This window comes from Centroberyx affinis, unplaced genomic scaffold, assembly GCF_046629955.1.
Source record: "Centroberyx affinis isolate AG114_WGS23_722 - 3 ecotype Tasmania unplaced genomic scaffold, CSIRO-AGI_Caff_v1 ptg005856c_1, whole genome shotgun sequence".
NCBI classification, from domain to species: domain Eukaryota; kingdom Metazoa; phylum Chordata; class Actinopteri; order Beryciformes; family Berycidae; genus Centroberyx; species Centroberyx affinis.
Window position 1 is genome coordinate 1 of NW_027282969.1, and position 66,970 is coordinate 66,970.

The following is a 66,970-nucleotide window of genomic DNA, read 5'->3' on the forward strand; positions in this document are numbered from 1 at the left end:
TTAGCTAACATAAGATAGTTAACTTAGCAACAATCCACTTTAACAACCAATGGCACATCAGCGTTGCTCAAACTTATAGATTTTTAAATATGAAGTGAAATTATTCAAGGTCAACTTATTATCTTACCTGGTGATTAAATGAAGTAGTGGTAAATCTCAAAGTATTTCACTTCAGGTCACTGTGTGGGATGATTTATCAGCTTTATTGAAAAAGGACATTGATGGAGGCCAATTCAGTTCATTTTTTCAGTGTAGTTTCTCCTCTCTGTTGGAGGCAGTGTGCTGAAATAATTCTCTGACAGACTGTCTGCTGGAAAACAGGAAAAACCTCGTCAGGCTGTCCGTATCTGAAAAGATTTCCTCCCGATCGCTGCTTTTGCCGGTTTGTTAGCGATATTGTTTTCCCCCACGGTGGGCGTGGCTTTCCGAGTGTGACACACTCTGCAGTGTGTCTATGGTGGTTTAGTGGTTACCATGGTTACCGTTGTTGCCTCCAAGCAACAAGGTTGTGGGTTTGAATCGCCGCTCCGGTCATTTCTGTGTGGAGTTTGCATGTTCTCCCTGTGTTCACGTGAGTTTCATCCCACCATCCAAAGACACACAGGTCAGATGGATTGGAGACTCTAAATTACCTTAAGCATGAGTGTATGTGCATTCTAGGACATAGTATGATATATGACATGTACAGTATATGATGGTATGTTAAGCCATTTGAAACATGCTTGTGATGAAAGGCTATATAAATAAACCTGACTTGACAAGTGCAACATGGTTTAAAGTTTCAACCCATAGAGAGCAGTGCAGAAGCAATTCTCTGCCCCGTGTGATTTAGTGGGTTATTGTGATTGGGGTTCAAATCCATGCTTGTCTTTTTCAAAATCATAAACTGTCGAGAACAAGAGGCATATTTTCCAATGGAAGGCTAAGTCATCATGAATAACTTGAACAATATGTGATGAACAGTGTGATGAACAAAAGACACAGGCTAACACAAAATTAGCTATAACTATTCATCTGCGTGTCCAAACTTCACAAAACTTGTCTGTTTTTTAGGCTGGCTGTCTACCCTCTCTACCTTCTGTAATGTTTTGTCTGTCTGTCTTTTCACAGTGTTTGGACCCCTCAATTGCCGCTTGCAGCTATATGTATCACTTAAATTCTATTTTATCTCTGCTCAAAAAACTAAAATATCTATCTATCTATTACCAGATACAGTGCTGGTTTGCCTCATAGTGTAGGCTTCACAGAGACCAGATCAATGGCGTAGCCACGGTGTGCCAGGGTGTGCCTGTGCCACCCAAAGAGGCAGCTGGCACACCCAAAAATCAGATGCAGAATTAATTTTTTGTTATAGCCTTACTAAAACGTTTTGTTCGAAACTTAGGCTAATGGCTAATGGTCTAATTATAATAATTGTTAATTTTAAAATAAATTCTAAATTATTTTCGTCAAAAAACAACATCCACCGTCATGCACAGCCTGCCTACCAATCAAATGTAGTAGCCGTTGACCTGTGACCTCAGCGAGCATCACGGGAGACTAGCAGTGTAAAGTAAACAATGCAACACCTGCAGCTGATGCTAGAATATATCCACTAGTTTATCAAAATGAAACAGAGCTCGCTGTTTAACTTCTTCAAAAAACCTCACATTGATGACCAGCCGGACACAAGGCCGGTGGATGGGGGTCACTCCTACCCGTCCCTAATCGAAGTCTTAGACTCATGTGATAAAGACGTATTCCCCAACATGAACAGTTTACTTTGTGTTTTGATCACATTGCCTGTTACAAGCTGTTCCGTTCCCAACAGTCAACAGGATAAAATCCAGCAGGGAACTTACAGAGACTTTGGAGTCTAATGAAATAATTGAATCATTTAAGACCAAGCCACACCGTCTTGCCCTTTAAGCTGTCAACTTGCCCAGGTAGGCTGTGTCCCAATAAAGTTTCATGTAAATGTCATTTGGGGGAATGCTTCTAGTCTTGCCTAGTTATCTATTCTATTGTAGGCCTATTTTGTTTTATTTGATAAGCCTATGTAAAGAATGATTGCACTGTGATGTTTAAACTAACAATCAAAGACTGTGCAATGACTAAAGCACTTTTTATACTGTGTTATGGCTATGTTGTAGGCAAGCCTATATGGAGAGTGATGGATGGTTATATTTTTGTGGAGGTGTGCACATCAGTCTAGACTACTCTGTGTTGTAGAGAAAATGACATGTGGCACACCCAGTTTTTTTGATGCACACCCGCAGGCTTTTTTCTGGCTATGCTACTGGATCAGAGCAACCTACTTTTTGATTTGTTTTCTAATCTGTGAGTCCTCAGTCCTCCTACTGGTCAGATACAGTGGCGTGTTTTAGGGGAGGGAACTAGGAGGAGGCTCTAATATAAAGATGGGTTGAAAATGAAACTATTCAACAGCAAGACATCGACAGTGACACGACATCACAGATCAACTGCCTTTACAAGACAAACATGGCCAGCAAACCTTCTCAGCCTCGTAAGTACATTTAATGTACAGTATTCTACTCAGGGCAGCATTTGGGTTTGCCAAAAAAAGAGAACTTTTGTTCCCTAATATAAACCAGCAGAGTAACAACTCATCCTCTTCTAAAGTCACAAAAAGAATTAGTTATGAATTAGCTTTCAATTAAATCTTACTTTAACCTGTTACCTGCAAAAAGCAACAGTAATCAATACTACACACTCTGTAAAGATAAGATAAACTAGGAAAATAAAGTAATCAATAATATTTTTCCAAAATGAAGTCATCAATATTAAAGAGAGAATTTGTTCCACACTCAGTTACAAGTATTACTATAATTTTATATAATTATAACAACAACAATACTACTACTACTACTACTACTAATAATAATAATAATAATAATTTTGCTGTTTCATGTTTCAAATTCTTTCTTTACACTTTCAGTGAATGCAAATTAATTTCACTAATCAAAACATATGTTGTTATCAAATTAGGGACAGGTCAGGTTGAGAAATGAACACAATCCATCAGCTAAGTGCTGGTACATTTTGGCTGTGGCTGTAGGATTGTGACTTTGGCAGGTAAACAACCTTCGTTTGGTGGTTCATGGTTGGCTGGTATGGAGAAACTGCTGATTGGTCTTTCTTGGAAATCTCCAGTTAAGAAACAAGCTGTGAGGAATCCTGCCTATCCAGTCATGTGTAGCTCTTAGTGTTATTCTGTGTATTGGCTGGTTGGGCTACATGATCAATAATGAGTGGAGTCAAAGACTTTACGTTTAAGGATAATAAAGTTGTGATGATAACAATTAAAGTTGATTTTTTTTTATCTGATTTGTTTTGAGTTGCTGTTATATCTGCAGTTGTACATGTGAGCAATTTTTCCCAATTAATCTATCAATCAATCAATCAATCAATCAATCAATCAACCAACCAACCAAACTACAAAACAACCAATCATTCAATCCACCAACTGATCAATTCACAAAACTTTAAAAACCAAGTCTATTATTTTTGGTATAAACTGGACTGCAACACTTCCTTGACTTTGGTAAACAGATTTTATCTCATGACCTCATGTCACATTCTGTCTGTCAGTCAGAGATTCTTATCAACCCACTGACCATGAAGATGAAGCATAACAGGTTCCTGGATGGATCACACTTAGTGCTTCAGGACGATCACACTGTGCCACACATCAAGTTTTACCAGTTAAGACAAATGTATCAGAAAGATCAGTGTGTTGTTGGGAGGAGCTGGAAGGACATGGGCTGACAGGAAGTCATGCACACAAAATACTGATTCACTTAACATTTACATAGATCTTATTCAGGTTTGATCTGGATAGAGCTTAACTACGTACAAATCTTGGTAAAAATGCCTCAAAGATGCACTGAAAGCGGATACTAATCTGATTACCCCAGACTCCTGTTTGTGGTCAGAGATAGATTTGGCCACTTTGAAGCAGAGTGTAGAGTAAGTGTAAATTTCCAATCCGGACACATGAGTTGTGTCTGTTGTTATGTACTCAGCTGTATTTTCTATTTTATTTATCTTTCTTATGTAACTAGAAGGGCACTCCAAGGTTTGTGCTATTATTGCTTGTTCGTGAGTCAGATCCGGATCCGTTCCAAAATTTAATGGGTTCTTCCTTGGCCCATGCTACACCCTTCCACGAAGTTTAATGAAAATCGGGCCAGTAGTTTTTCTGTAATCCTGCTAACAGACAAACAGACAAACAAACAAACAGACGGCACCTAAAACATAACCTCCTTGGCGGAGGTAATAAAGTAATTCAGACTTGCAGATGAACATCAGTATTGTGGACATACAGTTGCTGTCTTGCTTCCCAGTAGCAGCACTGAAATGTGGAGGACAAAATAGTTTTAAAGTAGATCTTTTAGCATTACAAGCTTCATCAGGCCTGTCAGATTGTGACAAAACACATTTGTGGTTTTGCATTAATTAAAAGACAACGTTGTCAGACTGGTGATGCATATTTGGATGTGGATCTCAAGACTCTTACAACAACAATAACGTCCTTGTAAAATTCTCCAACAGAGCAACCACAATCAAAGGAACCAGAACTGCGGATTGTGCTTGTTGGGAAGACTGGAGTTGGGAAGAGTGCAGCAGGAAACACCATCTTGAGGAGAAAAGCTTTCACCTCTCAGCTGTCCTCTTCCTCAGTGACAACACAGTGCCAGAAGGAAACAGGAGAGTTGAGGAGGCAATCTCTGGCTGTTGTTGATACTCCAGGTCTGTTTCCCACCACAGAACCAGAAAGAAACCCTGGTTTGTCTGGCATCAGAACACAAGATGCGGTGGTGGAAGAAATCAGAAGATGCATGTCATTTGCTTCTCCTGGTCCTCATGTGTTCCTGGTTGTGCTCCAGCTTGGCAGATTCACACCTGAAGAACAGGATACAGTCAAAATCATTAAGAGCATCTTTGGTGAAAAGGCAGAATGTTACACTCTGGCCTTGTTCACCTGTGGAGATGATCTGAGGGCTGAAGGAGGTTCCATAGAAAGATTAATTGGTGATAATCCAGGTCTTGACAAATTTGTCAAGGAATGTCATGGGAGATACCATGTTTTTGACAACAGAGACAAGGATCTCTCTCAAGTCAAAGAGCTAATGCAGAAGATCAACACCATGGTTGAGAGAAATGGAGGAAGCGGAAACGGAGGAAGCCACTACACCAATGAAATGTTGCAAGAGGTTGAGAGAGCTATAAGAGAAGAAACACAACGCCTTCAGAAAGAAAATCCACAAATGACACCCAAAGAAGCAAGAACAATAGCTGAGAAAGACAATTCATTCATTAAGAAATGGGCTCCTTGGATAATAGGTGGAGCTGCAACTGGAGCTGCAACTGGAGTTGCAACTGGAGCTCTAACTGGAGCGCGCCTAGGTTCTGCTCGTGGTCCAGTGGGAATTGTAGTGGGAGGTGTGGTAGGGGGAGCTGTTGGTGCAGCAGGCTGTAAAGTTCATGAGAAATGCATTACACAGCGAATTTTCAATATTTCCAGTCTGAATAATTAGTTTGAGATAATCAGACCAATACTTATATCACGCCTTGACTACTGCAACTCCTTACTGGCAGGGCTCCCGGCCTGTACGCTCAAACCCCTACAGATGATCCAGAACGCGGCGGCGCGTCTGGTCTTCAACCAGCCCAAAACAGCACGTCACTCCGCTATTCATATCCCTCCACTGGCTCCCAGTTGCTGCCCGATATCAAGTTCAAGTCCTTGATGCTCGCCTACAAAACAATAACCAAAACGGCTCTGCCAAGGAGCGGCGCCTGATGCTGCCACCACAGCAAGGCCCTAAGTCTCTAGCCAGACTCTTCTCTTCTGTGGTTCCTCGGTGGTGGAACGAGTTACCAAACTCCATTAGATCCGCAGAGTCCCTCTCAATCCTTAAGAAAAGGCTAAAGACCCAGCTCTTTAGCGAATACCTTCTCACCTAATGGCCCGGGTAACCAAACAAAAAAATATATATGCCTCATAGCACTGCCCTGTAGCACTGCCTCGAAGCACCTATGTCCTGTTGGACCAGAACTTAGCTCTATAGCACTTACTCTCGTTGTTTTCTCCTAATTAGAACCTTGCTTGTGTTGTATGAAAATCTCATGTGTAAGTCGCTTTGGATAAAAGCGTCTGCCAAATGTGAAATTGTAAATTGTAAATTGTACTTAAAAATTAAGATAGAGGAAAATCATGGTAGTAATTTATTTTGTTGCATTTTATTTTGTTTGATTTGATTTGTGCCATTTCACAGAAAATATGTTTACCAATAGGCTGTTCAAACAGCAAACGACTTGGTTGATGGGTCGGCTTCTGATCGATTGTGGGCAGGGCCAGAGGCTCTGATTATATCTATTTAGCAAGCAAATCATATATTTTTTGCTGCTCTGGTATCGTTTGTCAAAATATTACATTGTTTAATGAGCCAACATATCTAGCTGGCAAGTGCTAATTAGTAGGGATGTAACGATGTATCGTGGGACGATATTTCGCGATCCAAAAACGTGACGATAGGCAGGTGAAAAATGGTTCGCGATATCAAGTAGCCTACAGCTTATCAATTAGCTGCGCCACCAAAATGTAGACTACTCTTTGTTTTCATTTACATACTTTAAACGCCAGAGGGCGGAATCAGCAGTCCTAGATCCTACTAGTTTGGTTTGCAGGACTGGCGTTATAACGTCATTGACACCAACGTTCACCGACGTTCACTCGATGAGGCAGGTGTGTAGCGTGCAACAGGAAATCGAAATACAGCCGTTACGTTAGGTAACATTATCATCGTTATTTTGAAAGAGACGGAGGTAAGTGTTCTGAGACATTCTTACATTTTCTATCCAGTCTGTTTCCTCAACATTGCGGTTGTTCCCATAGATATTAAACGGTTGTTCCTACCAGTTCTGTGGTGTCGGCCCGGCCCAAATGTCGCGGTTGAAAGTATCAAGTCCATGCGGTGGAAAAAGAGAATATGACGCCGCTGTCTGTGGCGGTTTATTAAGATCTTATGGATAAATTGACGCCTCTGGTTAATGGTGTTAGTGGTGTCAAGTAAACTGAAAACACAGGCAGTGGTAGCCGCCATATTGGTTTGAAGTAAACGTTACTATGGTTACAGAGATTATCCGTACAGACACAGTGGTAATTTACTCCTCTCTGCTCCAGTGTGACCAGACAGATGCAAATTCATTCTCATTCATAAATCCGGCAACATTTGCACAAATTGTAAAGAGGACATCCTTGTTTAGACACTTTATTTTAATTTACAATTTGTTTCATTTAGACAAGCATCCGCTGTTAAAAGCTGATTTATTTTATTCAACAGATTCCATTATTTGCTTTTTGCACTGAAAAATATATAACAAAGAAAGAAACCATTATAAAATAAACACTAGGAATAGGTTAAACTTCAAGTTAAAAATGTTGTATTTTTTACATTTTATGTCTAAACAATAAGCAAAGAATCTTCTACAGTCATTTGTTTCCATTTAAAGTCCCACTGAAACGGAAGTTAGAGCGTCTTTAGCTCCTGTGCTGTGACGTGTTTCCCAGTGAAACGGAATATTTGAGCGGTGTACAGTTACAAGAGGGATTTAAATCAAATCCTTTGCATTTGATTGGACTGCTACACAGTGGGCGGGGCTTTGTTTCAATTCTCTTGATGTTCTGCCTATGCAGGCTTTCCGACATGGGCATGCGAGCATGTATATCACTCCCTTGGTATTACATGAAATTAGTCCCTTTATTGGTTCTTCATTTGTTCCTGTGTGTGGATGTTTGAACCAGCTTTGTTTTGTGGTGCTATTACATTGTTTATTAATATTTTCATAATAATCCTTTGGCAATATTTACCTCATCTTTCCTTCACTTGCACTTTTTCTTTTTGCTTACAAACTCACTCCCATATCTAACCTCTCTTGTTTTCAGGGTCTGTCCTCAGCACTGACCTGAGACTGGTGCTGGTAGGTCAGGAAAGAGTGGGGAAGAGTGCAGCAGGAAACACCATCCTGGGAAAGAAGGAGTTTGCCTCTAGCTTAAGTTTCAGACCGGTGACGCTGAGCAGTGAGAAGAGAGAGGGTGATGTGTTGGAGCGCAGAGTGACCGTGGTGGACACCCCTGGGCTCTGCAGCAGCCAGCTGTCTGAAGAGCAGGTGAGGGCGGAGCTGGAAGAAGCCCTGCAGCTGAGCGCTCCGGGTCCCCATGCCTTCCTCCTCACCCACCAGCTGGGACGCTTCACCCAGCAAGAGCAGAAAGGGATGGAGACACTGGAGAAGATGCTGTGTCCTGCAGTCAGACGTTACACCACGGTGCTCTTCACGTACGGAGACAGACTGGGAGACACCGACATAGAGCGGTTCATCAGGGAAGACGAGAACCTACAGAAGCTGCTTCAGAAATGTGGCGGGCGTTATCATGTGTTCAACAACAAAGAGACAGGAAACACTGATCAGGTCAGAGAGCTCCTTGACAAAATAGACTTAAGCAGAGAGAACAGTCATATTATGTAAGAAGCTCTTCCCAGTCAAAGGAGTCTTCACTGATTTCCAAGATGAATCAAGTTAAGAGGACAGTTCAGGGGTTCTTCAGTGGGTCAGGGAGATCACCTGTGACTCCAGCTATCAGGGCATCACCAGACGAGAGGGAGAGGGAGCTGAATGAGGATGTCTGAGGAGGGGTAAGAAGAGTAGGAAGGGTCTTTTTCGGCAGGAAAAGTCTGTTGTTGATGGAAGGAGGTGTGTTAACGTTGGGATCCATATACTATCTATCAAGATGGAGGGGATTGCATGAATAAATTATTACTAATCTAAATCACTGTTTGGTGAAGGTACAATGGATGAAATGATTTTCACAAGCTTTGAATAACAATTTCAGTTTTGGCTGGATGGGGTGTATCACTTTGTATTGAAAATGTTTAAAGTAAAATTGAGAATGTTTGAATAAAAGGCATTATAAATAAACTCAAACCCATTGTAAAATGTAACTGTGTTCCATTACCTTACGTAAAAAAAATTATGTATACTGACTACAGTATCTGAGAAATTAATTCATGCATTTATAACAAGTAGACTAGACTACTGTAATGGTCTTTTCACCTGCCTCCCAAAATCAGCTGTGCGGCGACTACAGTTAATTCAAAATGCAGCTGCACGCGTTCTCACCGGAACTAAAAAGTCTGAACACATTACGCCGGTTCTTAGATCCCTGCATTGGCTCCCTGTCAAAACTAGAATCGATTTTAAAATTCTACTACTTGTTTACAAAGCTCTAAATGGCCTTGCACCTCAGTATATAACAGACATGCTAATTAGATACAAACCAGCAAGAACTCTCAGGTCCACAGGCAGCGGTCTTTTAACCGTCCCTCGTACTAACTCCAAAGCAGGGGATGCTGCCTTTTGTATTTATGCCCCAAGTAGATGGAACGCCCTGCCTGAGGACCTGAGAGAGGCCCCCACACTGAACACCTTTAAAACCAGGTTAAAAACCTTTCTTTTCACAACAATCTATGGCTAAGTTCTTAATGTGTATGTGTGTGTGTGTGTGTGTGTGTGTGTGAGTCTGTGTGTGTGTGTTTTGTATATTTTGACATTGGCATATTCTGCACTGATTCTTGTGTAACTGCACTAACACTTGTTGATGCATATTGCATATGCATACTGTATTGTCTTTTTATGTAAAGCACATTGTGTTGCCCTGTGTATGAAATGTGCTGTATAAATAAATTTTGACTTGACTACAGTTACGTGAGAAACTCAGAAATCCATTTAAATAATGGCAGTTCTTCTACACCTTTATGGAATGTGGAAAGAAAAAAGAAAAATTGTAAGTTAAATTTCCTGAACATTGTAATTTTCCACTTCTTCTTCATTACCTTCAATACATTATTGATTCTGTGTTATCCCTTGGATTCAAGATTCAAGATCCTTTATTGTTACATCTCATTATACAAGTACAAGAGAGTAAAAATCTTAAGTTACGGCTCCTTGACATAGCAGTGAAATTATACGTATTAGTAAATAAGTAAACAAAGAAAGAAGTAAATAATGGAGCTCAAGTAAGTAAGCATAAGATGGAAATAGAATAAAATAATATAAATAAAATAAGTGGAGAAAAATAAGTACAAGTAAGTAAACACAGTAACAATTGCACTTCTTTGCTCTTCTATATAAAAGAGCCTTGCAGCACAATATCGCACAGTGCATACACCATGTGTGTATGTATATGTATGTGTGGGTATAAAGTGCCGGGTGCATGTGTATGTGTGGAGTAAGCGTAAAGTGTCAGGTGCTTGTGTGTGTAGGATGTGTATATGATTGATTGATTGATTGATTTTCTTTTATTTTCATGTCATGCACACAAAGTGCCCAACCCTCATGGGCTTACAAGACACCAAAGTTACCGTTGCAGCGGCTATACATTTCAAAACATTTCTTATAACAAGATTACCGCTTATTATACAGCTTATTATACAGCTTATTATACAACTCGGTCTTAAACAAAATATTCTGCCTTCTCTCCCAAGCTTGACAAATAAAATCTGCTACACAAAAGATTCCCTTCTTGAAACACAACTCAAGTTTTTCGTAATCATCCAACCCAAAGAAATCAACATAAATAGAGGGCATTTTACTAAAAAGTACATCCCTTATGTCCTCGTAGACAGGACAGTAAAACAAAAAATGAACCTCGTTCTCAATTTCACCTAACTCACATAGCAAACAAAATCTGTCCTCCTCTGCAGTGGCATTAAACCTGCCGGTCTCTAGGGCTAATGGTAATGTTCCTGAACGTAACTGTGCACATAAGGCTCTTTGTCTTCTGTTTAAATTATACTTCACATCAGGTTCTACACTGTAGTTACTCTTTATGAGACAGTAAGTTCGTAGTTTTTGTTTATACCATATATCAACAGACCATTTTTCTTTATACATGAGAAACATTTTACTCCTAATCTCCTGGATATCGCAAAGTAACCTGACAAATCGTTCAAATAAAATAAGGATTTCAACTCATTGGCCCAGGGATGACCATGCGAAATATCCCAGTTAAATATCTTTTTAGTGAGTCTCTGGTCAGACATCTTCACAAGTCTATTCCAAAGCCGAAGCATTTGACCTATATGTCTGATGTTTGGAGATTCCCATCCCATATCTCCACTAATGGCCAAAACTGAAGTAAATTTATGGACTCCCAAAAAAGATCGAATAGCTCTGTGATGCACAGTGTTGCAACTTGTATGTTCACGGAAACCCCAAACACCAGAAACCTAGTCAGACACAGGACACACACACGAATTATAGAGTTGTGTATAAGTATGAAATCCCAGATTACCACAATGTTTAACCTTGTTCAGAACAGATCCCAGTGCTCTACCCGCTGACTGAGCTAGAACACTGACAGCTTCTTTAAATGTCATGTGCTCGTCCAGCGTCAAGCCAAGATATTTATACTGATCAGTATATGACAGCACTATTGAACCAAAATTAAGAACAACTGAACTTCTCTCCCTTGATTTTTGTCTAAAATGTACTATTTGTGTCTTGTCTTGATTCACCATTAGTCTCCATTTCCAGCACCATTCCGCAACAATGTTCATCATAATCTGCAGATCTTTTTCATGTTCAGCAAGTAAGACTATGTCATCCGCATATAATAATATGCCCACAATCTGATCATCAACTTTAACTCCCAAGCTGGAAACTTTAATTTGAAGAGCTAAATCATTGACATACATAGAAAACAGTGTTGGAGACAAAACATCTCCCTGCCTCACACCAAACTGTTGGGAAAACCATCCAGTTGTGTATTCATTAACCTGAACACGGGCAACAGGTGCTTGAAAAAGAGACTTAATGGCATAATAAAACTTCCCATTGACTCCAGAATTTAACAACCTATATTGAAGAAGTTCCCTATTAATCCAGTCAAAAGCCTTCTTGAAATCAATAAAACAAACAAATGTAGACCTATTCTCCTTAATTCTTGCACGTATAATGGAAGTGACTGCATATATATGATCAATACATGCTCTGGCTTTTCTAAATCCATTTTGCTCATCCACAAGCAAACCTGTCCTCTCAAGGTGGTCTACAAGTCTGCAATTTAAAAGTGAGGAATACAATTTATATACACAGCTAATAAGACTTATACCCCTATAGCTGAGTGGTAGCTTGGGATCATTTTTTGAAGATTTAGGGATAGGTTTAATAATGCTCTCGTGCCACTGTGCAGGAATAATGCCACTGTCAAAACAAGACCGAAACAACTCAAATAACACATTAAATAACCTCGGCGACTTCAACACTTCATTGGAAATTTCGTCAATTCCAGTAGCTTTTTTCAGTTTGCATTTATCTATTACCTTTTTTACCTCTTCAATAGAAAAATTTGCATTCAAAAACATATTACAGTTATTTACATCTGCCTTCATTTCAGTTTCCATTACCTCTTTTAAACTAGTTATTTCCTTCAAAAAAACTTCGTCAAATGAATTGTTGCAGCCAGAAAACAAATCCGCAAAGTCCTTTTCCCACTTGTGTAATACAACCCCTAAAACAGAGCTACATTCACCATTCTCTAGTTTTACCTCCATGGGAATTTCCCTAGATTTTCTGGGACCCAGTCTATTAATTTCATTCCAGAACTGTTGGGGATTATGAGTTTGTAAGTGATCAATATGCAATGAGAGACCTCTATTAAAGTTACGTTTCACAGTGCGTAACCTCTTGTCAAATTTGGTTTGTCTGTTCTTAAATTCTATCTTCAGCCCTTCCCTCAGGTTTTTATTTTTACAACTTAGAAACTGTTTCTCTGCTGTTCTTAAATTGTCCCACAAAGTCTGCAAATCTCGATTCCAGTAAGGTTTGTAAGATATTCTAAAACCTTTATGGCTACAACCTTTCCTCTTAACACATTTATTCATTTCTGTATAAACACAGCTACACAATCTATCATACCAAGCATCCAAATACCTTTGGTATATGTACAGTTCGGAGTTCAGAGTTCTTGATTTGGGCGTGTCTGTATGTGAGACAGGCAGTCTGTCAGTGGAGCAGAGACTAGGACCCAAATGCAAAGACTGGCAGCGAGAGGACTTGTTACAAGCAAGAGTTTTAATGAAAAAAAAGCCAAGGCAGAAGTACAAATCAGGAAATCCAAAAAGGGAAAAAACCAAAACAGGCCGACAGGTAAAAGGAAAAATAAAAACCAAACCTGGCCGGTAACTAGACAGATCTCCGCATGGTACACACAACAGGAAACACAAGACAGAGCTAAACACAACAGGTAACAGAAGACAACGAACTCGCAAGGACTACAAGGAACAGAGACAAGATATACAAACAGACTGATTACACATGAGGGACAGCTGGCTGGTAGGGGAGAGTCCGGGAGGTGATTGGTGGAAGGCAGGCTGGTGAAGGGGGAACAAGGTAACAGGGCTAATGGGCTGACGGAAGACAGGTGTGGTGGAAGCAGGAGGAGAAGAACAGGTGAAGAGGGGAAGTCTGAGGACATCTGGTGGACAGATGGAGAATGGCAGGACTGGGGAGTGAAGAATGAAGGGAGAGAGGCAGGTCAGGAGGTGAGGCAGGAAATGGGACAGCCGGTCCCATGACACAGTCAGGCAACAGGCAGTTAATGTCCATTGTTCATAAGCCTGGTGACCTGGTGAAAGAAGCTGTCCCGGAGCCTGCTGGTCCGGGCCTTGAGGCTGCGGTACCGTTTGCAAGACGGCAGCAGCTGGAACAGTCCATGGCTCGGGTGACTGGGATTATGTTACTGATTAGTTTTGATGAGGTAACTCGTAACTGTGATGGAAAACATTTTTAAAGTAACCTACCAAGCCCTGCAGCCTAATGCATTCCACTTGGGATTATGGTATATTAGGTGTGAACTAGTATTTGAAAGCAATTTAAATTATTAAACAATTGCAATTAAAATAGAGGAAAAGTAAAAGGGAATGTTTTTTTTATGGTAATGATCAGGTGATCACACTCTGCTGGACATCTGGAGGAACTACAGCCATCCACAGAGACAAGCTCTTCATTTATTTAGGTTCTGGTATGAGCTTCCCTTCTGGCTAGACTTAACACAAACTGTCCTTATTAAAATCTATAGTGAGTTGAGCTCATAGAAGTGGAAAACAAGCCTTTATAGCCCCGCCCCCAAACCAACGTCTGCAAGTCGCTGAACACCACGCCCACTTCTTTATAAACCTCTATGTTAAGCTTTGCTGGAAAGGTGACATCATTATTCAGCCATCCTTGGTGATAGGAAAATAAAAAAATGATATTATGGGAAATTAATAAAATAAAGATGATTACAAAAAGTTAAGGCTGACATTAGTGTATTTACTTTTACATCTTATTTTGTTTTGATTTTGTGCTTTTTCATAACTTTTTATCACTTAAATTCTGTTAGATTCTCACTTAGATTCTGTCTGTCTGCTCTTCTATTTCTGGTCTTCCTCACAGTGTGGGCTGGGCCTTCATAGACAACAGAGCTGTAACACACCATTAATTTGCATCAGAGCAAACTAACTGGGCAGTCCAGCTCAGTCCTCCTACTGGTCTGGTCACAGGGGCTTGTTTTAGGGGAGGGAACTAGAAGGAGGTTATAATAAAAAGATACAGTGAAAATTAAACTATTCAGCAGCAAGACATCCACACTGACACGACATCACAGATCAACTGCCTTTACAAGACAAACATGGCCAGCAAACTTTCTCAGCCTCGTAAGTATTTTTTATTTAATGTACAATATACTACTCAGGGCAGCATTTGGGTTTGGCAAAGAAGAGAAACAAATATGCAACAAATATAAACCAACATGGCAATAACTTATCCTCTTCTGAAGTAACAACAAATATATATTATTTAATATTTATTGTTTCTTTAGGTCCCCTAGTTTGAGTTAATATCAAACTTATCCACTAGAAACCCTGATAGTGAATGACCTCAGGGCTATCAGCTTCTCTTGTGCTATGGTCAAATGTGGAAAGTCACCTCTATTTCAACTTGACAGTTGGTCCTGCAATTATACAATGTAGAGTAAAAAAACTTACTATGCCATACTTTAGTAAACTACTCCACCCTATTTTGTTGGTCAAACTTTCCCAAAGCTCTGCTGATAGTTTTATGCAGAAGTAAAGTTTGGTCTAAATCTAACTCTAGCAAGAGGAATGTGCACAAAGACTCTTTGTATTCCTCACAGCACAGTGCAGCAGAATGCAGACAAAAATCTGTTGGTTATGACTTATGATGTGCAGGGTAAGCTGGCAGAGGGGAGGAAGCCATTTTGTGTAGTTTGCAGGAAACAAGGAGCCATTTTGTGGCAGGCTGTCATACTCCCGTGGGAAACTCTTTCAGGGATCAACAAGTGGTAGTTGATTCCAGGAGGCCGTCCTCAAACAGCTCTAAGGAATCGACTTCCTCTTTCTCCTTACGGTCTATCTCTGCTGCTTTAGCACGCAGCTCTAATCTGATCTAATCTAAATATAATTTTAATTTGAATATTTATGTTGTTGTCAAATTAGGGACAGCACAGGGTGAGAAATTAATACAATCCATCAGCTAAACATTTTTGCTGTGGCTGTAGGTTATTGTTTACCTGCCAGGCACTTTGGCAGGTAACTGACCTTTGTTTGGTGGTTCAGTTCTTCTCAAAATATGGTTGGCTGGTATGGTGGGCAAAGAGCTGAATCAAATTCAACTTCAAGTTTGTTTATTTCTATAGCCCTTTGTCACAAGCATGTCTGAAAGGACAGAGAATGAGCCTCACTACATCTAACTGATCAACAATCAATTGTAGAACAGAATGATATAGGATAAACAGAAGGAAGCTCCTTCTTGGAAATGTCCAGTTAAGAAACAAACTGTGAGGAATCCTGCCTAGCCAGTCTCTACTGGAAGTTGTGTAGCTCTAAGTGTTATTCTGTGTATTGGTTGGTTGGGCTCCACGATCAATAATGTGTGGAGACAAAGACTTTACGTTTGAGGAGAAAAAGGTTGTGATGATGACAATTAAAGTTGAATGTTTTGTTTTTGTATTGGCATTATTTTTTGCATTGAGTTACTGTTGTAGAGTTATACATGTGGGCAATTTTTCCCAATCAACCAACCAAACTACAAAACAACCAGTCATTCAATCCCCCGACTGATGAATTCACAAAACTTTAAAGACCAAGTCAAATTTTTCTGCATCAACTGCATCAACACATCCTAGACTTTGCATTGTAAACAAATTTTCTCTCATGACCTCATGTCACATTCTGTCAGTCAGAGATTCTTATCAGCCCACTGACCATGAAAATGAAGCATTACAGCTTCCTGGATGGATCACAGTTAGTCTTTCAGGCCAATCCCAATGTACCACACATAAAGTTTTACCAGTTAAAGCTAGGGTATGCAACTTTATTTTACTGTTATTTGGCCAAAATGTCATATCATTATGTCATATACCTCCCTCTATCTATAATTCAAGCGGTCTGAGAGAAAATCAGGCCTCTGTGTTCCGAATCGCCAAAAGCACAGCCATTGGCTAAAATCTCACAGCTCACGGTAAGCCTCAACCAATCAGGAGAGCTCTTCCGGGGTGGGTGTTGCTGCCTCTCATGCGCGTTCCCAGCCGCTGCTTAAAAGCCCACGTGCTAAGCTACAAGTTCAACGATAGCGGAGAAAGTTTTGAAGACAGACGCCCAGCTTGCTGAATTTCTTCTGGACAGGTAACTAGTTATGTTATTTTGCTATATTATCTAGCTATTTTATCTTGTGGTGTGACTTATGTACTTTGGTTGTAATAAGTGGACACTGCATAAACGGGCGCAAGTGTATGGAACGGCTTTGAGTTAGCAAGTAGCCCGGTAGCACAGTTCATCAGCACAGTAGCATTGGTTTTCGCTTTATGAGTGACCGTGCTCCATTTTTAATGTAAACAGTACGTTGTAATAGGTAAGCAGCTGTGCTAGTTATGTAACAGCTAGTCAATATAGTAGAGCTGGACCCGAATATTCAACTATTCGGATATTCGTTCGCTGGGTAGGTATTCGGTTTTCAATTTTGGGATTCGGATATTCGTTTTTTTAAATGTAATTTTATATGTAATCCGTAAGACGGTTGCCATTGACGCTGCAAAGCAGTTTTGTTTCTTTTAACTTGCATTCAAATGTCAGTCACATTTGCTGGTCGCCATGGCGGCACAGAGAAAAAAGTACGACCTGAAATTCAAGCTGTCAGTTGTCAAATTTGCTGAACAAAACTCAGGAGAAGCAGCAGCAAGACATTTCTCCGTTGATCTTTTTAAAAAAAATCTTTTTTCTAAGGTAGGCTACCGGTATTTTGATACAGGGCTCTCTCTCTCTCTCTCTCTCTCTCTCTCTCTCTGTGCTTTAGAACGTAACCGCTGTGAAACAATCAGAAAATAAAGTTTTATTTCTCTGATTCACCGGCTTTCTCGCTACTACCGCTCCCTCTCTTCATTCACTTTCTAGCTCGCTCGACCATCTCTCTCTCTCTCTCTCTAGCTCGCTCGACCATCTCTCTCTCTCTCGGGCTATTAATTGAATTGTGACTATGTGTGAACTTTGTCGGGTATATTCAAATATACCCCCCCCCCCCTCCCCGCTGTGGCCGAAGCTTCGAATATTCGCTGTGGGAAACTGCTGAGATTCCAATAACTTTCCAAGCTACATTCATTCAGCCTGAAGCTAGAGGAGGTAACGTTAGCTGGTGAATGTTGCTGTCTGAAGGTTCCTGCTGTTACAGTTGTAACAGTACAGCCTGGTGTTTTATACTATTTTGCATGGTAGTCATTACTGGGAACTCCGAATTTGGCCTCTACATGAATAATGCCTTCGATACGGCGATCATTCATATAGAGGTGATTATTAGCTGGGATGCTACCGCCATCCTGTGTCTAGGTAGCGATATAGATCTAGCTCACTTAGCACAATTGTAATTTCAAGGAAACTAATTTAGGTTACAGTAAAACACCTGCCGTTACGATGCTTTAGAGTTTGTTTTTTTAACAAGCTACGTATTTTTTGCAGTTACAAGAAAGATCGCCTAATAACATCCACTCCCTGGAAACCTGGATTGCAGACCATGGCTGCGCCTCCTGCTTCCCTTCACTTCCCTTCAGAGACTCTCTGACAGGTGAACATAACTTGCTGGCAGGCTAAGCTTTGCTAGCCCTACCACTGCATTGCATGTCTTCTTACATAGCTTTGGAAACTATGCTTACATATGTTAGTGCCCATGTTTGTAATGATATGTACTTTTCTGTAATTTGATGTCATACCATTATTTTTTTTAACACCATGAATACTGTAAGTTCACATTTCAGAGATCAAAACCCTCTCAGTGAAATGCTGCTGTCAGATATCTAATTGTGATATTCTTTCAAAAGGGCAAGGTCCACCACCGCACAAGATTGTTCCTGCACAAGATGGAGGCCGCCTGCACAGCCAGTCCTACCTGACCCTACTGAACACTGACCCAGCTTTGGAGGCCACACCTTGTGTCTATCTTTGCACACTCAAATTCATTATTCATTCTTACCTGGCACTGTAAATATTACTGTTTTAGAATTTTTTTTTTTTTTTGTATGACAAATTCATCCAATTTCGGTTTTGTATAGTGTTATTATGGAATTAAAAATAAGATCCTATACCATGTCCTGAAATGTCATCTTTCATGCATAGTTAGATTTACTGAAATCATGTTGGGAGTATTGTGTGTGTGGTTTATGCTGTGATTGTAAATGAAAGGCAGATATAAATGTCCTAATTTATTACAAGTAAAACCAAACATGAAACGAATACAAAAAAATGTACATAATATGTGCAAATGCAGTACAAAAGCAATCCTAATTGCAGTGAAATTATATTGTATAAACCAAATTGCAGTACAGTGATCTTGCATAGTAGTATTGCAGAACAGCAATTATTGTAATTACACAACACAACTGTAAACAAAACCTACATATTGTCCATGTGGATCAGGATACTTATCATGGATTCTCCTGGCGCAGCAACTGGGAATCACAAACCTGTGTCTATGTCCAAGTGTTCCATACTGCCACAAAACAAATTGTCTATAGGCTGCATATCGAAATTGGTGTGTTCCCCTGCATTAGGAAGGTCAGCGACGGCCCGGATGTCATCCCATATCCCCCTGGCGAGGCGCAAAATGTAAGCATGTGTGGTAGCAGGGAGACACAAGAGTCCGGTTGTTGGCCACAGCACGTCTTCTCCAGATCTGTGGGCATCTCCTGCAGACGCACCAACCAGGTTGTTGTGGTTATCTAGCTTTGGAAATGTTTGCGGCTAGTTTCATTGTTTATATTGGTAATGCTATCGTAATCTAGCTAACGTTAGCTCGCTAACCTACTTGGCTGATATACAGCCTATGAGGAAAATTCTTTCATTTATCAAACGTCTTTAGCTTACCAAGCACAATTATACTCATTTCTGAGAGTAACATGTAAATGCTCAATGTTTTTTTTTTTATTACCAGCGTTTCTTCTTACCTGTGAATCACACATCGATCAGTAGCTCAGTTCAGTTGACAGGCGAACTCATGAACGCACATGAGGCTCCTTTGAGGGGAGGCGTTACGAACGAGTGGGAGGGGTTACGGGGCAGAGGGAGGGAGCAGAGAGGCTGTGTATGTTCAAATTCTACCTCTGTCTTGCTCTTTTCTCCAAAGTTGCCTACCCCAGCTTTAAGACAAGACAAGTGCAGTGTTTCCCACAGGTTAACACAGGTTGGGGTGTGGTGTTAATCTGAATATATCACGGTTAACTCCGTTCTTGTTCTGTCCGCTGTGTTGAGCCTATGTATCTGCATTTTGCATATGGGTGAGTGAACACAGTTATCTAGTTTTGCTTTTTTCCTTAAACGACTCTAGTTGTACCATAAGGAACTTTAATGTACCATATAGGATACTAATGTGTAGGTGTGCTGTTGCCAAATAGAGGCTTCTCAGCGGCTCCATAGATAACCTCATCTCCAACATTTATTTAAGCGACACTGATTTATGTATCCTCTATTTTGTTTACAAATACGAAACAGATGGATGCGTGCTCCAACAAAAATAGAAGCCATGCATATCTCCAAAGTTGCGGCTCCGATCCGGCTCCATTTCAGATCCGTCAACGTGCGTACATGGCCAGCAGAGCAGCTGCATTGAAGTAAATGGCTGCGTATCTGATCCGACCCTTCCGACACAAAAGGACAGAACTGAAACGCAACCGGTGAGGTTAAGCTGTATCGCTTTAGATCCATTTCTATACAAATGCTGAAAAAGACCCTGCTACCAACTACCAACTTTTGATTTTGTTGCGGCGCGTTCTGATATTGTGGCAGTGCGCCACAAATAAACCTATGTGTGGGAAACCCTGTAGGTTTATCAGAATGAACAGTGTGTTTTGGGAGGGGTTGGAAGGTCTGGTTAGACAGGATGTCATGCACACAAAATACTGACCCACTCAACATGCATTTACATGTGTCTTATGCAGATTTGATCTGGATAGAGCTTAACTGCATACAAATATTGGTAAAAATGCATCAAAGATGCAGTGAAAATGGAAAGTAATCTGATCACACCAAACTCCTCAGGAAGTGGTCAGAGATGAATTTGGCAACGTTGAAGCCAAGAGTAAATAAAGTGTAAATTTCCAATCCGGAAATGAACATGAGTTGTGTCTGTTGTTATGTACTCAGCAGTATTTTCTATTTTATTTATCCTTCTTATGTAATAAAAATAATTCAGACTTGCAGATGAACATCAGTATTGTAGACATGCAGTTGCCATCTTCCCATCTTATCTTGCTTCCCAGTAGCAGCACTGAAATGTAGAGGACAAAAGAGTTTTGAAGTAGATCTTTCAGCATTACAACCTCCATCAGGCCTGTGAGATTATGACAAAACTGGTTTTCTGGTTTTGCATTAATTAAAAGACAATGTTGTCAGACTGGTGACTCATATTTGGATATGGATGTCAACATTGTGACAACTCTTACAACAACAATAATGTCCTTGTAAAATTCTCCAACAGAACAACCACAATCAAAGGAACCAGAACTGCGGATTGTGCTTGTCATCATTTCATTTCTGTGTGGAGTTTGCATGTTCTCCCTGTGTTTACGTGAGTTTCATCCCACCATCCAAAGACACACAGGTCAGGTGGATTGGAGACTCTAAATTACCTTAAGCATGAGTGTATGTGCATTCTAGGACATAGTATGATATATGACATGAACAGTATATGATGGTATGTTACTGTATGTATGTTAAACTGCCGAGAACAAGAGGTATATTTTCCAATGGAAAGCTAAGTCATCATGAATAACTTGAACAATATGTGATGAACAGTATGGCTGCAATTAATGATAAACTTGGCAAAAGACACAGGCTAACACAAAATTAGCTATAACTAATCATCTGCATGTCCAAACTTCACAAAACTTTTTTAGGCTGGCTGTCAACCCTCTCTACCTTCTGTAATGTTTTGTCTGTCTGTCTTTTCACAGTGTTTGGACCCCTCAATTGCCACTTGCGCCTATATTTATCACTTAAATTAAATTAAATTCTATTTTATCTCTGCTCAAAAAACTAAACTATCTATCTATCTATCTATCTATCTATCTATAACCAGATACAGTGCTTTTCTGGTTTGCCTCACAGTGCAGGCTTCACAGAGATCAGATCAATGGCGTAGCCACGGTGTGCCACATTGTGCCTGTGCCACCCAAAGAGGCAACCTGCACACCCAAAAATCAGATGCAGAATTAATTTTTAGTTATAGCCTTACTAAAACGTTTTGTTCGAAACTTAGGCTAATGGCTAATGGTCTAATTATAATAATTGTTCATTTTAAAATAAATTCAAAATTATTTTCGTCAAAAAACAACATCCACCGTCATGCACAGCCTGCCTACCAATCAAATGTAGTAGCCGTTGACCTGTGACCTCAGCGAGCATCACGGGAGACTAGCAGTGTAAAGTAAACAATGCAACACCTGCAGCTGATGCTAGAATATATCCACTAGTTTATCAAAATGAAACAGAGCTCGCTGTTTAACTTCTTCAAAAAACCTCACATTGATGACCAGCCGGACACAAGGCCGGTGGATGGGGGTCACTCCTACCCGTCCCTAATCGAAGTCTTAGACTCATGTGATAAAGACGTATTCCCCAACATGAACAGTTTACTTTGTGTTTTGATCACATTGCCTGTTACAAGCTGTTCTGTGGAGCACCTGTTCCCAACAGTCAACAGGATAAAATCCAGCAGGGAACTTACAGAGTTTGGAGTCTAATGAAATAATTGTATCATTTAAGACCAAGCCATGCCGTCTTGCCCTTTAAGCTGTCAACTTGCCCAGGTAGGCTGTGTCCCAATAAAGTTTCATGTAAATGTCATTTGGGGGAATGCTTCTAGTCTTGCCTAGTTATCTATTGTAGGCCTATTTTGTTTTATTTGATAAGCCTATGTAAAGAATGATTGCACTGTGATGTTTAAACTAACAATCAAAGAATGGACTGTACAATGACTAAAGCACTTTTTATACTGTGTTATGGCTATGTTGTAGGCAAGCCTGTATGGAGAGTGATGGATGGTTATATTTTTGTGGAGGTGTGCTCATTAGTCTAGACTACTCTGTGTTGTAGAGAAAATGACATGTGGCACACCCAGTTTTTTTGGTGCACACCCACAGGCTTTTTTCTGGCTATGCTACTGGATCAGAGCAACCTACTTTTTGATTTGTTTTCTAATCTGTGAGTCCTCAGTCCTCCTACTGGTCAGATACAGTGGCGTGTTTTAGGGGAGGGAACTAGGAGGAGGCTGTAATATAAAGATGGGTTGAAAATGAAACTATTCAACAGCAAGACATCGACAGTGACACGACATCACAGATCAACTGCCTTTACAAGACAAACATGGCCAGCAAACTTCCTCAGCCTCGTAAGTACATTTAATGTACAGTATACTACTCAGGGCAGCATTTGGGTTTGCCAAAAAAAGAGAACTTTTGTTCCCTAATATAAACCAGCAGAGTAACAACTCATCCTCTTCTAAAGTCACAAAAAGAATTAGTTATGAATTAGCTTTCAATTAAATCTTACTTTCACCTGTTACCTGCAAAAAGCAACAGTAATCAATACTACACACTCTGTAAAGATAAGATAAACTAGGAAAATAAAGTAATCAATAATATTTTTCCAAAAAGAAGTCATCAATATTAAAGAGAGAATTTGTTCCACACTCAGTTACAAGTATTACTATAATTTTATATAATTACAACAACAATACTACTACTACTAATCATAATAATAATTTTGCTGTTTCATGTTTAAAATTCTTTCTCCACACTTTCAATGAATGCAAATTAATTTCACTAATCAAAACATATGTTGTTATCAAATTAGGGACAGGTCAGGTTGAGAAATGAACACAATCCATCAGCTAAGTGCTGGTACATTTTGGCTGTGGCTGTAGGATTGTGACTTTGGCAGGTAAACAACCTTCGTTTGGTGGTTCATGGTTGGCTGGTATGGAGAAACTGCTGATTGGTCTTTCTTGGAAATCTCCAGTTAAGAAACAAGCTGTGAGGAATCCTGCCTATCCAGTCATGTGTAGCTCTTAGTGTTATTCTGTGTATTGGCTGGTTGGGCTACATGATCAATAATGACTTTACGTTTAAGGAGAATAAATTTGTAATGATTACAATTAAAGTTGATGATTTTTTTTTAATCTGATTTGTTTTGAGTTGCTGTTATATCTGCAGTTGTACATGTGAGCAATTTTTCCCAATTAATCAATCAATCAATCAAACAAACAATCAACCAACCAAACTACAAAACAACAAATCATTCAATCCACCAACTGATCAATTCACAAAACTTTAAAGACCAAGTCTATTATTTTTGGCATAAACTGGACTGCAACACTTCCTTGACTTTGGTAAACAGATTTTATCTCATGACCACATGTCACATTCTGTCTGTCTGTCAGAGATTCTTATCGACCCACTGACCATGAAGATGAAGCATAACAGCTTCCTGGATGGATCACACTTAGTGCTTCAGGACGATCACACTGTGCCACACATCAAGGTTTACCAGTTAAGACAAATGTATCAGAAAGATCAGTGTGTTGCTGGGAGGAGCTGGAAGGACTGGGCTGACAGGAAGACATGCACACAAAATACTGACCCATTTAATACTTAACATTACATGCATCTTGTGCAGAGTTGATCTGGATAGAGCTTAACTGCATACAAATCTTGGTAAAAAAAAAAAAAAAAAAAAAAAATGAATCAAAGACGCAGTGAAAACAGATAGTAATCTGATTACCTCAAACTGCTCAGGAAGTGGTCAGAGATACATTTGGCCACTTTGAAGCCAACTGTGAAGAAAATGTACATTTCCAATCCGGAAATGATTATTAATTATAATTAATTAAAAGACAAACTTGTCAGACTGGTGATGCATATTTGGATGTGGATCTCAAGACTCTTACAACAACAATAATGTCCTTGTAAAATTCTCCAACAGAGCAACAACAATCAAAGGAACCAGAACTGCGGATTGTGCTTGTTGGGAAGACTGGAGTTGGGAAGAGTGCAGCGGGAAACACCATCTTGAGGAGAAAACCCTTCATCTCTAAGGTGTCCTCTTCCTCAGTGACAACACAGTGCCAAAAGGAAACAGGAGAGTTGGATGGAAAATCTCTGGCCGTTGTTGATACTCCTGGTGTGTTTGACACCAAAAAAACAAATAGTGAGGTGATTACAGAAATCGTAAAATGCATCTCATTTGCTTCTCCTGGTCCTCATGTGTTCCTGGTTGTGCTCCAAGCGGGCAGATTCACACAGGAAGAACAGGAAACAGTGAAAATCCTTCAGACCACCTTTGGCGAAAAGGCACAATGTTACACTCTGGCCTTGTTCACCCGTGGAGATGAACTGAAGGCTGAAGGAGGTTCAATAGAAACATTAATTGGTGAAAATCAAGCTCTTCGCAAATTCGTCAAAGAATGCCATGGGAGATACCATGTTTTTGACAACAGAGACAAGGATCCCTCTCAAGTCAGTGAGCTACTACAGAAAATCAACACCATGGTTCAGAAAAACGGAGGAAGCCACTACACCAACGAAATGTTGCAAGAGGCTGAGAGAGCCATAAGAGAAGAAAAGCAATGCCTTCTGACAAAAAAACCAAACCTGACACAGGAAGAAGCAAGAAGAACAGCTGAGGAAGACAATTCATTCATCAAGAAATGGGTTACTTTGATGATGGCTGGAGCTGGAGCTGGAGCTGCAGCTGCAGCTGGAGCTGGAGCTATTATTGGAATTGTTGGTGGTCCAGTGGGAGTTGCAGTGGGAGTTGCAGTGGGAGCTGTGGTAGGGGGAGCTGTTGGTGCAGTAGGCTGTAGGTTGAAAGTTCATGAGAAATGCATTACACAGTGAATTTTCAATATTTCTAGTCTGAATAATTAGTTTGAGATAATGAGGCCAATACTTAAAACTGAAAAGAAAGGAGAAGGGAAATCATGCTAGTAAAAATTTGCAGATTTTATTCTAATGTACTTTATTTTGTTTGGCTTGATTTGTGCCTTTTGGTAGAAAATAGTTTACCAATAGCTTGTTCACATTTGGTTGATGGGTCGCTCTATTCTGACTGAATGTGGGCCAGAGGCTCTGATTGCATTTATCTCGCTGTCAGCAGCTACAAAGTTTTGTACAGGCAAATCATATATTTTTTGCGTAGATTTTTCAACAAGTTAACATATCTAGCTGGCTTTAATAAAAAAAACCCAAAACAAACAAAATCAGCAAAATTACTTCAGAGCTAATCATCGACCTCAATGATTGAGGCAGCCGTTCTCCAAGCCTTGTTTTTGAGACGTTTATTCCTGACATCTTTCAGATAAAAATTGTAGAGAACTAAGAATTGCTTTTTGGGCGCTGCTATATTCGACAGTTACAGTAGAGAAACAGGAAACAATGGGCAGAGAGAGGGGACAACATGCAGCAAAGGATGCGGGCCGGATTCAAACCCGTCCCGCTGCGATTAGGACTCAATGCCTAAATGGTACACACACTACCGGTTGAGCCAGCAGGGCGCCCTAACTGAGAATAACGGCTGCCTGAAATCAATTTCTCCTCCATTTTGTACTTGTCAGCCAAAACCATTGTTCATGAAACAAAATCACATCAGTAGGGCAACAAGGAAGGACGCAAATTTGATTGCCTGTTAGCCAATGACCATGAAAAGTTCAGCTGTGATGACAAGCTTGTAAAGCGTCCAAACAACTTTCCCTGGTCACTCAGCTCTGTAGGAAGTGAACGGACCTCTGGTGATTTGTAATTGTGATCGCAGCGTGAACACACAGTGACAACTTGGCCAACATTCTGGTTCATGTATTCCAATGTATTCTTTCTATGCTTGTGCTCATTGTGTTAATAAATACCAATATGCTGAGAGATAATGTGTGTCAAGCCCATAATTATTCAACATATTTATAATTTATAAAAAAAAAAACATGGTTATATCATAATTAAATTCTTAATCTCATTCTGCAAATCCTCAATAGAAATGCATATATTCCAAAATCCTCTTCATTATGAGGTCACCACTTAGTACATTATTAGAATTATTATTATTATTGGCCTCAAATCAAATTCAGCATTCAAACCATGGGGACTCAATGTTTTTAGATGTGAAATCCAAAATGTCTTCCTTCTTAGAAGTTTTTAATCTAGATCTCTCCCTCTTTTGGACAATGTATTTTTTTCAATACCAATATAATTCAGAGAACATAGACCTATTGGATAGTTTAGTTTCTTAAAATGTGCCGCCACTGGAGAGGAGTCTTTTTGTTTGTTTGTTTATTTATTTATTTATTTATAAGGACAACACACATTAATCAGCATTTCTGTAAATGTGCCAGTGTTAGCCAGCTGGCTAATTTTCAACTGTAGTCCTTGTGGCGAAATGTTTTAAAACCTATAAAGTGATAAAAATGTACAGAACAAAGACAGCAAGACGCCATAGAGACAGCAACAAAACAAGAACTCTCAAGACTGAACACAAGCCATGCAAAGCAACAGGAAACAGCAAAGCATCAGCACAATAATACAGCAACAACAAACACCATTTTGGCACATATAGCCATGCAAGCAACATGAAGCAACAACACACAGCCAAGCAATACTGACCACAACCAACTTATGATACATGCAGACATGCAGAGCAGTAATAACCAGTAAACATAAATAAAATACAGCATTATTTAGATCTTATTAAAGTGTTACCAAATTGTTTATAAAATACTAGTTGCATCGTATGTTACTCTTATGTTCTGCTATTCTTTGTTTCAGTTCTCTTGATGTATTTCCTGTGCAGGCTTTCCCACATGGGCATGTGAGCCTGTATATCACTCCTTTGGTATAACATGAAATGACTCCCTTTATTTGTTCTTTATTTGTTCCTGTGTATGGTGTTTGAACCAGTCTTGTGTTGTGCTGTTATTACATTGTTTCTTAATAATATTTTCACAATAATACTTTGGACATATTTACTTCATCTTTTCTTCACTTGCGCTTTTTGTTTTCTCTTGCAAACTCACTCCCATATCTAACCTCTCTTGTTTTCAGGGTCTGTCCTCAGCACTGACCTGAGACTGGTGCTGGTAGGTCAGGAAAGAGTGGGGAAGAGTGCAGCAGGAAACACCATCCTGGGAAAGAAGGAGTTTGCCTCTAGCTTAAGTTTCAGACCGGTGACGCTGAGCAGTGAGAAGAGAGAGGGTGATGTGTTGGAGCGCAGAGTGACCGTGGTGGACACCCCTGGGCTCTGCAGCAGCCAGCTGTCTGAAGAGCAGGTGAGGGCGGAGCTGGAAGAAGCCCTGCAGCTGAGCGCTCCGGGTCCCCATGCCTTCCTCCTCACCCACCAGCTGGGACGCTTCACCCAAGAAGAGCAGAAAGGGATGGAGACACTGGAGACGATGCTGTGTCCTGCAGTCAGACGTTACACCACGGTGCTCTTCACGTACGGAGACAGCCTGGGAGACACCGACATAGAGCGGTTCATCAAGGAAGACGAGAACCTACAGAAGCTGCTTCAGAAATGTGGCGAGCGTTATCATGTGTTCAACAACAAAGAGACAGGAAACACTGATCAGGTCAGAGAGCTCCTTGAGAAAATAGAGTTCAGCAGAGAGGGAAAACACCCATATTATGTTAGAAGCTCTTCCCAGTCGAAGGAGTCTACACTGAATCAAATGTGTCAAACTATGTGCTATGTTCTGCTCAGGGTTTTTTCCAGCAGGAGAGGTCTGCTGTTGGTGGCAGGAGCTGCATTAGTGTTGGGATCCATATACTACCTGATATGGCAGAAGGCGACCTGAAACATGAAAAGATTAAACTAAATCATTACTGATCAAAATCTAGGGTCAATGAAGGGTCAATGGATGAAATGATTTTTACAAGCTTTGATTCACAATTTGATTTCAGTTTTGGCTGGATGGGGTGTATCACTTTGTATTGGAAAATGTCTGAATTAAAATTAAGAATGTTTGAATAAAAGGCATCATAAAGTCAAAACCACTGTAGTTGGAGTTTTTACACCTACACACGCCTAACAGGGGAAAAAAAATTAACTGTTCCATTACCGTATGTATTCTGATTACAGTTACTTGTGAAAAATGAGAGGATTACTTCTGAGAATACTGTTAAAGTGAATTTCCATAATTTGAAATGTGTAAATAATTTGAAAGTAACTGCGTAATCACAATATATTATTGATTTTGGGTAATCCCTTGGATTACGTTACTGATTACTTTTAATGAGTTAACTAAATTAGTAACATAATGGAAAACACTTTTAAAGTAACCTGCCAAGCCCTGCAGCCTAATGAATTCCACTTGAGATTATACAGTATGTGACTGTGTCGTCATGTGTCAACCTCTTAGGCAGTGAAATTAAAAATCCAACTTTAATTTCATGTTTAAGTAATAAATGTTACTGCTCCCTTTGATCATTTATGAGAGGTTTATTTCATTTATCCAGGGAAAATTGACTGAGCATCCAACAACTCTTAATCATTCATTTCCCCACACAGATTTTCTCAGTCAGTCTGGGGATTCAGTCCTGTGCTAATGTGGCTGTAGATGTTGACACATGTATGAAAACTTAGTGATAGAAACTTGATGGTAATCTTCTGTATGTCTGTAGTTTAAATCCACATTTATATCTCTGGCATTAAGTTGACCACATATCCAGAGTGACTTACAATCAGGTCAACATTAGAATAAGCTTAAATTCCTAGATCATCAACATTGCAAGCAACCAGTAGAAGAAGGTCAAGGGTCAGAGGTCACAGCACCCTGATAATATTCCTGTGAACTTAGAATAGAAGAGAGACGAGCAGGTAAAATAAAGTATGAGCTACGGAGTAAAATAGAGGGTAAATAGAGGAGAAGTAGAAGGGAATGTTTTTCTGTGGTAATGATCAGGTGATCACACTCTGCTGGACATCTGGAGGAACTACAGCCATCCACAGAGACAAGCTCTTCATTTTACTGACACTTCTGTCAGGGTAAAATATGAGTGAACAGGTGAGAGTTCATGATAGTGCAAGAATGATGAGCATTTGAAGTTTGTTTCCATGCTGTATATCAATTTTGAAGACAAAAAACATTGATTACTATACACTTTAAAATGTATCTATGTTATAAGTAAAGGGTGCAAGGTAGCTGACCATAATAATATTTTAGGAGTGTTATTTCACTTCCTGTTGAGTCTTCTGGAGGTGCTGACAGCCTCAACATCTGTGATGATAGGAGCTAACCTTAATACCCCAATGATAACAGCTGACATAGTAGAAGGGAAGTACACATCAGAACATCAGTTACATCAGATCCTGTGTAACGGTAAATTTCACACCTGAAATCATTCTCTAAAAGCAAGTGTCACATTTTTGGTAGATGTCTCACATTTTCTTTTGAATGAAACTCACTTCATTTGTCCGTTCTGAGTGTCATAAAACACAATCTATCGTCAAGTGAAAATCAAGTAATTAAAAACTTATTAGACTTATTGTTAGTGTTAAAAATGGCAACAAGCTTGCTGTGCGTCCACACATTGGACGAGTTTCCTCAGCTCAGCTCTGTAGAAAAAGCATGAAGTTCAATAAATACCAATATGCCAAGAGATCATGTGTGCCAAGACCAATATTGTAAAACACATTTACAATTTATGGCATCACAATGTATATTGTAATATTTTCATGACAATACTTTGGCAATATCTTCCTTCACTTGCACTTTCTCTTTTTGCTTGAAAACCCACTCCCACATATAACCTCTCTTGTTTTCAGGGTCTGTCCTCAGCACTGACCTGAGACTGGTGCTGGTAGGTCAGGAAAGAGTGGGGAAGAGTGCAGCAGGAAACACCATCCTGGGAAAGAAGGAGTTTGCCTCTAGATTAAGTTTCAGTCCGGTGACGCTGAGCAGTGAGAAGAGAGAGGGTGATGTGTTGGAGCGCAGAGTGACCGTGGTCACCAACAAAGAGACAGGAAACACTGATCAGGTCAGAGAGCTCCTTGACAAAATAGTTCAGCAGAGAGGAAAACACCCACATTATGTTAGAAGCTCTTCCCAGTCAAAGGAGTCTGCACTGATTTCAATTGCGAATCAAGTTCTGACAACTGATTGTCAGATATCTTTGGTTGGTATCTAAGATACCAGTCTGAGAAAGTGTCTTTTTCTGCAGGAAAAGTCTGCTTTTGATAGCAGGAGGTGCATTAATTTTGGGATCCATATACTACCTATCAAGATGGAGGGGACTGCATGAATAAGTAATTACTAATCTAAATCACTCACTCTTTAGTGAAGGGTCGATGGATGAAATGATTTTCACACAATCACTAAGGCATTATAACTGTCTAAAATACAAATATTTAGATTATCACTAATAGCATCAAATAACGAATGACCACATCAAATAATGAACTGAACCATTGAATAATGAATGTCCATGTCAATAATTAAATTATGACATGTTGTTGTCTTATCTTATTCTTGATAATGACTTTGGACAAATTTTCTGTCATGACCTCATGTCACATTCTGTCAGTCAGTCTTATCAAGCCACTGACCATACAAATAAAACATTACAGCTTTGTGGGGTTGGAAGGTCTAGTTAGGCAGGATGCCATAAATATTGCACTACCCACTGAATAATGAATGTCCATGTCAAATATTGAAATCACGACATCAACTGCCTAACAGTAGATCCACATCTTAATAAAAAAAAATGGATAAAGCTGTTTGCTAATTCATGTGTGGAGGGTTTTTTATTTGATTTGTTCCTCTGTTAGTTGATGGTTGGCTTTTCCATATTTGACGAGTGTATTCGTCATTTGACGTTTGCCTTTGGCTTTTCATTATCTGACATGTATATTCATTATTTCATGGTTGGATTTTCCTTATTTGACGTGAATATTTGTTATTTGATGATGTAAGCATTCATCAATTGTTGTGGTCATTTGTTATTTTAAGATGTTTATTTTTATCATTAGATATGATCATTACTCCCACCAAGGAGGTAATGTTTTCGCCTGCGTCTGTGTGTTTGTCCGTCCGTCCGTCCGTCCGTCCATCTGTCCATCCGTCCATCTGTAAGCAGGAAATCTCAAAAAGGTGGCCACGGATTTGCAGGAAACTTGGTATGAAGGTTAGTTACGAGCCGAGGAAGAACTGATTAACTTTTCATTCACTGGCCAAAAGGGGGCATGGTGGTGGGCATTGCATACCACCAAAAGGTGCATAACTGCCTTGTGGGGTGTTGTCAGCCTTGGCAGAGGTCTCTTTCTAGTTTATTGTGGGGTTGTGGCACAAATCGTACTTTCACCTGTAACTGTAACAAGCAATAATGATCAATATTTATTGGCACACTTTGTAAAGATAAGATAAACAAAACTCGTAAAAAAAAAGGCTGATTAACAGTCAGATACGAGTATTACTATGATTGTATATATTTATTGCTACTACTACTACTACTATATTAATGTTTCACATTCTTTCTCCACATCTCCACAAATGACAGTTAATAACTGAAAAATGTGCGGTTGTCAAATTAGAGAAGGGACAGGGTGAGAAATAAACACACTCTTTTCTACTATTTAACTATTTTGCTACTTCTTTTAGGCACAAACTTGCACTTAAACAACCCCCCTGTAGCAACACTCCTTCATTGTTTCAAAATGTGACTACTGGGTAAAGTCCATGCAAAAAGCAATGAGTCTGACGCGAAGAAATCTCGAGAGACCGTAACTCCATTTAGAACGTTTAGTGGAAAAACAAAACAGTTACAGACTAACAAGATTCATCAGTTGGCAATCATTTTCTCTCGGTCAAAAAACTGTGTTGCTCCGTGGACTTTCTCACTCCAATTGAGTCTAATGACGGTGACGTCAATGTAAAGGAGTATTTCAACTACTTGGAATCTATTAGGCTATAGGCCTACATAAGAAACTATAGGAAATCTAATGTTGTATAATAATCAACAAATATGACTATAGTACAAATTAACTATTCAATATCACTAGTATTTCAATTAATATTATTAGCTATCAACATCATTTCAAATATACAAATTACAAATATATCAAAATATATTTTCCCCTAGAATGGCTCTTACACCACCTCTTTCTTTTCTTGTTTGTTCTTTAGTCTTTGTGCTTTCTGTGCTTTTTAGTACTGACAGCTTTTTGTTTTTCACTACTATTAATTGTGACTGTACTAGACTTGTGAAGTTGTTATCTTATTCTTGATTATGAACTATTATGAACTTTGGACAAATTTTCTGTCATGACCTCATGTCACATTCTGTCAGTCAGTCTTATCAAGCCACTGACCATAAAAATGAAACATTACAGCTTTGTGGGGTTGGAAGGTCTAGTTAGGCAGGATGCCATGCACACAAAATACTGACCCACTCAAAACGCATTTATATGCAACTAGCGCAATTTTTATCTGGATGGACCTTAACTGCAAACAAATCAGTGAAAATGGAAAGTAATCTGATCACACCAAACTGCTCAGGAAGTGGTCAGAGATGGATTTGGTCACTTTGAATCCAAGTGTAAATAAAGTGTAAATTTCCAATCCAGAAATGAACATGAGTTATGTCTGTTGGCAGTGCCGGCGCGTGGGCGGGGCAGACAGGGCAATTGCCCAGGGCGCCACACCACTAGGGGCGCCAAATTTGTCCACACTTGCCTTAATTTGATTGTTACTAGGGTGACACTGGATGACACAGCATGAATACATTTATCGCGATCTACAAAGAAAGAAAAAAACAGAAATAAACTTACTATGCTTTAGTTTAGCTACTATCCTATTATGCTTTGTTTTACTGAGACTGAGTTACAGCAACAGGTTGAGTTCTACTCCCAGTCTATCTTCCGACCTGCTCCCGACAAGTAGCTTTGAGTAGCTTTAAGTCTTTTTCAGTAAAGTAATAATACATATTGCACTACGTGAGTTAAGTGACATGAGACACAACTGGGGAGGATTTAATAAATTGTTTTGAATGTAGCGTAATGTATTAACCAATCAAGGGCGATGTGTGTGTGCGTCGGGTGAAGGTAAGACGCCTTTGCAGTTTATTTTCATGACTTTGTTGGGCTGTGCTTTTTACATATTTACTGTGTTGTTTTTCTTGGTTGTAGGTTGCGTATTTAGCAACTGGCAATGTGTGATGCACGTTGTGCATTTGGCATTGCGTAATGGTGAAAGCATATGGCAATATGGCAACAAAATACATATCAGGAACGAAGTGAAGTGCAAATTTTCATAGTAGATGATCCTATTTTTCTATTTTGCATGGTAATGTGTGTGTGTGTGTTTGAGAGAGAAAGAGAGAAGTGATTGATGCTGTGAACCATTGTGTGACCATAACAATGGGCATCATATTATTATTAGTTTTTGAGGTTGTATAACTCAAAATAATTTAAATTATATAATTTGGAGCTGTTGTTGGAGCATGGGTTGGTATTGTTGGTGGTCGAGTGGGAGCTGCAGTGGGAGGAGTGGTAGGTCGAGTTGCTGGTGCATCAGGCCGTAGTGGTTATGAGAAATGCATTACACAGTGAGTTTGCAACATTTCCAGTCTGAGTCATTCATTTTAGCTAATCAGATACTATTTTCAGATCTTATTTTATTTTATTTGTGCCTTTTCACAGAAAATGTCATGTTTACTAAAAGGCCGTTCACACTGTGCGACTTGGTTGATGTGTTGTTCTATTATGACTGATTCTGGGCGGGCCCAGAGGCTCCGATTGCATCTATGCAGTGCTCTTCAGCTACAAAGTCTGGGAACAGGCAAATTATGTATTTTTTGCTGCTGTGGTATTGCCTTTAATAGCACTAACATAGCTAGCTGGCAAGCACTAATTATGTAGCATTAAAGGGTGATGAAACAGACTGACACTGATTTCCAGGCTGAATCAATAGTTTCAAGCTATGTGGACAGTTCTGGTGTTCTGCAGTGGGTGGATAGGTATCAGAGCATCACCAGATGATAGGGAGAGGGAGCTGGATGAGGTTGCCTGGGAAAGAGTAAGAAGAATAAAAAACATCTTTTTCTGCAGGAAAAGTCTGCAGTTGATGGCAGGAGGTGTGTTAATGTTGGGATCCATATACTACCTATCAAGATGGAGGGGATTGCATTACTGATCAAAATCACGAATTCTTTCGTGAAATCAATTGTTAATATAATTTTTTGGCTGGATAGGGTGTATCACTTTGTGTTAAAAAAAATACTGTGTATGCTAAAACTACTAATGTATGATTAAAGTTAGGCTACTTGTGAAAAATGTGAGGATTACCTCTGGGAATACTTTTAAAGTGAAAGTATGAAACTCAGAAGGACATCTAAATAATAGCAGCTGTTCTACATCTTTATAAAATGTTGCACAGAAGATTTATGTTTGTAATCAATCCCCAAGTTAAATTTCCAGAACAGTGTCACTTGTCACTTCTTCTTATGCATACTTTTATATTTCAAATGTGTAAATAATGATGAGTAATCACAATACATTATTGATTTTGGGTAATCCCTTGGATTACGTTACTGATTAGTTTTGATGAGGTAACTAGTAACTGTGATGGAAAACATTTATAAAGTAATTTACCAAGCCCTGCAGCCTAATGCATTCCACTTGGGATTAAACAGTATGTGACTGTGCTGTCATGATTCAACCTCTTAAAGGGTAACTTCGGTATTTTTCAACCTGGACCCTATTTTCCCAACTGCGGGTGTCTAAGTAACTAATGGGGACAACAATTTTTGAAATTGGTCCAGTATTGAGCGAGATCGCTTCAGCCGGCAGCCGCGAAACAGGCTGCAATGTAATCCGACGGGGCAAATGCAAACCGTCAATGTACGTCCACTAAAAGTGCTTGTTTTTGCCACTGACTGGCTCAGATTGTTATTATAAGTGTCTGACAACAATATGGAAAGGACCCTATACAGAAATTAAACGTACTTCCTTACCTTTAGCTTGATCCTGTCTGTGTGTAACCAAGTCTCGCTCAAGTCCCACGAGAGCTTAGTTGTTGCAGGAAGTCACCTGTGGAAACGTGAGTGAGAGTTGGAGAGAGGAATGCCACCGGGAGGAGTTTGTTGTGTTGGAGTATGGTAATGAATTTAATGAATTTAATGTTAATTTTAACCTTTATTTATCCAGGGCAAATTGACTCAGCATGCACCAACTCCTTTAATCATTCATTTCCCAAAGACAGATTTTCTCAATCCGTCTGGGGATTCAGTGCTGTGCTAATGTGGCTGTAGATGTTACACATTTATGAAAACTTAATGTGATATAAATTTGATGGTAATGTCCTGTATGTCTGTAGTTTACATCCACATGTCTCTCCATCGAGAGTGATTTACAATGATGTCAACAGTAGAATAAGCTTTAGTTCCTAGATCACAAACATTACAAACAACCAACAATAAGGAGGTCAAGGGTAGGGTTGCAAAGGGGTGGAAAATTTCCGGTAAATTTCCGGAAAGTTTCCGGTAAATTTCCATGGGAAGTTAAGCTGGGGAATTTTGGAAATATTCCAAATTGGAAACTTTCCGTGGGAATTATGGGAATTTATGGGAATTTATGGGAATTAATGGGAATTTATGGGAATTTATGGGAATTAACTGGGAATTGAGGGTAATTTAATGGAAAGGTATCATATCCAAGCATAAATATTTGTTTTGTTATAAGCAGACATCCATCCAAAATAATACAATTAAAACAGATTTATTTGTAAGTAGAACTTTATCAAGTGTTAAATATTTTATTGAACAATCAATTCTTTCATTGAAGAACAAAAACATGAATGTTGAGTTAAATATTACTCATCCCCCCGACCCAACCCATTCAAAAATTAACAAAAATGCACAGGAATGCACAGTGCATGTAGGGGGCGTGGTCTCAATAGCCCTGCAGTAAGCAGTGTGCTATGTGCATGTGATTGAGGAATAGCATAGATATTCAACTGTACTTGCATGATATCTGGTTGTTTTAGTCAGGATTATGCTAAAATATATTTTCCCCAACTATATTTAAGTTCCCTATTAAGAGCATACCTTCAATTTAGTAAATTCCTGGTTTATTCCCGTTTATTCCCATAAATTCCCGTTAATTCCCATAAATTCCCGTTAATTCCCATGGAAAGTTTCCAACTTTGAAAATTCCCGGAATTTTGCAACCCTAGTCAAGGGTCAGAGGTCACAGTGCCATGATAATATTCCTGTGAATCTCAAATGATTGTGTAAGAGAGAAGGGCTGCAAAAAGAAATAAAATATGAGCTAAGGTGTGAAATAGAGAGTATTTGAAAGCAATTGAAATTAAAATAGATGAGAAGTAGAGGGGAGGTTTGTTATGGTAATGATCAGCAGCCAGTCGCACCAGATGAACGTAAGCTCTATCATAAGTTAGGGTAAAGTCTACACTAACTGTTACGTAGCTACATCTTAACTAGTAGAGGTAAAGGGACCACTAACCAAAACATTGTCGCAGGCAGTGACATTTCACCTGCTGCAACTAGAGCTAAAATCAATATCTTAAAAATAAATAATAAATTTGCAAACGTTTACAAACACATCAACAAATGGGCACGTTATCATGTATAAAGTAGGTTATAAGGATTTATTTCAGTTTACCTCCTATACCAGTCATCTATATGTAGCCTACAACTATATAATTAATAGTGACATCAAGCGGTTTAACCGTTATTTTCAACAAAGCAAAAGTTAGGCATTTCCCCCTCATTAACTGGGTGGAAAAAAAGTTATTTGTTTTATTGATGGCTAAAGCAAGTTGTAAATTTGTTATTCGTCAGTTCAGTGATCTAAATTCATGTTCAAGATATAAGTCAGTGGTTCCCCCTGCAGTGTTGTCGCTCTCCAACGTCCTGAATGAGCATGTCTCCTTCGCAAGTGAAGTGAATTGAAGTGGAGCAATGAAAAAAACATCGGGAAGCTTGTTAGGCTACATCATCTGGGAGACTGAACTGTCCGGATTATTAAAATATACATCACAGACAAATGGACACTTTATGAAATCGCTGTATAAACTATATACTCTGCATAGATGAATACAAATAATTACCCCAAGTGGCAGATTTTTTGTATCTCTGCTCTGGGAAAACGAAAGCGTGAGTATAAATCTAAATCATCATACTGTTCAAAAGGATGTAATCGGTCCTCCAGCAAGTTATCCCACCTGTCAAAATGATGCGTCATGCCAACAGTTATTTTACTGGGGACTTTACACCTAGTAGGAGGTAGGTGTAAGTTTTAAGTTGTAACTTATGTCTACGTTGGAACTATTTCAGTTGGTACAACCGTTAAATTTTTAGTCATGTGGACAACAAAGGACTTAGTGAGACTTCACGTTCAAACTAGCCTACGTTTGAATGTAAGCTTAACTGGTGCAACTGGCTGCAGGTGATCACACTCTGCTGGACATCTGGAGGAACTACACCCATCCACAGAGACAAGCTCTTCATTTATTTAGGTTCTGGTATGAGCTTCCCTTCTGGCTAGACTTAACACAAACTGTCCTTATTAAAATCTATAGTGAGTTGAGCTCGTAGAAGTGGAAAACAAGCCTTTATAGCCCCGCCCCCAAACCAACATCTGCACGTTGCTGAACACCACGCCCACTTCTTTATAAACCTCTATGTTAAGCTTTGCTGGAAAGGTGACATCATTATTCAGACGCTGATGATGGCTTCTAGTAGAAACACGTTCGTTTTTTGCCCATAATAAATTAGAAGATTAATTTTCTGTGAGTGCTGGTGTTCCGTTTGTTTTGACGTCATTATTCAGCCATCCTTGGTGATAGGAAAATTACAAAATTATATTATGAGAAATTAATAAAATAAAGATGATTACAAAAAGTTAAGGCTGACATTAGTGTATTTACTTTTACATCTTATTTTGTTTTGATTTTGTGCTTTTTCAACAGAGACAACAGAGCTGTAACACACTGTTAATCTGCATCAGAGCAAACTAACTGCTAATGTTCTGTATTACAAAAAGTCATTTGATTTCTAAAGTGGTCAGCTCAGTCCTCCTACTGGTCTGGTTACAGGGGCGTGTTTTAGGGGAGGGAGCTAGAAGGAGATTATAATAAAACGATACAGTGAAAATTAAACTATTCAGCAGCAAGACATCTACACTGACACGACATCACAGATCAACTGCCTTTACAAGACAAACATGGCCAGTAAACTTTCTCAGCCTCGTAAGTATTTTTTATTTATTTTTTATTTAATGTCCAATATACTACTCAGGGCAGCATTTGGGTTTGGAAAGAAGAGAAACAAATATGCAACAAATATAAACCAGCATAGCAATAATTTATCCTCTTCTGAAGTCGCAAAAAATATTATTTAATATTTATTGTTTCTTAAGGTCCCCTAGTTTGAGTTAATATCAAACTTATCCACTAGAATAGATAGTGAATGACCTCAGGGCTATCAGCTTCTCTTGTGCTATAGTCAAATGTGGAAAGTCACCTCTATTTCAACTTGACAGTTGGTCCTGCAATTAAACAATGTAGAGTAAAAATCTATAAAAACTTACTATGCCATACTTTAGTAAACTACTCCACCCTATTTTGTTGGTCAAGCTTTCCCAAAGCTCTGCTGATAGTTTTATGCAGAAGTAAAGTTTGGTCTCTTTGTATTCCTCACAGCACAGTGCAGCAGAATGCAGACAAAAATCTGTTGGTTATGACTTATGATGTGCAGGGTAAGCTGGCAGAGGGGAGGAAGACATTTAGTGTAGTTTGCAGGAAACAAGGAGCCATTTTGTGGCAGGCTGCCATACTCCCGTGGGAAACTCTTTCAGGGATTAACAAGTGGTAGTTGGTTCCAGGAGGCCGTCCTCAAACAGCTCTAAGGAATCGACTTCCTCTTTCTCCTTACGGTCTATCTCTGCTGCTTTAGCACGCAGCTCTAATCTGATCTAATCTAAATATAATTTTAATTTTAAAATGTATGTTGTTATCAAATTAGGGACAGCACAGGGTGAGAAATTAACACAATCCATCAGCTAAACATTTTGCTGTGGCTGTAGGTTATTGTTTACCTGCCAGGCACTTTGGCAGGTAACTGACCTTTGTTTGGTGGTTCAGTTATTCTCAAAATATGGTTGGCTATTATGGTGGGCAAAGTGCTGAATCAAATTCAAGTTTGTTTATTTCTATAGCCCTTTATCACAAGTATGTCTCAAAGGACAGAGAATGAGCCTAACTAGATCTAACTGATCAACAATCAATTGTAGATATAGGATAAACAGAAGGAAGCTCCTTCTTGGAAATGTCCAGTTAAGAAACAAACTGTGAAGAATCCTGCCTAGCCAGTCTCTACTGGAAGTTGTGTAGCTCTAAGCATGGGCGCCTGGTTATGTTTTAAAATGGGGGAGCAAAGTTGGAAAAATACATAATTGGGGGGGGGGGGGGGTCTGGGGGTCCTCCCCCATCAAAATAAATTGTAATTTTGAACAAATTTCCTGCATTTCTACACCACCTAACCTCTTGGATTAAGTCAAGAAACACATGTACTAGTCTAGATTAGTACAGGCCTACTACCACATACTGCCGTTAGAAACTACAATTAGCTGATAATTAGCCTAAGCAGCCACCGTCAGTAATCAATAAAAACACACATTATTAAACCATTAATCAAACCAATAACTAACAACAGTCAATGTCAGACAACCTTATTATACTGTATAAATTGCCTGGTGTTTCTGTAGTGGTGACAAAATGTTCAAAAATATACATATTGGCAGTTTGAATTAAACTGAAGCTCCCTGCACTCTCCGGGGAAATATTACGCCAAACTCCCTTTAAGAAATATGACATTAACAATTCCTTACGTGTCCGTGAAAACACATAACTCTAGAAACACAAGATAAAAGGCGTCATATGTAGACAGTCTTCTTGTCAATTCGGCATCAATATAATCCATAAAGATAAACTGTATTTTTGTACAACCTTTACATTTTGGATTTTTTGATTGGACTCGCTACCAGCCTCCGTTGGTAAGCTGCGCTATTTTAGTGGGAGAAGACCGTGTGAATGAGAGGCGAACCGTTTCAATAATTACATTTCTCACTGAAATAAGTGCTGGCTGGGGGATCAGATACACGCCGGATTAAACACCGAGTCATAACACTGTTAATTCACCGGATATCGTGTGTGTAAAACGGTATTTGAGGATTTTTTTCGGCCGTTACCAAAGTAACTACCCGGTTTGCTGCTTGTTTGGTGCTGGTGAGAGCGCTCCGACCTTCCTATAATATTAAACATGTTTGACTGGCAAACTTAGCTAACGTTGACTCGCAAATCTGTTCTGCATTTCGGCGACAGTTCAACCCTACTTTTAACTAGTTTAAAGTTTGGCTGGAGTCAGTGGGCCAAGCAGGTTCATTCAACATACGCTAGCCTATATTTTCCTGTTCTATTTTCAATCAGTGATCGCAGTTAAGCTACATGGCATGTTTCTTACCTGTGTAACAATCTCCTGTGTGGATTCATTGACAGACTGTGATTGACAGCCATAGCACGCTGTGGCAAACGATCAGCGACGGGTTCGACTGAACCAACTCAAAGGGTGGTCCAAAAATGTGTGATTTTTTTTATTACTTGTTTTTGTCAGTTGCTGGAAATAGTAAAATGATCATTGATATAGGCTGCTTAAATATAATTACCTGATTGCGGGGACTGTATCATGATACGTTTATTTTTAAAAAGACAAAAAGTGGGGAAGCAAAACCATAACTTTGCTCCCCCTAATTGAATAATGGGGACGCATTTGCTCCACTTGCTCCATTGCTCCATTGCAAACCTAAACATGTATCCTTGTTTACTTTTGTGGTAACTCAATAACAGACGCAATTTTCAAAAGACAAGTGATAATTCAAAACCAGATAGATCATCATCCTACAATGTGTTGCATTTAAAACTTGCATCAGTGCAGATGGATTCATCAACAACAACAGTGAAGATCCTGGTAAGTTGATCATTTAATATATTTGTGATTCTGTGGCGATATAATGGAGATATGGCCATCTATAGTGTTTTCTATAGACAGCCATATCGCGGCGCTTACACAGCCAGTTTCCTTTCGGTGCCCATGATCAACTTACCAGGATCTTCACTGTTGTTGTTGATGAATCCATCTGCACTGATGCAAGTTTTAAATGCAACACATTGTAGGATGATGATCTATCTGGTTTTGAATTATCACTTGTCTTTTGAAAATTGCGTCTGTTATTGAGTTACCACAAAAGTAAACAAGGATACATGTTTAAGTTTGTTTATTTATAGGCTACTTAATTTATATATGTAATTATTTAAAGAGATAGAGAGAGGGGGAGAGAGAGATATCTAGGTCCCCTAGGCTTTCCTAATTATTGCCTGATCACAAGTCACGACTCTTGCTGAGAAAACAAACAAATAAACGTGACAGCTTTGATATGAGGGAGTTTGTGAAGAAAGGGGGAAATTAAGAAGATGGAAAATATAAAGCTCATCCCAGATGTGGAAAAGTACAGTGAGCTGTCAGCAGTGTTTCTACAAGGACAGAAGTGAACAGATGAAGTTTTGGTGGCTGTTGGGACACAATGTCAGCAGCTACAGCCTGTTTCCACGGGGTTTTCTCCTCCTGTAGAGCAGAATCGCTTGGTGACCGGCGCGGAGAAATGCGCTTCTGGTGTGAACAGCCAGGCTCCTGCTCGCGCGAGAATTGACGCTTCGCGGCGCTTGCGGTCTGAACCCGGCGTTATTCTGTGTATTGGTTGGTTGGGCTCCACGATCAATAATGAGTGGAGACAAAGACTTTACGTTTGAGGAGAAAAATGTTTTGATGATGACAATTCAAGTTGAATGTTTAGTTTTGTATCGGCATTATTTTATCTGTTTTGCTTTGAGTTACTGTTGTATCTGGAGGTACACGTGGGCAATTTTTCCCAATCAATCAAGCAACCAACCTGTCACGACTACTATCAATAAAAAAGGCCGCTAAGAGGCTAAGTAGGCTCTTAACTGTGTTGTTCAAACAAACCCATACTGAAGTCCAGATGTGTCTTATACTGTTTATTAAACAGAAAGCCTGGAATAATCAAAGCAAGACATGACGGTCAACAGAAATATCGGAACCCTACTCACCCTCTTTGTCTGAATCCCGCCGTACAAGTGAACAGGTAAATAATGTGAAACCACACCCATGTGTCAATAACCGGAAGTGATAGTAACCAAAAAGAGCATGCGCAGCCTTGACAAATAATAAACACAGGCTAAATACACATTTTGGCTCCTACAATACCGGCCCCTAATTATTATGTCTCAAAATAACAATTACACAATTATAAATAACAATCAAACAGTGTATTTCAATATTATGTAGATCTTCTTTCTTCATTATTCATAAGGCCAGAGTTCATTATCACGGTCTTATAAAAGAGTGATCTTTACCACTACTCTGGATAAGTAAAGTCTGTAGTCTATAGAATGTGTGCAGTGAGCAAGGGGTAAGGTCAAAAAACGACAAATAAAGTCAGTTTGGACTTGTCAAAGAACCTCTGCGTCCTGTAGAAGGCAGACTTTGTTGATGGGTCTGTTCAGAAAGCCGATCTTGGTCTTGACCCAAACATGACATACAAGTCCCTTTTTGTCCAGAAAGGTCTCAACAATTTTTCCAGTTAGCCAGGAGTTTCAAGGTGCTGAATCATCCATGACGATCACAATGTCTCCTGGTGTTAATTTGCTTCTGATGTTAGATCATTTCTGTCGTTCCTGAAATTGGGGAAGATATTCTTTAAACCATCTTTTCCAGAATAAATCTGACATATACTGAACATGCCTCCACCTGTGGCGAGCATATATGTCTTCCTTCAGAAACTGTCCTGGTGGCAGGGATGGCATAGTCTTAAGAAGTAGAAGGTGGTTCGGGGTAAGTGCTTCAAGGTCTTGGTGATTGGACGACTGTTGAGGATAGCCTCAGCTTCACATAAAACTGTGTGGAGACCCTCCTTGTCAAGACTTTGCACATTGAGGGTGGAATTGAGAACCTTTCGCACTGATCTAATTAATCTTTCCCATACACCTCCATGGTGTGAGCCAGCAGGGGGATGGAAGATCCAATTGATTCTTTTCTGGAGCAGTGTGTTATGGATCTGACCTTGTTTCCAGCTTTCAATTGCCTCCCTCAACTCACGCTGAGCTCCCATAAAATTGGTGCCATTGTCAGATCGTAGTTCTTTCACTTGACCACGTCTGGCTGTAAAATGCCGAAGGGCATTGATGAAAGAGTCTGTGTCAAGTGATGATGCCACTTCGATGTGAATTGCTCTTACAGCTAACCAAGTGAAAATAACCATAACCATAACCATAACCATAGCGCTTTACAACATTTCTTCCACGCTTCACTCCAAAGGGTCCAAAATAATCGACTCCAACATATGTGAAGGGAGGTTCATCAGGTGAGACTATCCAGGGGCAAATCTGCCATCTGCTGTTGTCGAGGAGTAGCATTTATACAATTTTTCTGATTGCGACAACCATGACCCACATCTTCATGAACATGTCAAAGAATTAGATCAGAAATGTGAAAATCTTTGGCCAGTATGACAGGATGTTTCATCTCTTCTGGCATTGCTGCTCTGCTAAGTCACCCACCAACTCTTAATACATCATTTTTCAGAATAGGGTTGAGTTTATGAATGTGGCTAGTCCTCTTAACATTCATTCCTTTTCTCACACTTGAGATTTCATCTGCAAATCTCTTCTTCTAGCAAAAGCAGATTATCTCCATCTCAGCATTAGCCAGCTCTTCAACTGTGAGACCACTGTTTTCCTGAGTCTCAAGATTTCCTGTCTCCTTTTGTGGCAGATCTCTCTGATGGATGTTATCTGGATGAAGCTAAGCAAGAACACCACTCGCTTGTTTCCTCTTTCTGCTACGATACAGAAGCAGTCTTTTAAGTCTGAGCATCCATGCTACTGCCATTCTCAAACGAGTCCAGGATGAGAAGTAATGGATTAAGTGGGTTATTGGATCTACTTCTTCAGACATTATCTGAGCAGCATTTACAGTTATGCTCCTGACTTCAGAGTCCTTTGGTGAGATTTCTTCCAATCCATTAGGATTTTAAGGCCATTCTTCCTGAGGCTGAAGAAGAAAGTTGAAGAAAGAAAGAGGCCCAGACATCCATATTTCTTTCTTTAGAAAAGATTTGACTGTCAAACCTCGAGAAGCCATGTCTGCTGGATTGTTAACTGTGTCAACATACAGTATCTCCACTGTAATGCATGTGAGACTCTGGCAATTTCAGAAACTCTGTTGGCCACAAAAGTTTGGAACCTTGTGGTCTTATTGTTGATGTATTTGAGCACATAGATGCTATCGGTCCAAAATATGGAGTCTGCTAGTTCCATCTGCAGCTCTTTTCTCCACATTGTGTTCATTCTGCTCGCCATGGTAGCAGCAATCAAGGGATAGTGGCTGGCTTTAATGGCGCCACTCTTGCTTTTCCCATTACAAATCCACAATGTGCCTGGCCATGGTTGTTATGCAGTAACAGGTAACTAACAGTTCCGTAACCATCCTCACATGCATCAGCAAAATGATGTAGTTGAGCAGATGTCACCGTTCCAAAGTTTGTGGGTATGAGGCATCTGTCAACCTTGAAGCCTTCCAGCTTATGAAAATCCTGAATCCAACTCATCCATTCCTGTACAATGGAGTCTGGTACCGTATCATCCCAACCAATCTTTTTCTTACACAAATCTTGCAGTATCTTCTTGGCAGTCAGGACTACTGGTGCCAAAATTCCTAGGGGATCATATACCGAACTGACTGTTGAAAGAATCCCCCTTCTTGTGAGAGGTCGGTCTTTCAAGATGATTTTGAACTTGAAGACGTCAGACTGAACACACCATTGTACACCTAACACCCTCTCCACAGGAAGCTTGTCATGGTCCAAATTCAAATTCTTCATTTCTTTTGCTCATGACACACACATGACGAATTTTACTTATCCACTTGGTAAGTAGAAAGCCTCCCTTGAAACAAATCGCTCGTAGCTCATGATAAAGAGCTATTGCATCTTCCTCTGAAGCTGCTGAAGCGAGGCAGTCATCAACATAGAAGTTGTTTATGATGGTGTTTACAGCTTGAGGGCTAAACTGTTTCATATTGTCCTCAGCACATTTTCTAAGGGCAAAGTTCACATAACTTGGAGATGAAGTTGCTCCAAATAGATGCACCGTCATTCTGTATTCCACCATGTTCTGACTGTAGTCTCCATCAGGCCACCAGAGAAAACGTAACAAGTCACGGTCTTTGGTACTATCACCTACTATCACCTGGTGCCATCACATTGCTTCAATATCTGCAGTGATGACAACAGGTTCTTTACAGAATCTAGCCAAGACTCCTATCAATGTACTGGTTAAGTGTGGCCCCTGTAAGAGCTGAGAATTCAGTGAAATTCCCCGAAATGTCGCTCCACAGTCAAACACCACTTGAAGTTTTTTCTTTTGTGGATACAAAACCCCATGGTGTGGTAGATACCATTTTTTGCCATTGCTACGTTCCAAGACACCATCTGGTACCTTTTCTGCCTAACCTGTAGATATCATGTCAGACATGAAGTTGTTGTATTCCGAATGAAAGGAAGAATCTCTCTTGAGTCTTCTCTTTAGGTTCAGTGTACGTTGTTCAGCAACACCATTATTGTCAGGCATGCTTATTTCCCTTTCTTTTAAAGGTAATACAATGCAATAATGGCCATTGACTAGCTTGGCAGATTTTGAGACTAAATCCAAGAACTGCTGGTCTTCTCTTGAAGGTTCTTGGTCGTCCCTGACAGACTCAGGAAAGTCAGTCCTGGACTGCTGTTCCCACAGCTCATCAAGTTTCACAACTCATATCCTGTTGACACGTATCACTGACTGCTCCTGAGCATCATTGTACATTCCTCCTAATGGTCCATTAACCATCCAACCAAGCATGGTTTTGATAGGGTAAGGTCCGTCTCCCACACTCTGGATTACATCTAGTGGTTCCAGAGCATTTGGTACATCGGAGCCAATCAGCAACTCTATCTCTGAGTCAATTTCAGGTAGATGAACGTTCCTCAAATGAGGCCACTGATCGATATAATTTTGATGTGGGATGTTTCCTTTGTGCACAGGCCTATGCCCGTAGCTTGTGCACAGGCATAATCCTGTGCACAAGGCATAGGCCTGAGTGTATATGCCTGGAAGATCACAAAAATCGCTGCTGTCCAGTCCAGCAACCTCTAGGCCTGAAACAATGTTGGTTTCAACTTTAGTTTTTTTGTTTTTTTATTTGACAATTCACTTTAAAAGGACAGTTCCATGGTTGCAACACCAATGTACATGCACAATTAAAAGAACATCAAGGATAACACAAAAAAGTCACAGGACTTATTTCCATTGTGGTCCTTGTTGTAGTTAGATGTCGTAGAGGTGTGTGTGTGTGTGTGTGTGTGTGTGTGTGTGTGTGCGTGCGTGTACGTGCGCGTGGAGATAGTGGAGTACGGCATTAGCAGCATATAAAAGAAAAACATCAATATACAGAAAATATTCACATTGGGCATTAACAAGCATTGTTCAGACAACAGGCTAAAGTACACACTTCCTATTATACTAAAACTGGTCCAATAAATGAGCTACGTACATCACTGCCTACACAACTGTCTTTACAGGGGTAGGTTATCTAAAAGCCAGTGTTTCAGTTTTGCCTTAAACGTGACTGGGTTTGTAGTCTGTTTAATGCTGTTAGGAACCTTATTCCAATCCTGGGCACCCGAGTATCTGAATGAACTTTACCCATCTGGCTACTGATCCTTACCAGCGTCAGATTTGCTACACTAGACCTGGTGTTGTGCCTGTGAGTCTCTCTGACCTGCAGGAAGAAATTTAATTAGTAATTTGGGGCTACACCATTTACAATTTTGTGAACCTGACAGAGTTTTAACTGTGTCACTCTGGACTCCACAGGGAGCCGGTTCAGCTGCATGAACTGGTTCCTCCCTATGTGTTCTCGTGGACCGAGACCTAGGACTCTGATCAGTTTATTTTCCACAGCTTGGGAAGACTACAGTACCAGGATGTGCTAGCGTAATCAAAGTGGCATTGGATTAAGCTGGATGCCACGATTTTCCGACTTTCCCTGTCCAGGAACACTGACTTTCTGGCCAAGAACTTAGTTCTGGTGTTCACTTTTCCTACCACTTTCAGGGCCATACCTCCACCCCCTGCATTGCTGTCAAGTGTACAGCCCGAATAATTGACAGATGTTTTAACTGAGACGTCATTACCCTTAAAATTTATTTTGAAATCCTTAGCTTTGTTTAATCTGGGTTTGGAGCCAAACAGAATTGATTCTGTTTTCCCAAGGTGTAAGGAGAGTTTATTATCAGAGAGCCATACACTGATGTTAGTCAGCTGTTCGCTAAGCCTTTCCTGGAGCTGAGCCAAGTTTTTGTCAGCAACCACCAGAGCTGAATCGTCTGCGTATAAGAACAGGTCACGTTTACATGCCTCTTTCATATCATTTATATAGACTAGGAACAACAAGGGGCCTAGCACACTCCCTTGGGGGACTCCGCAGCTTAGGGGGTGGGCTTCTGAGCAATGGCCATTTACTTCAACAATCTGGTCCCTATGCGACAAGTAAGACCTCAGCCATGCCAGTGCTGGTGTGTTCAACCCAAGAGCCTTCAATTTGGTGATCAGCAGCTTGTGATTCACAGTATCAAAGGCTTTCTGTAGGTCAAGGAGCACCATCCCACAAAGTTTTTCTTCATCAATTGCCTTTTTTATTAAGTCGGTTAAATGTAAAAGACAGGAATCCGTAGAGTATGCTTTTCTGAAACCTGATTGGAAATTGTATAAGAGCTTGTGCTTGCTTAAATGTTCATAAAGCTGCTCATGAGCCACCTTTTCGAGGATTTTTGATGCAACACTGAGGATAGATACAGGTCTGTAGTTGCCTGGGTCAGATCTGCTTCCCTTTTTGGCTGGACCGCAACAGCGGGGCCAGCCCTACAAACGCGAATGTCTGTCACTGACTGACTGACTGACTGACTGACTGACTGAGTGACTGAGTGATCAAGTTACACCATTGGTCGGCCGTGGCACGTGGCACATCATAGCGTCACAGAGCCAGAAATTTAAGTTTCGTTTTCTCCGCCGTCTAGTTTCTCCACTGAGATCAGGAGCCCGTTTCTCCCACACAGTAAGCAGGCTGACCAATATCATGCATGTAAGCTGAAGCGAAAGTAGAATCTATACAATTATATCATATCACCGTTTATGTCGATGCATATGCACGAGCTCAGTCCACCTGAAATCCTCTGTTCTGTCGGGGGAAAGACAGACACAAACAAGCAAGTTTCATCACGCCGAGGGCTTATTGCCGACCTTCCCGAAGTTTCCCGGGGCCACGGTTCCGGCCAGTGCCACTAGCTGGGCGCCGATTTGTTCCCGATGATCCGGCCGAGATTTCGGCCGGGGTCCCGACGACGATGCGCCCCCGGTTTTCGGCACCGACGGGTAACAGAGCGCTTGGTGCTTGGATCGACAGGACCGATGCGGCCCGCATTGATCCTGCCGATCCAAGTCCCGGCGCCGAAAACGCCGTTCAGCAGACACCTGGTGACGCATCGGCGTCGGGACCCCTGCCGAAATCTCGGCCGGATCACCGGGAACAGCGTGCAGCTATTGGCACTGGCCAGAACCGTGCCCCCAGGAAACTCCGGGAAGCGTCAGCAGTAAGCATTCGGCGCGCCGAAACCTCCATGCTTGTCTGTGTCTCTCTCCCCGCTGACAGAACAGAGGGCTGTCAGGTGGACTGAGCTTGCACATATGCATCGAAATAAACTGCGATATGATATAATTGTATAGATTCTACTTTAGCTTCCGTTAGTTTCAGCTTACATGCATGATACTGGTACTGTGTGGGAGAAACAGGCCCCCGATCTCAGCGGAGAAAACAAAACTTAAATTTCTGGCTCTGTGATCCTATGATGTGCCATGTGCCATAGCCGACCAATGGTGTAACTTCATCACTCAGTCAGTCAGCGACAGACATTCACGTTTATAGGGCTGGCCCCGCTGTTGCGGTCTAGCCAACAACACAGGCTAAATACACATTTTGGCTCCTACACAACCAAACTACAAAACAACCAATCATTCAATCCCTCAACTGATCAATTCACAAAACTTTAAAGACAAGACAAGTCAAGTTTTTTTTGCATCAACTGGAGTACATCAACTGCATCAACACATCCTAGACTTTGCATTGTAAACAGATTTTCTCTCATGACCTCATGTCACATTATGTCAGTCAGAGATTCTTATCAGCCCACTGACCATGAAAATGAAGCATAACAGCTTCCTGGATGGATCACAGTTAGTCCTTCAGGCCAATCCCAATGTACCACACACATCAAGTTTTACCACTTAAGACAAGACAAGTGCAGTGTTTCCCACAGGCTGATACAGGTTGGGGTGTAGTGTTAATCTGAATATATTGTGGTTAACTCTGTTCTTGTTTTGTCCGCTGTGTTGAGCTTTTGCGTATGGGTAAGTGAACACAGTTATCTAGTTTTGCTTTTTTCCTTAAACAACTCTAGTTTAATAAGGTCCTTTCACCAATTCTCCTAATGCTTTTTAATGAGATAATTGACTCGGAATCAATGCCACCGTCTATGCGGCATGCTATTATAACTGTCCTGCCTAAACCTGGTAAAGACCCCCTGGAGATGGGCAATTATCGGCCCCTCAGTATTTTAAATGACTATAAGATCCTAGCAAAGACACTTGCTCTTCGCCTGGAAAGAGTGATCCCATCCCTAATTCACCTAGACCAAGTTGGATATATACCAGGACGTCTCTCTGCCAATAACATGGCAGCCAATCACTTGGAAACTCCTGTAATCGCTGCATCCTTAGACGCAATGAAAGCCTTCAACAGAATTGAATGGCTATTTCTTCTGTTCTCACGCTCTAAATTTGAATTTGGTCCCCCATTCATGCAGTGGGTAAAGGCACTTTATAATGCACCAGTCTTGTGTGTTAAAACCAACGGACTGATATCTAACTCATTCAATCAACATTGTGGGGTCCACCAAGGATGTCCCGTGTCCCCGTTACTATTTGTCCTCGCCCTGGAGCCACTTGCAGTTCCAGTTGTTATTTATTGAAAATGGCTACCGTTCCTTCTCCGATTTGAAAGCTGAATTTAGCTTACTGGAATCATCATTTTTGGCGTACTTTCAAATTAAATCTATTATGTGTAAAAGGCTACATGACAGCACAACCCCCACATCCAAATCAAAACTAGATCACAGCTTAATGTTAGCTGGCACAAAAAGAGGCACAGTCTCCAGTATTTATAAACTATTGTTCCTTGTTTCACCCAATCCATTCATACCCACTCAACAGGCATGGGAGAATGACCTTGGTGTGTCACTCACCTCAGAGCAATGGAGCAACATCTGGAGGAAGGGCATCACGTCATCCAGGTGCATTTGATATAGGGTTATACAATTTAAGATACTGTGTAGAGGCTATATGACCCCTTCACGTATATCCAAAATGAACAGAGAGCTGTCAGACCAATGCTGACATAACTGTGGAGCGCATGGATCTCTGATACACCTCCTATGTGACTGCCCTGCGGTTAGGACATTTTGGTCTGGAGTTGTGAAGGTTCTAACAGACATGCTTGAGGTCCAAATACCTGTTTGTCCTATTACATGTCTTCTTGGACACAGACCTGAACATATAAAATCCAGTCTTCCACATGGTCACCTTTAGGTTTCCTCTCTGCAAAGAGAATTATTCTTATAAACTGGAGGGTACACAAGCCCTCCTGCTTTGCAGTGTGTGGTTGGGTCAAAGACTATCTGGACTTATTAAGTATGGAAGGAGCCACTAATTTGCTTCTTGACTTTGACAAGGGCATGCAAGGACACTGGGATATAGCATGTGCAGTCATCGATTCAAACAGACATTACACCAATATGATTCTGTAGACCATGTTACGGTACACTAATATGACTCTGTAGACCGTGTTTTATGTGCCATGTATTATACTGTGAACTGTGTAAGTATTGTGACTATATACCATTGTACAACCCCCTCTCCAGACACCTTTATTTTGTTCTTTTGTTTTTTGTAATTTTACTTTTTTTTTTTCGTTGTTTTATATTATCTTCTCCCAAATGTGTGTGTATGTATAGCCTATAGATGCATATACATCTATGTGTATGTGGGCTGGAGTGTGTGTGTGTGTGTGTATGTGGGCATGTAGCACGTAGTTGTGTGTATGTATCCGCAGAGGTGTATATGTGAGTATATACGGGCATGTATATATGTATGTATGTATGTAGGGCAGTGGTCGGCAACTAGCGGCCCGCCTGTAATAGTATCTGGCCCGCCAGATGACACTGAAAATCTGATTTAAAAATAAATGTTTTTAAATTACACAAAACAACAATTTCATACAGAATTCAGAGCCTTTATTCATTCACTTTTTGTTGCGCTGTGAGGCCTCGTACCAGGATCCTGCTGCTGTGCGCATAACCTGCTACCAGTGCTTCAAGTTTCTGCTTTCGTGCATTTGTCTGGAGTGGATAGCCAAATTTGAAGTTGCCATGCTTTGTGTCGTGCTGCCGTCGTATATTGTATTCCTTGCAAACTGCAACAACTTCGTTGCAGATTAGACAGACTGGTTTGGCGTTAATAAAATCAGGTAAGATGAATGCATACTTTTCTTTCCATTCTTCTTTGTACGTCCTACCTTCGCTGTCAACTTTTCTTTTCATTGCTTTTGACAGTGACATTTTGTCTTGCTAGCTATCAATGTTTTGCTAATGTCTCTGTGCACACAATGTAACCTCCCGCACAATAACGCGGGTAACGATGTAACGCGAGAGTAACGTACGTCGGATATCCAATCTTGAGTCCATAAAATAATTATTACAATACGTTAGTTAGGCTCAAAGAAGTAGTCATTTTCAAAATGGAAATGATACACATTTATTATTCACTGTGTGGAGAGGGGAAATATGAGATTTACACACATTCATGTCTTAAAAGACAGTCTGTCGGTGATTAAAGACAGCAGTCACATTATCAGCAGGTTACTATTATAAGCTGTTTTATAACGCAGCCACAGAGTGGAGCAGGAGACAAAGCAGTAATAACACACTAATAACAGTCTGTAGCAAATTCAAGTTACTTTATTTTAAACAAATAACTTTCTTAAATTACTCTTTTGTACAATATATAATAGTATAGATTAGGAAAAAAAAGTTTTGTTTGGTAGAAAAAAAGGTTCTGTCCAAGATATTATGTTTTGGCCCACCATACAGTTGCTTGGAAAAAATTTGGCCCGAGGCCAGACGTACTTGCCGACCCCTGATGTAGGGGTACGGATATGTATACACATGGACATACTCTCCTCTTGATGCCTCCATTACTAGATTCAACAGGGCATAATTATTATTATTATTATTAAACCTTTATTTAGACAGGTAATCTCATTGAGACACGGGGTCTCATTCACAAGAGAGACCTGGTCGGGCAACAGCAGCAGTACAACACAAAGTTACAGACAGACAGGACATTCAATACAGAGACAAGATAGAACACAATCATAAAAGTGATATGTGCAAAAGTGGTAGCCAGATTTTAGGCACTATGTACAAGAGCAAACCCCCACAGATGCTCTCTCCATATTTCTTAGAAGTAGTTTAAAATCCCCTAGGGGAATCAAGCTGGATAGCTTCAGTTCCTGCTGTAGCGTGTTCCAGGCTGAAGGGGCAGAATAGGAGAAGGCCTTTCTACCAAGTTCTGTACGGACTGAGGGGATGGAGAGAGTGATGAAGCCCTGGGAGCAAAGGCTATAGCAGCACTGTTTACATGACATATAAGTGGATAAATAAATGGGCAGCAGTCCAAGAATGGATTTATAAATGAGGTTATACCAATGCAAAGCTCTGCGCATGATGACCAGTTGACTACAATCGGTTATGAATCTCAGAGCTCCGTGATAGACAGCGTCCAACAGATGAAGAGAGTGAGCTGAGGCATTCATATACAAAACATCCCCATAGTCCAGGAGAGGGAAGAAAGTAGCAGCAACAAGCCATTTTCTAGCATTAAAGGAGAAACAGGATTTGTTCCTAAAATAGAAGCCCAATCTTAATTTCAATTTCCTTAAAAGATGATCAATATGAGATTTAAAAGAAAGGCTTTCATCCATTGTGATGCCTAAATATTTATAGGTGGTCACAGTCTCAATAGGGGTACGTTGTACAGACATGATACAGGGAAGAACAGCTGGCACCATCTTTTTGTTAGAAAAGAACATGACCTTGGTTTTGTCTGCATTTAACACCAGTCTGAGGTGGAACAGGTGCGACTGAATAGTGTAAAATGCAGACTGCAGACGTTCAAATGCCAGGGCAACAGTGCTTGCACAACAATATACAATAGTATCATCGGCATAGAGATGTACATATGCATTCATATTTATATTTAGACCCACATCATTTACACAAATAGTGAAAAGGTTGGGTCCTAAAACTGAACCTTGTGGCACACCTTTGGTGATATTAAAAAAGCTGGAAAAAAGACCACTAAACTACACACATTTCTTGCGGTTGGAAAGGTAATTTGAGAACCAACCAACAGTTTGGTCTGGCAGACCTATAGCTGATAATCTCTGTCATAAAATGCCATGGTCAATGGTGTCAAATGCCTTGGACAAATCAATAAAAAGAGCAGTACAATAGTTATTGGCGTCCAAAGCTTCCACAATATCATTTACAACTTTCATGGCAGCAGTTACTGTACTGTGCTGTTTCCTAAAAGCAGACTGGTGAGAAGATAAAATGTTGTTCAAGCACATGTATTCCTTGATCTGGTCATTCACCAGCCTTTCAAGGACCTAAGCTAAAATAGAAAGCTTGGAAATGGATTTGTAGTTATTCAACACCATGGGATCACCACATTTCAATGATGGGAGAACATAGTTTTCCAAACATCAGGAATTACATTGTTTTGTATAGAGAGATTAAAAATATGTGACACTGGTTCAGCTATATCTGCAGCCAGGCATAAGAAGTAAGGGGGGAGATTGTCAGGGCCTGCCGATTTCCTAGGGTCTAGGTCCTTTAAGGCCTTGCAAACCTCCCTAACAGAGAAAGGGGTGAAGGAGAAAGTGTGGCTATTGGAGGCATGACTGGCAGGGGGGAGAAAGTGGGTGATTTGCCATCAGATAGTGTGCCAATGTATGTATCCTCTATTTTGTTTACTGACATGGTAATAAATGACCATAGTCAGCAAAGTCTTGGCATGTATATACATGTACCAAAAATACGAAACAGATGGATGCGTGCTCCGACAAAAATAGAAGCCATGCATATCTCCAAAGTTGCTCTGATCAACGTGCTACCAACTACCAACTTTTGATTTTGTGGCGGCACATGCCGATATTGTGGCAGTACGCCACAAATAAACCTATGTGTGGGAAACCCTGCAAGTGTATCAGAATGAACAGTGTGTTTTTGGGAGGGATTGGAAGGTCTGGTTAGACAGGATGTCATGCACACAAAATACTGACCCACTTGACATGCATTTACATGTGTCTTATGCAGATTTGAATTTGGATAGAGCTTAACTGCATACAAATATTGATAAAAAAAAAGCATTACAGACGCAGTGAAAATGGAAAGTAATCTGATCACACCAAACTCCTCAGGAAGTGGTCAGAGATGAATTTGGCCACGTTGAAGCCAAGAGTAAATAAAGTGTAAATTTCCTATCCAGAAATGAACATGAGTTGTGTCTGTTGTTATGTACTCAGCAGTATTTTCTACTGTATTTATGCTTCTTATGTAATAAAAATATAAGAAAGACAATTCATTCATTAAGAAATGTGTTCATTGGGTGATAGGAGCTGGAAATGGAGCTGGAGCTGAAGCTGGAACTGGAGCTGGAGCCTTAGCTGCAGCGGGAACTGGAGCTGTAGCCTTAGCTGCAGCTGGAACTGGAGCTGGAGCCTTAGCTACAGCTGGAACTAGAGCTGGAGCTTTAGTTGCAGCTGGAACTGGAGCTGGAGCCTTAGCTGCAGTTGGAACTGGAGCTGGAGCCTTAGCTACAGCTGGAACTAGAGCTGGAGCTTTAGTTGCAGCTGGAACTGGAGCTGGAGCCTTAGCTGCAGCTGGAACTGGAGCTGGAGCCTTAGCTACAGCTGGAACTAGAGCTGGAGCTTTAGTTGCAGCTGGAACTGGAGCTGGAGCCTTAGCTGCAGCTGGATCTGGAACTGGAGCTGGAGCCTTAGCTGCAGGTGGAGCCTTACCTGTCGCTGGAGCTGGAGTTTTAGGTGCAGCTGGAAATGGAACTGGAGCTCGAGCTAGAGCTTTACCTACAGCTAGGACAGGAACTGGAGGCTTAGCTGCAGTTGGAACTGGAGCTGGATCTTTAGCTGCAGTTGGAGCTGGAGCTAGACCTTTAGCTGCAGCTGGAACTGGAGCTGGAGTTTTAGGTGCAGCTGGAAATGGAACTGGATCTTTAGCTGCAGCTGGAACTAGAACTATAGCTGGAGCTGGAGCCTTAGCTGCAGTTGGAACTGGAGCTGGATCTTTAGCTGGAGCTGTAGCTGGAACTAGAACTATAGCTGGAGCTGGAGCCTTAGCTGCAGTTGGAACTGGAGCTGGATCTTTAGCTGCAGCTGGAACTAGAACTATAGCTGGAGCTGGAGCCTTAGCTGCAGCTGGAACTAGAACTATAGCTGGAGCTGGAGCCTTAGCTGCAGTTGGAACTGGAGCTGGAGCCTTAGCTGCAGTTGGAGCCTTAGTTGCAGCTGGAACTGTAGCTGGAGCCTTAGCTGCAGCTGTAATTGGAGCTGGAGCTTTAGTTGCAGCTGGAACTGCAGCTGGAGCCTTAGCTGCAGCTGGAGCCTTAGCTGCAGTTGGAGCCTTAGCTGCAGCTGGTGCTGGAGCCTTAGTTGCAGCTGGAACTGGAACTAGAACTGGAGCTGGAGTTTTAGCTGCAGCTAGGACTGGAGCTTTAGCTGCAGCTAGGACTGGAGCTTTAGCTGCAGCTGGAACTGGAACTGGAACTGGAGCTGGAACTGGAGCTGGAGCTGGAGCTGGAGCTGGAACTGTAAAAAAAACTAGAACTGGAGGTGGAGCTTTAGCTGCTGCTGCCACTGGAAATGGAGGTGGAGCTTTAGCTGCAGCTGCAACTGGAACTGGAAATGGAGGTGGAGCTTTAGTTGCAGATGCAGCTGGAACTGGAGCTTTAGCTGCAGCTGGACCTGGAACTGGAGCTGAAGCTGGAACTGGAGCTGGAGCTGGAACTGTAAAAAGAACTAGAACTGGAGCTGGAGTTTTAGGTGCAGCTGGAAATGGAACTGGATCTTTAGCTGCAGCTGGAACTAGAACTATAGCTGGAGCTGGAGCCTTAGCTGCAGTTGGAACTGGAGCTGGATCTTTAGCTGGAGCTGGAGCTGGAGCTGGAACTAGAACTATAGCTGGAGCTGGAGCCTTAGCTGCAGTTGGAACTGGAGATGGATCTTTAGCTGCAGCTGGAACTAGAACTATAGCTGGAGCTGGAGCCTTAGCTGCAGTTGGAACTGGAGCTGGACCTTTAGCTGGAGCTGGAGCTGGAGCTGGAGCTTTAGTTGCAGATGGAGCTGGAGCTGGAACTGGAAAAAGAACTATAGCTGGAGCTTTAGCTGCAGCTGGAACTGGAGCTGCAGCTAGACCTTTAGCTGCAGCTGGAACTGGAGCTGGAGTTTTAGGTGCAGCTGGAAATGGAACTGGAGCTGGAGCTAGACCTTTAGCTGCAGCTGGAACTGGAGCTGGAGTTTTAGGTGCAGCTGGAAATGGAACTGGAGCTGGAGCTAGACCTTTAGCTGCAGCTGGAACTGGAGCTGGAGTTTTAGGTGCAGCTGGAACTGGAGCTGGAGTTTTAGGTGCAGCTGGAAATGGAACTGGATCTTTAGCTGCAGCTGGAACTAGAACTATAGCTGGAGCTGGAGCCTTAGCTGCAGTTGGAACTGGAGTTGGATCTTTAGCTGCAGCTGGAACTAGAACTATAGCTGGAGCTGCAGCTGCAGCTGGAGCTGGAACCTTAGGTGCAGCTGGAACCGGAACTAGAACTGGAGCTGGAACCGGAACGAGAACTGGAGCTGGAACTGGAACTGGAACTGGAGCTGGAGCTGGAGCTGGAGCTGGAACTGGAACTGGAGCTGGAGCTGGAGCTTTAGTTGCAGCTGGAACTGGAGTTGTAGCTGGAACTGGAAAAAGAACTGGAGCTTTAGCTGGAACTGGAGCTGCAGCTAGACCTTTAGTTGCAGCTGGAACTGGAGCTGGATCTTTAGTTGCAGCTGGAACTGGAGCTGGATCTTTAGTTGCAGCTGGAACTGGAACTGGAGTTTTAGCTGCAACTGGAACTGGAGATTTAGCTGCAGCTGGAACTGGAAATGGAGGTGGAGCTTTAGCTGCAGCTGGATCTGGAACTGGAGTTTTAGCTGCAGCTGGAACTCGAGCTGGTTCTTTAGTTGCAGCTGGAATTGGAACCAGAGTTTTAGTTACAACTGGAGCTGGAGCTTTAGTTGCAGCTGGAGCTGGAACCGGAGTATTAGTTGCAACTGGAGCTGGAGCTTTAGTTGCAGCTGGAACTGGAGCTGTAGCTGGAACTAGAACTATAGCTGGAGCTGGAGCTGCAGCTGCAGTTGGAACTGGAGCTGGATCTTTAGCTGCAGCTGAAACTAGAACTATAGCTGGAGCTTTAGCTGCAGGTGGAACTGGAGCTGGAGCTTTAGTTGCAGCTGGAACTGGAGCTGGAGCCTTTGCTGCAGCTCGAGCTGGAGCCTTAGTTACAGCTGGAACTGGAACTAGAACTGGAGCTGGAGCTTTAGCTGCAGCTAGAACTGGAGCTTTAGCTGCAGCTGGAACTGGAACTGGAGCTGGAGCTGGAGTTTTAGTTGCAGCTGGAACTGGAGCTGTAGCTGTAACTGGAAAAAGAATTAGAGCTGGAGCTTTAGCTGTAACTGGAACTGGAGATTTAGCTGCAGCTGGAACTGGAAATGGAGGTGGAGCTTTAGCTGCAGCTGGATCTGGAACTGGAGTTTTAGCTGCAGCTGGAACTCGAGCTGGTACTTTAGTTGCAGCTGGAATTGGAACCGGAGTTTTAGTTGCAACTGGAGCTGGAGCTTTAGTTGCAGCTAGACCTTTAGCTGCAGCTGGAACTGGAGCTGGATCTTCAGTTGTAGCTGGAACTGGAACTGGAGTTTTAGCTGCAACTGGAACTGGAGGTTTAGCTGCAGCTGGAATTGGAAATGGAGTTGGAGCTTTAGATGCAGCTGGAACTGGAACTGGAGCTGGAGATTTAGTTGAAGCTGGAACTGGAACTGGAGGGAGATCTTCAGCTGCAGCTGGAACTAGAACTAGAACTGGAGCTTTAGCTGGAACTGGAGCTTTAGCTGGAACTGGAGCTACAGCTAGACCTTTAGCTGCAGCTGGAACTGGAACTAGAACTGGAGCTGCAGCTAGACCTTTAGTTGCAGCTGGAACTGGAACCGGAGTTTTAGTTGCAACTGGAGCTGGAGCTTTAGTTGCAGCTGGAACTGGAGCTGCAGTTGAAACTAGAACTATAGTTGGAGCTGGAGCTGCAGCTGCAGTTGGACCTGGAGCTGGTTCTTTAGCTGCAGCTGGAACTAGAACCATAGCTGGAGCTGGAGCCTTAGCTGCAGTTGGAGCCTTAGCTGCTGGAGCCTCAGCTGCAGCTGGAACTGGAACTAGAACTGGAGCTTTAGCTGGAACTGGAGTTGCAGCTAGACCTTTAGTTGCAGCTGGAACTGGAGCTAGATCTTTAGTTGGAGCTGGAACTGGAACTGGATCGGGAGCTGGAGTTTTACCTGCAGCTGGAACTGGAGCTTCAGCTGGAACTAGAACTATAGCTGGAGCTGGAGCTGCAGCTGCAGTTGGAACTGGAGCTGGAGGTAGAGCTTCAGCTGCAGCTGGAACTAGAACTAGAACTGGAGGGAGAGCTTCAGCTGCAGCTGGAATTAGAACTAGAACTGGAGCTTTAGCTGGAACTGGAGCTTTAGCTGGAACTGGAGCTACAGCTAGACCTTTAGCTGCAGCTGGAACTGGAACTAGAACTGGAGCTGCAGCTAGACCTTTAGTTGCAGCTGGAACTGGAACCAGAGTTTTAGTTGCAACTGGAGCGGGAGCTTTAGTTGCAGCTGGAACTGGAACCAGAGTTTTAGTTGCAACTGGAACTGGAACTTTAGTTGCAGCTGGAACTGGAGCTGCAGTTGGAACTAGAACTATAGTTGGAGCTGGAGCTGCAGCTGCAGTTGGACCTGGAGCTGGTTCTTTAGCTGCAGCTGGAACTAGAACCATAGCTGGAGCTGGAGCCTTAGCTGCAGTTGGAGCCTTAGCTGCTGGAGCCTCAGCTGCAGCTGGAACTGGAACTAGAACTGGAGCTTTAGCTGGAACTGGAGTTGCAGCTAGACCTTTAGTTGCAGCTGGAACTGGAGCTAGATCTTTAGTTGGAGCTGGAACTGGAACTGGATCGGGAGCTGGAGTTTTACCTGCAGCTGGAACTGGAGCTTCAGCTGGAACTAGAACTATAGCTGGAGCTGGAGCTGCAGCTGCAGTTGGAACTGGAGCTGGAGGTAGAGCTTCAGCTGCAGCTGGAACTAGAACTAGAACTGGAGGGAGAGCTTCAGCTGCAGCTGGAATTAGAACTAGAACTGGAGCTTTAGCTGGAACTGGAGCTTTAGCTGGAACTGGAGCTACAGCTAGACCTTTAGCTGCAGCTGGAACTGGAACTAGAACTGGAGCTGCAGCTAGACCTTTAGTTGCAGCTGGAACTGGAACCAGAGTTTTAGTTGCAACTGGAGCGGGAGCTTTAGTTGCAGCTGGAACTGGAACCAGAGTTTTAGTTGCAACTGGAACTGGAACTTTAGTTGCAGCTGGAACTGGAGCTGCAGCTGGAACTAGAACTATAGTTGGAGCTGGAGCTGGTTCTTTAGCTGCAGCTGGAACTAGAACCATAGCTGGAGCTGGAGCCTTAGCTGCAGTTGGAGCTTTAGTTGCAGCTGGAACTGCAGCTGGAGCCTCAGCTGCAGCTGGAACTGGAACTAGAACTGGAGCTTTAGCTGGAACTGGAGCTGCAGCTAGACCTTTAGTTGCAGCTGGAACTGGAGCTGGATCTTTAGTTGCAGCTGGAACTGGAACTGGATCGGGAGCTGGAGTTTTACCTGCAGCTGGAACTGGAGCTTCAGCTAGAACTAGAATTATAGCTGGAGCTGGAGCTGCAGCTGGAAATGTAGCTGGAGTCTTAGTTGTAGTTGGAGTCTTAGCTGCAACTACAGTTGGAGTTGTAGCCTTAGTTGTAACTGGAAATGGAGGTTTAGTTGAAGTTGCAACTGGAGCTGGAGTCTTAGCTGCAGCTGGAGTCTTGGCTGCAGTTGGAGCTGGAGCCTTAGTTGCAGCTGGAGCTAGAGCCTTAGTTACAGCTGGAGCTAGAGTTAGAACTGGAGCTGGAGTTTTAGATGAGCTAGAACTGGAGCTTTAGCTGCAGCTGGAACTGGAACTGGAACTGGAACTGGAACTGGAGCTGGAGCTTTAGTTGCAGCTGGAACTGGAGCTGTAGCTGGAACTGGAAAAAGAACTAGAGCTGGAGCTGGAGCCTCAGCTGCAGCTGGAACTGGAACTAGAACTGGAGCTGCAGCTGGAACTGGAGCTGGATCTTTAGTTGCAGCTGGAACTGGAACCGGAGTTTTAGTTGCAACTGGAGCTGGAGCTGGGGCTGGAGCTTTAGTTGCAGCTGTAACTGGAGCTGTAGCTGGAACTGGAAAACGAACTAGAGCTGGAGCTGGAGCTTTAACTGCAGCTGGAACTGGAGCTTTAGCTGGAACTGGAAAAAGAACTAGAGCCGGAGCTGGAGCTTTAGCTGGAGCTGGATCTTTAGTTGTAGCTGGAACTGGAACCGGAGTTTTAGTTGCAACTGGAGCTGGAGCTTTAGTTGCAGCTGGAACTGGAGTTGTAGCTGGAACTGGAAAAAGAACTAGAGCCGGAGCTGGAGCTTTAGCTGCAGCTGGAACTGGAACTAGATATGGAGATTTAGCTGGAACTGGAACTAGAAATGGAGCTTTAGCTGGAACTGGAGCTGCAGCTAGACCTTTAGCTGCAGCTGGAAGTGGAGCTGGATATTTAGTTGCAGCTGGAACTGGAACCGGAGTCTTAGTTGCAGCTGGAACTGGAACTGGATGTTTAGCTGCAACTGGAACTGGAAGTAGAGCTAGAGCTGGATCTGGAACTGGAGGTTTAGCTGTAGCTGGAACTGGAACTGGAACTGGAGCTGGAGGGGGAGCTTCAGCTGCAACTAGAAATGGAACTAAAGCTGCAGCTGGAGGTTTAGCTGCAGCTGGAAATGTAAATGGAGCTGGAGCTTTAGCTGCAGCTGGAACTGGAACTGGAACTGGAACTGGAGCTGGAGCTTTAGTTGAAGCTGGAAATGGAACTGGAGATGGAGCGTTAGCTGCAGCTGGAACTGGAGCTGGAGCTTTAGTTGCAGCTGGAACTGGAGCTGCAGCTGGAACTAGAACTATAGTTGGAGCTGGAGCTGGTTCTTTAGCTGCAGCTGGAACTAGAACCATAGCTGGAGCTGGAGCCTTAGCTGCAGTTGGAGCTTTAGTTGCAGCTGGAACTGCAGCTGGAGCCTCAGCTGCAGCTGGAACTGGAACTAGAACTGGAGCTTTAGCTGGAACTGGAGCTGCAGCTGGAACTAGAATTATAGCTGGAGCTGGAGCTGCAGCTGCAGTTGGAACTGGAGCTGGATCTTTAGTTGCAGCTGGAACTAGAACTATAGCTGGAGCTGGAGCTTTAGCTGCAGCTGGAATTGTAGCTGGAGTCTTAGTTGTAGTTGGAGTCTCAGCTGCAACTATAGTTGGAGTTGTAGCCATAGGTGTAACTGGAAATGGAGGTTTAGTTGAAGTTGCAACTGGAGCTGGAGTCTTAGCTGCAGCTGGAGTCTTGGCTGCAGTTGGAGCTGGAGCCTTAGTTGCAGCTGGAGCTAGAGCCTTAGTTACAGCTGGAGCTAGAGCTAGAACTGGAGGGAGAGCTTCAGCTGCAGCTGGAACTAGAACTAGAACTGGAGCTTTAGCTGGAACTGGAGCTTTAGCTGGAACTGGAAATAGAACTGGAGCTGCAGCTAGACCTTTAGTTGCAGCTGGAACTGGAACCAGAGTTTTAGTTGCAACTGGAGCGGGAGCTTTAGTTGCAGCTGGAACTGGAACCAGAGTTTTAGTTGCAACTGGAGCTGGAGCTTTAGTTGCAGCTGGAACTGGAGCTGCAGCTGGAACTAGAACTATAGTTGGAGCTGGAGCTGGTTCTTTAGCTGCAGCTGGAACTAGAACCATAGCTGGAGCTGGAGCCTTAGCTGCAGTTGGAGCTTTAGTTGCAGCTGGAACTGCAGCTGGAGCCTCAGCTGCAGCTGGAACTGGAACTAGAACTGGAGCTTTAGCTGGAACTGGAGCTGCAGCTAGACCTTTAGTTGCAGCTGGAACTGGAGCTGGATCTTTAGTTGCAGCTGGAACTGGAACTGGATCGGGAGCTGGAGTTTTACCTGCAGCTGGAACTGGAGCTTCAGCTGGAACTAGAATTATAGCTGGAGCTGGAGCTGCAGCTGCAGTTGGAACTGGAGCTGGATCTTTAGTTGCAGCTGGAACTAGAACTATAGCTGGAGCTGGAGCTTTAGCTGCAGCTGGCATTGTAGCTGGAGTCTTAGTTGTAGTTGGAGTCTCAGCTGCAACTATAGTTGGAACTGGAACTGGAACTGGAGCTGGAGCTTTAGCTGAAGCTGGAAATGGAACTGGAGATGGAGCGTTAGCTGCAGCTGGAACTGGAGCTGGAGCTTTAGTTGCAGCTGGAACTGGAGCTGGAGCCTTAGCTGGAACTGGAACTGGAGCTGGAGCTTTAGTTGCAGCTGGAACTGTAAAAAGAACTACAACTGGAGCTGGAGCTTTAGCTGCAGCTGGAACTGGAGCTGGAGCTGGAGCTTTATCTGCAGCTGGAACTGGAGCTGGAGCTTTAGTTGCAGCTGGAACTGGATCTGGATCGGGAGCTGGAGTTTTACCTGCAGCTGGAACTGGAGCTTTAGCTGGAACTGGAGCTGGAGCTTTATCTGCAGCTGGAACTGGAGCTGAGGCTTTAGTTGCAGCTGGAGCTGGAGTTTTAGCTGCAGGTGGAACTGGAGTTTTAGCTGGAGCTGGAGCTTTAGCTGCAGCTGGAACTGGGGCTAGGGCTGGAGCTTTAGCTGCAGCTGGAACTGGAGTTTTAGCTGGAGCTGGAGCATTAGCTGCAGCTGGAACTGGGGCTGGGGCTGGAGCTGCAGCCTTAGCTGCAGCTTGAACTGGAACTGGAGCTGGAGTTTTAGCTGCAGCTGGAACTAGAGCTTTAGCTCTACTGTTGGAACAGTTGGCATTGTTGGTTGTCCAATGGGAGCACAGTGAGTTTTCAATATTTCCAGCCTGAGTCATTAGTTTGAAATGATCAGAACAATACTTAAAAATTAAGATAGAGCAAAGTCATGGTAGTAAAAAATTTATTTTACTGTATTTTATTTTGTTTGATTTGTGTCTTTTCACAGAAATTATGTTTACCAATAGGCTATTCACATTGCAAGTGACTTGGTTGATGGGGGTCGCTCTATTCTGATCGGGGCTCTATTCTGGGTTGGGCCAGAGGCTCTGATTGCATCCATTCAGACATTCTCCAAGCCTCATTTTTGAGACGTTTACTCCTGTAGTCTTTCAAATAAAAGTTGTAGAGAACTGGAAACTTTGAGTGGCTGCAATCAACTTCTCCGTTTTGCAATTGTCAGGTAGAACTCTTGTTGATAAAATGAAATCACATCAGTAGGGAAAAAAGACAGCATGCAAATCTGATTGGCTGTTGATGGCTGATGAGTGTGAAAGGTTCAGCTGTGGTGACAAGCTTGTTGCACGTCCACATATCGGACATCTTTCCTCAGCTCAGCTCTGTAGAAAATAAATGAAGTTCCAGTGATGTTTTGGCTGAAATTTCGATTCATGTATTCCAATGTATTGTCTAATCTTGTGTTCATGTTAATAAATACCAATATGCCGAGAGATCGTGTGTGCCAAGCTCATTATTGTACAACACATTTACAATTTATGGCATGACAATGTATATTTTCATGACAATACTTTGGCAATATCTTCCTTCACTTGCACTTTTTCTTTTTGCTGCAAACTCACTCCCATACCTAACCTCTCTTGTTTTCAGAGTCTGTCCTCAGCACCGACCTGAGACTGGTGGTGGTAGGTCAGGAAAGAGTGGGTGAAGAGTTGGGTGAAGTGTCACCCAACAGGAGCAGAAAGGGATGGAGACACTGGAGAAGATGCTGTGTCCTGCAGTCAGACGTTACACCACGGTGCTCTTCACGTACGGAGACAGACTGGGAGACACCGACATAGAGCGGTTCATCAGGGAAGACGAGAACCTACAGAAGCTGCTTCAGAAATGTGGCGAGCGTTATCATGTCTTCAACAACAAAGAGACAGGAAACACTGATCAGGTCAGAGAGCTCCTTGACAAAATAGAGTCCAGCAGAAAGGGAAAACACCCGTATTATGTAAGAAGCTCTTCCCAGTCAAAGGAGTCTGCACTGAATCAAATGTTTCAAACTATGTGCTATGTTCTGCTCAGGGTTTTTTCCAGCAGGAGAGGTCTGCTGTTGGTGGCAGGAGCTGCATTAGCGTTGGGATCCATATACTACCTGATATGGCAGAAGGCTACCTGAAACATGAAAAGATGAAACTAAATCATTACTGATCAAAATCTAGGGTCAATGAAGGGTCAATGGATGAAATGATTTTTACAAGCTTTGATTAATAATTTGATTTCAGTTTTGGCTGGATAGGGTGTATCACTTTGTATTGAAAATGTCTGAATTAAAATTAACAATGTTTGAATAAAAGGCATGATAAAGTCAAAACCACTGTAGTTGGAGTTTTTACACCTACACACAGGGTTGGGTAGTAACAGAATATTAACAGCATTATGTTTTCTAAATTTAGAAAAAATGTTAATGTTCCATTACGCTACCTAAAAAAACATGTATTCTGAATACAGTTACTTGTGAAAAATGAGAGGATTACTTCTGGGAATACTGTTAAAGTGAATTTCCAGGACTTTGTAACTTCTCAGTTCTTATGTGTACTTTTATATTTCAAATGTGTAAATAATCTGAAAGTAACTGCGTAATCACAATACAATAGGATTAATTAATAATCCTTGTGTTACATTACCTGATAATACTGCACAGCAGATCAAATGTTGTTCTGGACATCCTGTTGCACCCAAAAGCTCTGTAGCTGTAAAATGCCTTTCACAATGTCCTCCCAGAATTGTTTTGTGCTTCTCCTTCCCCAGATGTACAGTTGAATGAACCGTTGTTGAATGGGCATTTCTCCTATTAAAATATTGTTCAGAGCAGTTAGTCATCGCCACCGGGCAGCAAGAAATACGACCAGCAGTAGATTACATGACAGAATAATTATTACTTCTCCTTAACTCCTGTAAAGCCCTTTATTCGGGAGACCTGTGATCTGTGATGATTTGCATTGTAAGACTACTTTTCAAACGTTTGCTTAGAATTTGTACAAAACCTGAATGGAAACATTGTTACTGATACAGTTGTGGCTACAGGTGTAGCATGGAGACAGTGCGTGAAATAGGCCATGCCCATCGTGGGGGAAATCACTGCACCGCTCTCCATTCACTTTGTGTGACTGAATGCACATCATTGTCATTATTGCCCAAATTAAACATGCCTAAAAGCTGTTGTGTGGTGCTTCACAGCCAACAAACTTAAAAACCACGAATTACAGTTCTTTGGGCTCCCGAGTAAAACAAGAAGCCGTTAAGAAGAAAAATGTGGATCCAGGCTGTAAGGAGAGATGAGCTGACAGTGGCTCATGGTAGAAGAGGGGGAAACTTTGGGAACCTGAGAGTAAATACACTTATAATGTGGCCAGTGTTTTGTCACTGCTTAGTAACTTACCAGTAATTATTTTTGTAAGATAACCTGAATGTTAAAATGTGTTTAAAAGCTGCATGCTGTCCTAACATCAGGCTGCTAAGCTAACATTACTGAGCCAGTTCCTCTCTATAAAACAGATGAGTTGTGTTCATGTGTCTCAGGATAGTTTGCTCTGTACTGACTGTCAGTCCAGGTGCAAAGTAATGAGAAATCTCTCTGACTT

General features: G+C 41.6%; 2 protein-coding genes across 6 annotated transcripts; both read left to right on the forward strand.

Annotated features, from left to right (window-relative positions):
* Positions 1 to 2,438: 2,438 nt before the first annotated feature.
* On the forward strand, positions 2,439 to 9,757 carry LOC139667892 (GTPase IMAP family member 9-like). Of its 3 annotated transcripts, none has more exons than XR_011696967.1 (3): positions 2,439 to 2,506; positions 4,555 to 5,978; positions 7,952 to 8,085. XR_011696967.1 is itself a non-coding variant. In XM_071547374.1 (3 exons), exons 1-3 carry the CDS (start codon positions 2,482 to 2,484, stop codon positions 8,530 to 8,532), a joined length of 804 nt encoding a protein of 267 aa, XP_071403475.1. In that variant the 5' UTR covers positions 2,439 to 2,481; the 3' UTR covers positions 8,533 to 9,757. The 3 variants fall into 3 exon arrangements, 2 of the variants coding, with proteins under 2 accessions (XP_071403475.1, XP_071403474.1); XM_071547374.1 differs by having other exon boundaries at positions 4,555 to 4,752; positions 7,952 to 9,757; XM_071547373.1 differs by having other exon boundaries at positions 4,555 to 8,092.
* A 4,930-nt stretch (positions 9,758 to 14,687) lies between these two features.
* Positions 14,688 to 28,625, forward strand: LOC139667893 (GTPase IMAP family member 7-like). 3 transcript variants are annotated; one of them, XM_071547377.1, is made up of 2 exons: positions 14,688 to 14,759; positions 27,689 to 28,625. In XM_071547377.1, the coding sequence occupies exons 1-2, from the start codon at positions 14,735 to 14,737 to the stop codon at positions 28,435 to 28,437; spliced, it is 774 nt and encodes a 257-aa protein (XP_071403478.1). In that variant the 5' UTR covers positions 14,688 to 14,734; the 3' UTR covers positions 28,438 to 28,625. The 3 variants fall into 3 exon arrangements, with proteins under 3 accessions (XP_071403478.1, XP_071403476.1, XP_071403477.1); XM_071547375.1 differs by lacking the exons at positions 14,688 to 14,759; positions 27,689 to 28,625 and adding exons at positions 22,859 to 22,992; positions 24,585 to 26,510; XM_071547376.1 differs by lacking the exon at positions 14,688 to 14,759 and adding an exon at positions 22,921 to 22,992.
* Positions 28,626 to 66,970: the final 38,345 nt, after the last annotated feature.

Excerpts from the sequence above, each read along its gene's own strand:
- LOC139667892 (XM_071547373.1), top strand. The coding sequence starts at position 2,482 with ATGGCCAGCAAACCTTCTCAGCCTC. Across the intron at positions 2,507-4,554 it reads CAGCAAACCTTCTCAGCCTC|AGCAACCACAATCAAAGGAA; the intron begins GTAAGTACATTT and ends ATTCTCCAACAG.
- LOC139667893 (XM_071547375.1), top strand. The coding sequence starts at position 22,968 with ATGGCCAGCAAACTTCCTCAGCCTC. Across the intron at positions 22,993-24,584 it reads CAGCAAACTTCCTCAGCCTC|AGCAACAACAATCAAAGGAA; the intron begins GTAAGTACATTT and ends ATTCTCCAACAG.